Below are 72089 nucleotides of genomic sequence, written 5' to 3'. Positions count from 1 at the left end.
AGAAAATGCCTGATTGGGGATACACCATAAAACAGTAAAATGGTGGCACCTGGAAAGAGGGCGAGAGGCCTAAATGGGGGCACAGCAGTAGGCAGTAAAATACAGTAGCGATTGTATTTGGGAGATTCTGAAAGATGGTGACACACCTAGATGGGAGCGTGGCAATACAGGTAATCGCTGTAACATTTGGGATAGCATGGCAGAGGGGTAAATGTCTTGCTGCAAGTACAACATTGACCGATTTGCTGAGATGTCGCTACCAGACCCAATCTATCTAGATTGGAGATGAACAATTTACTTACCCCTGGTAAGGTTCTTTCGACTGGATGTTCCTCCTACGTATTCCTCATCTTTTGATATCTCCAATATCCAGGGGGGGCCTCTGTCACTGACATTTTTTTTTTTAAAAATAAAAATTATATATATATATATATATATATACACACATACATTACTTTGCTGCTACATCCGCTTGCACTTTACTTTGTTCTATCGGTATTTGAAAGCCTTTACCATGTCCAGCCATGAGTTACATATTCGTGATATGTTTTCCTTGTACTATGGGGCTACGCTATGGTCTGGTCCATCCTCATAGATGGTTTTTGTCTGTTTTTTCAACTGCGGGCGTTGAGTTTATTCATTCAACTGTGTACATTTTATGATCTTCAAATTGTGTTTTAATATTGCAAATCATATCGGTGGAATTATGAAACTTTGGGTCTGGGTGCTATGGAATGGTCGCTTGGGTCATTATGTTATGGACACTACGTCCTACATGTTTCCCATTCTTGTCTTTCCATTCCATCATGGCCGCCGCCCATTCCATCTTTTCAAGCACCCTTTTAGTTTAATTGAAATAGCAAAAGGACTGCATCTACCTAACTACTAAGGTGCTCAGGTCCCTTGTTTCTTCACGTGATCAAGCACTCAGTTGAGTGTGAAACGTGTTGTGTGTGGGTCGCGCTCACGGGCGTCCTGCCTCTGTTTTTTCTACTGCCTTTCAGCCGTATTTTTATTGATTTTTTTTGTTTATATGACACATTAAATAACTTTCAGACCTTCATTTTGCTGTGAGCTGTGCTTCCTTTTTCCTTGACCATGGCCTTTCAATCGGCCGCGGAGAGTGCGGTTCATCTTTCTTCTTTTTCCTTTTTCATATTTTTCACACGGCACGCACCGTGTTGAACCAGCACCGTTTCTTTAAGTTGGGTGCGCTTCTGCTCAGGGGCGTTTGTCCGAGCAGATCCGCTGCCGCTGATTATTATGACAGATTATTCTGTGTACTGGATCCAAGTTGTACCCACAGGGGAGACGAGCCCGAGGAGCCCTACCTGTTGGCTCACGTGAAACGTGCCAGAGGACGCGCATATCTTGGCCATGTGGTAGGTGCTTTCCTCGTTTGCTTGTGTTTCTCGCTTGTTTTTCACTTGAATGGTATTGTACTTCTTTCCATCCTACACCAGCCTCTTTTGTTGCCACTCTATACTGCCTTTTGGCAATAGTCTGGCATGCTGCGCCTGTGTCTCTGAATTTTACACTAGCCAGCTCACACGCATTAGGTCTTTCAATTCAATTTTTTGGCTTTATATATATTTTCTACGGTTTGGATCGCAGTGGTTTAAAACATGCAGGAAGCCTGGGCAACAGCTCGGCTCATTCAGGCCAAGGATCTGTTCAGTGAACAGCAGGAGATGCCCATTTCTTTGCCCACGATTGGGGCAAAAAAGACTAACTTGAACTGTAGTACGGAGATCACCTTACTTAAGGACATTGAGAAGCTGCGCAAGAAAGAGATCTCTAAATGGTGGGAGGAATACTCACTGCAGAACTATCTGGACATTGGACGTGTACCTCGAGGATTGCGCATCATGACAATGCCATCCTTTGAGGATCAGGATCCGCTCATGCTCCAGGAATGGGGCGAAGCCAGCAAGGGTTGCTCTGCTCATTTTCTCACTATTCTAGTCAAATATGCCAAATCTGATCGAGTCATAGCTCTTGAGGACCTGGACAAGAAAGAAACTGAACTAAATAAGGTTCCCAGTACTGAGGAGGGCAAGCAATTACGTGTAAAATTAATGAGGCTTTGACCGCATATGAAGAAGATATTAAACAGCGCAAACATCGCAGGTTTCTAAGGGATAAACTGGACTATGAGACAGGAAGGATATTCACCTTTGCCAAACGGTTTGACTCTTTACGAAAAAATCTCGTCATTCAGCCTGCATCTGTTATGTCTGGTGATCGTGGCACCATGTCGTCTGAATCAGATGTTTCAGCCTCTGAAAATGAGGAGCTTGCTGTCAAGCTTGATTTTTTAGACGAGATGTGTCTACTCTGTCAAGACGGGAAAAATCAAAAACGTGGCATAGGTCAAGGCAAGCCAAGAGGAAGAGGAAAAGGACAGAAATCACGAAAAGGATTCGCTGAGGCCGCTGTGGGAAACGGCTCAGGCGTAAATCAGGAGAGCAGATCAATGCGCTCTGGAGCCAAAAAATAACTATTGATACCATGAAGCTTTGTCAAATCATTAATCTGTTCTCCCATATACTCACCAAGCCTCAATCCTCGGTTCTTTCCCTTGGTCTCAATGTGTGCCCCACCAAGGCTTTTGATTATGTACAGGCATGTCTCGATTTAGATACTTTTTTCCGTAAAATAAAGCTTAAGAAATTCTTCAGCACAAATTCGATGGTCATTAAGCCCTCCGTACCTCGTACTGGTCGTACTGACCTTCTTATTTCGGACATTCCATCTCTTATGGATCTAGCTTGTCTGGAAGACACCCAATTTGATCGTACTAATGTTGACTTTACGAACTTTGGCATTAATCCCATTTGGGACATAAACACTAGGCTTAAGAACAAGTCCAAATTCAATCCTCAGTTTCCCGTGGGTGGTTGTATTGAAGCGTTCTATGATTTGTGTGTCAATGATCTAAGAAAATTACGGACCAGCAATGTCAGTGTAAAACATAATCTCACTGCCATACAACTCCAGGCCATGGGCGAACTACAAAATCTGCCCAACATTGTCATCAAACAGGCTGATAAGGGGTCGAATATAGTGATCCAAGACAGAGTCCACTAGGTCTCTGAAGCCAATCGCCAACTCAGGGACCGACTGTGCTATGCAAAACTATCTAAAAATCCTTTTTTGGATATGCAGTCGGAGCTAAACATTCTATGTACTAAATGGGTTGACAATGGCCTAATTGAAGAGAATCTAGTCAAATTCCTCGTTCCCTCCGGGCATACCGTCCCCACCATCTATTTTCTACCTAAAACACACAAATCCTTCACCCATCCACCTAGGAGACCTATTGTCACATTATGCAGATCCCTTCTTGAGCATTTGGCACAATTCATTGATGAGACCTTGTTTCCTTTTGTTTCGGTTTTGCCATCCTACTTGCGGGACACAAAGGATTTCTTGCACCATTTCACTGAGACTCCTTGGGAGGAGGGCCTCCTTCTGGCCACCCTTGATGTTGTATCCCTATACACATCCATTGACCATCAAGTGGGTATGGGAGCATGCAAATATTTCCTGGAGGTACGTCACTAAACTACCACGGTCATAGTTCCATGATCTTGGAGATGTTGTTCTTCTGCCTTACCAATAATGTCTTTTTGTTTGATGGGGCCTTCTATCGACAAGTCAGGGGAACTGCCATGGGCTGTACCTTTGCCACATCGTACGCCAATCTGACGATGGGGTGGTGGAGGGCTATCTTCTTAAATGACCTACTTGTGTCCAGCTTTCCCACCCACATTGTCACCTGGTGACGCTACATCGACGATGTATTTGTAATTTGGAAGGGCACCGAAATTGATTGGCAGCAGTTTGTGAAAACTATCAATACCAATGTGTCCAATTTACGATTCACAGAATGCCACAGCACTACTGAGATTGTCTATCTTGATGTAGTGGTAAGTCTAGACAGATCTGGCTTTCACACAACTCTGCATAAAAAACCCTCCAATACCGGTTTACCTCTGCATGCCACTAGCTGCCATCCTGTATCATGTAAAAAAAAGCATCCGTTACAGTGAATTCATCCGTTATCGCAGGAACTGCACTGACTTGGCATCGTCTGACCACCATTGTGCCCTAGCCGCCTTTGACTTTTTGCAACAAGGATACTCCAAAAGAACCATCGAAATGGCCTACACCAAAGCCAGTGGACTCTGCAGGGACAGATGATTGTATGGCGCCAAACCTGATAAGACTACAACTGATGAACCCAGACTCATTGTGTCTTTCGATAATGCTTCCAATAATGTCCGTAGGATCATCGAACGGCATTGGCGTGTCCTGATTTTAGACAAAGATCTATGCCCCTTATTGTCTGAACGTCCTACTATTACCTACAAAAGAGTCCCTTCACTCAGAGATAAGCTTGTTTCCAGCTTTTTGTCACCCATTGATAATAGTCCTTCCCTTTCCAATTGGTTGGCGGTCTCCCCCATTGGTTTTACTAAATGTACCAAATGTAAAGCATGTGCCCATGCCACTCCTTGCAAATCCTTTTTACATCCAGTCACCAAATGTAATCAAATTATTAATTACTCAATCAATTGTGACACTGCCTTTGTGGTTTATGTTCTCTCGTGTCCCTGCGTGAAGTGGTACTTCGGGAGCACTACATGCAAGCTCAAATTAAGGATTCTACAGCATCTCAGGGCGATTAAAAATTTGGATCCCGCGTACCCTATGGCCAAACACTTCCAACGGAACATGAGAATGACTTCAATTTACTTATGTTCTTTGCAGTGGCACATATTCCTATTCATCCTAGGGGTGGAGACCGTGTTTTAAAGTTAAGACAATTGGAAACTCAATTTATCTTGGACTTCTATACCAAGTTTCCTAATGGACATAATCTCGATGAGGAGCTCTACACGTTTCTGGCCACCTAAGACTGGCTCATCAGCCCCATTCCTGCTATGCCTCTCTTGCCTTGCCACTTCTTGATTCCCTTTTGTTTTAAGTGTTCTCGGTTGGCATTCTTCTCTATTTGTTGTATCCTTGGCCTGTTTTGGATTATTTTACACCTTATTTTAGTGTTTTTGTCTTTTTGCTTTAGACTTATTCCTGTCTAATTTCATAGCTGTTGCAGCACGTTTCTACGGGACCTGAGCTCTTTATGAAACATTTAATTTTTTTTATTTTTGATCATCTTCTGCGCAGTCCTTCCTGCTTTTCCCTATTTCCTCTACTCCACCTTTGTTTCTATGCTGTCACACAGTTGCTCCCATTTCATTTGTACACCTGTACTCACAATCGTTGCTAATTCCCCCTGTATATTCGTTATCTGTTACTTTTTCTGTCTATGTTAGAATTACGACCTGTCATTCTCCATATTTTTTTCCCCCTGCTTTTTTGTGTTGGCTAGCCATGGACCGTGTGATTTTATCTATGTCAATGCTACTATTCTGGTTTTGCAAGTTTGCACATTCTGAGGCTGCTATATATTGTTTTTATAATGGTGATACTCTGCAATTTTGCTCCCCTAGATTTTAACACTCTGGCATGGTACATTTGCACACTACTATGCTGCTATGCACTTGCACTTGCACTTTATCCAATCTTTTATTGCTACCTTGTTCTTGCACATTAGTGCTCCATTATGCTGCTACTATTGCCTACACTTGCACTTTATTCAATCTATCACATTGTTGTATTTTGCATCTTTGCATATGTGGATATTGTCATTTTGGTCGTGCATTTCTGCACATTACTTTGCTGCTACATCTGCTTGCACTTGCACTTTACTTTGTTCTATTGGTATTAGAAAGCCTTTACCATGTCCAGCCATGACTTGCATATTCGTGATATGTTTTCCTTGTACTATGGGGCTACGCTATGGTCTGGTCCATCCTCATAGATGGTTTTTGTCTGTTTTTTCAACTGCGGGGGTTGAGTTTATTCATTAAACTGTGTACATTTTATGATCTTCAAATTGTGTTTTAATATTGCAAATCATATCGGTGGAATTATGAAACTTTGGGTCTGGGTGCTATGGAATGGTTGCTTGGGTCATTATGTTATGGACACTACATCCTACATGTTTCCCATTCTTGTCTTTCCATTCCATCATGGTCGCCGCCCATTCCATCTTTCCAAGCACCCATTTAGTTTAATTGAAATAGCAAAAGGACTGCATCTACCCAACTACTAATGTGCTCAGGTCCCTTGTTTCTTCACGTGATCAAGCACTCAGTTGAGTGTGAAACGCGTTGTGTGTGGGTCACGCTCACGGGCGTCCTGCCTCTGTTTTTTCTACTGCCTTTCAGCCGTATTTTTTATTGATGTTTTTTTGTTTTTTATGACACATTAAATAACTTTCAGACCTTCATTTTGCTGTGAGCTGTGCTTCCTTTCTCTTTGACCATGGCCTTTCAATCGGCCGTAGAGGGTGCGGTTCATCTTTCCTCTTTTTCCTTTTTTATAAAAATATATATATATAGCACATGCAGCGCCCATTGGCTTCAGTTCTTGTTTTCGTGTCATTCTGAAGTAGAACTACCCGCATTAACGCAGATTACACCATACTGGACTCTGAAGGCACGTAAGCTGCAATAACATGGAAATTCTACTGCGGGGTAGGATGGGAGGGGCGATGAGTAATACGTGAGAGGAACATACAGCCAAAAGAACGTCACCAGGGGTAAGTAACTTGGATTGTGTTCTCCCACGTGTTGCTCATCTTTTGATGAACACTGCTTTGGGAGTCTGTTTTTGAGACGGGAGTAAGAATTTTTTAATCAAAAGGTGGTCATAAACAGAATGAAGGACTGCTTTCCCAAAGCTTCCATCCTGATTTAAGTGGAATCAAGGCAGTAATGATTAGTAAAAGGGAACATTTTAGACCAAGTGGCTGCGTCACAAATGTTTCTTTAAAGGAACACCTCTTTTCAGAGGGGAAGTAGCCATGCCCCCAGTGGAATGGGCTCTCAAACCTTTTTAGGGATCTTTCCTGGAAAGCCTATAGAATTCAGTAATAGCTAAAATAATGCATCGGGACAAAGTGTGTTTGGTTACAGTCGGTCCAAACCTATGACCATTATAACAGTCATCCAGACAAAACTTTGACATCCTTGAAATGTAGAAACTCAGAGACCTTCGTGGGTCGAGTCTGTGTAACGTCTTCTCTTCCTTGCCAGGAAGAGGTGGAGGGTAGAAAGTAGGTAATACTATCTTTTGTCCCAAATGAAAATCTGAGATGACCTTTAGTAGGAATGAAGGTTTGACCCCAAGGTCGACCTTGTCATTATGAAAGACCGTAAAAGGTGATTTAGAAGATAGTGCCGGCAACTCACTCACCCAATGGGCTGATGTTAGCGCTACCAAAGATGGTTTGAATGTAAGTAGTCTTAAGGGACATGAACCAAGCGGTTCAAATGGTGCACACATGAGAAACTTTAAAACAGGATTAAGGTCCCAAACCGGAACCTGAAAAGGAAATGGAAGAAACATATTATTCAGTCATTTAAATAAAATTGTATCTCCAAAGGCATTTTAAAATATTACGTTTCCTCAGACGAGTGCTTAAAGATGGAAAGCACCAACAAATAACTAATGGTCCCAACTTGGAGTCCCGGTGTTTTGCATAGCAAAGGGTCCACATCCTAATCCCTGCACCAGCTGCAGAATTTGTTCAAAAAGCAGCAGTACAAAGACTTCTTTGCTGACCCTCGGGCCGAAAGCAAAATCTCTGTTAAGTCTTCCAGGATGTCCCGAATCCTTGTACCTCAGCCTCTCAGAAACCATGCATGAAGGCTGAGTGTCTTGAACTTGGATGGAAAAACTGACCCTCCACTGGCAAGAGAAGGTCCTCTTTGTGGAAAACTTATTGGAGGGCAGATGGCCATGTCCAGAATGTCCGGTTACCACATCCTCCTGGCCCAATCCAGGGCAATTAGGATCATGGATTTCGCGAACTTGATCAACCTCCTGATCACACAAGGAATGATGGGGACTGGATGAAACAGTGGAACCTCCCAGTCCACCACAAACACGTCCCTGAGAGCTCCTATTGGGGAAATTCCCTGCAGCAAAACAGTTTGCACTGGTCATGAACAGATCCACCTGAGGGGTTCCCCAAAGGGCAAAGATCTCTTGAAGTACTTCCTGAGCTAGATCCCACTCGCAGGAGACTTCTCTGCCTGCTCAGAGCATCCGCCACCATGTTCTCCTCCCCGGCTTGGTGAACTGCTGATTGAGAGTTTCTTTCTTAATTTGCTCAGAACCAGAGTTGCATTGCCTCTCTGCACATTGGTAGTGACCCTACACCTCTCCTGTTGAGGTGGCACATGGCCATCGTGTTGTCCATCATGATCTGGACAATCTTTTCCTGTAGAGGGCAGAAAAGCCTTCAGCACAAGTCGAATCGCTCTCAGCTCAAAATGATTGTTGTGTAGTTTGGACTACGACGACCGCTAATGGTCAGATAGTGGACACGGGCCCCCCACGCCATGAGAGAGGCATCCATAACTGTCATCTATGGCCATGGTTGCCAAAAAGGTTCCCCTTCAGAATATTGTCCTTGCAGGCCCACCACAGGAGATCATTGGCAACCCTGTTTGAAACCTGAAGTAGGTCCGACATGTTGCCCAAGAATGGACACCATTGTGTCCTGAGAGCCCACTGAAGGGATCTCATTCTCAGATGAGCCTTTCGCCCCAGGAAAATACAGGATGCCATGAGGCCGAGCAGCCTCAAGAAGTCGAAGGCCAGGAGAAACTGGGCACTCAAACTTGGTGGCAATCTGCAGAATGTCTTTAGCCCTCACCTCGGGTGGCGAGGTCTTTCCAAGGATGTATCCAGTACTACCCTGATGAACTGGAGATTTTGAGATGGTATCATGTGGGACTACTTGTAATTGAGGGAGAAGCCCAGTCTGGAGAGAGTGGCAGGTCACGCGGAGATGATCCAGGACTTGTTCGGGAGAACACACCCTGATCAGCCAATCGTAGGGGTAGACGTGAATCCCCCCCTCTCCTGAGACTCACTGCCACCACCGCCATCAGTTTGGTGAAAACCCTCAAGCAGAGGTCCTGCCGAACAGAAGAACTCAAAACTGATAATGAGAACCACCAACACCGAACCTCAGCTACTTTGTTCTTGAGATGGATAGACATATGAAAATAAGCATCCTGAAGGTCCAATGACACCATCCAATCCTGGAGCTGGAGGACCTGAAAAGGTATGACCATCTTGAACTTGGCCTCCCTGAGGAACTTGTTCACATATTTCAAGTCCAAGATAGGTCTCAGTCCTCCGTCAGGTAGTGGCTTGATTGTATTATATATTTATATAGCATCTATACACAGGCAAGTGTTTCAAAGCACTCATGGATGGTGGGAACACAGGGGGGAGAATAAAAAACAGTCGCTCAGAGCCCTTGAAACTCTGGGACGATAATAGTCTGCAGAGGCAGAGTAAGTGCATAAAATACATATAACTATGTGAGATATAGCAAATAGGCCTAACAGCAATTCTGCAAGTTTTAACAGTACAATTGGGGTGGAGAAAGGGGAGAGACAGACAAGAATATCTCCAGGCATGGTGCATACAGATCGAGAAGGGCACAGAGGGTCACAGGGAGGGAAGGGTCAAGTGTACCCGGTAAATTGAGACTGGGTAAGTGCTGAGAGAGCCACTCTCTTGGGTACATTTCTCAGTGCGTTGAGTGAGGGTGGGGTGTAGGGCCCTGAGGCAAGTGCGAGAGGACTGGCGGGGGTGCTGGGGACCAGTGAAACTCTGAGGTACACTAGGCAGCCAGTCAGCATGCTGTAAGGAATAGGAGTGAGAGAGTGCTAGGTTAGCAGGGTAGAGGTAGAGGAGGAAGGTCTTGAGGTGTTTCCAGAATTTCAGGATATCCAACTCAAGACATAGGACGGTAAGAGGCTATTCCAGAGGGAGGCACTTGCTGAGGATAAGGATCTCCCGCCAAATGTCTGCTTGGAGAACTGGCTCACTATAGCACCTTTCTCTAGCAGGGTCAACATTTCCTGCACAAGAAACAGATCTGGAACCTTTAAAGAATGGCTCTCCAGTGGAGGATTATAAGGTCTCTGAATGAAGGGGAGGCAGTAACCTTAGGCTATGGGTTGTAATAGCATCTGAATTAATACCCTGACATTCTTTCAGATACTGAGCCAGTTTGCCCCCACTGGGGTGTCACGAGTCAAGACCTCAGAGGTTTTGAGGTGGCCGATGGTGAAGATGCCACTGCTTGGGCAGGCTTTGCTCCTCTACCTCATCCACCATGAGGGAATCTTCTTTGACTCTTTGACCAGCCCTCCAACTAAGGAGCAGTAGCGAAATGATCTACCCCTTAAAGACAGTCCACTGGAGTGAAAAAGCTGAGGCTGTCTAACAGCAGCACATAGAGACTTGGCCACCATGTTAGAGGTCTGTAGCTTCACAAGGCTTTAGTCACCCTCTCACTCAGTCCCATCTCCAGAGAAGCACCACCTGTAGGGAGAATTCTCATTTTTGTGCTGATTCCCTTCACCCAGAGACGCCCAGCTCTTTTGCTGGACTTTTTAATTTAATAATAACCCTGGAGTGAGTGAGCCCTTTTTCTCACTCATGTGTTTTTGACCCAATTTTGAATTATGCGTTTACTTTGTTTTTGGGAGTCTGACAAACTCCATAGGCATCAACTGTTTTATTTCTCATAAAGTTTAAATACCTTTTGTGTGCACCATCGTTTCCAAGGATAGTAAAGTAAAATTGACTTTACTTACCTTTTCTCTTTATGGGTCCAGCACACCATCTTATGTGGAGTGCTGGGGGTTACTTAGTAACCCCTTATCCTACCTACTCATGTCACCCTCCCTTCTTTATGGCTGGTGGCAGTGGTTTCATTTTACTACCATTGCACTTTTCTACTGCAGGCTGAATCCTCAGCTGCAGTATGGCACCCATGGGTGACCATTTTGTCAAAATGGCCTGGTCTTTGTTCACCATTTTCTGTTTGTGAGGTCCATCTTGGGTTTTACTCTGCCTGCCAAGCCAGATTTGAGCCCTTTGATAGTTGCCTTTGGGTGGTTTTCAGTACCGACACCTGCCTCTGGCTCCTGTGGGTCTGGAAGGGCAGGCCGTGAGCGAGGTCTGCAAAACTCCCCTGCCCTTTGTCTTATTTATTTTTTTAATTCAGTTTATTACAAACTTTTTAAAAAAGTAACAAATAAACTCCATCAGAAAATTGAAAGAAATCACAATATCTTCTTTCCAACATAATTTGTCTAATTTCTTATGCATTTCACAGCTTTCCCCGATTAACTATTCCATCTAATAAAACCATTTAATTGTTTATCATCCAGTCAATTTGGTCAGCCAACAATGAATGATCAAGATTTGCGCAGCATATTTATAACTTTCATTGATCAGTTGGTTGGAGTACATCTCTCACATGGCACAAGAAGTGAATCAGGGCAAATGTCAAGTTGTTATTCACTCCTTCAAAGAGTGCAGACCACCAATCTTTGGACCTCCATGACAATCTTTTTTCAATCTCTTTCCCGAATATTACTATCCTTTTATCCAAAAGTGCTGGGCAGAAAGCCACAAGATGTCTCAAGGTCTCTGTTGCATTTTTACATAACCTACAAGTTAAGTCATCCGCTGTCAATTTTTTCTTTCGTCTTAATACTTCTTTTGTTTCAAATTGATTCAACCTAAACCGTAGGAAGGTAATACGGAAGTTACTAGTCGGGAACGTTATTAGGTAACTTGATAGGATATTATAGGCCTTGGCTTCAACAGGTACCAGTTCCATACATTTGTGTATAGATTGTTGTTGCCACGTTTCTAGCCAATCCGATTGCCACAGTTTTTTCTTAACCTTGTTCGGATTACACCACAAGGTATCTTCATTCATGCTCAGAGTTTCGAGAATCAGCCTACAATTCTCTGCCCAGATATTTTGGATTGATTGAATCATCATGCCACTCTGAATTTTTAGTATTTTAAATTGGGGTACTGCGTTTGGATATGTCATTTTACCACATAATGATAATGCATTCCATATGATTTTTGCTCAGATTGATTTAAACCCACTTCATATCGGATACACCCCTTTGGAACTCAATTTCCCAATCGTAGAACTTTTGTCCAAAATAAATGCTCGCAGGATTCCCAAACCTTATATGTACAGCCAAATGCGGTCTCAGCTCCATATATTAAAGTCGGTACAACATTTAGCTTGTAGAAGTCTAACACCGGTTTCAGACTAAATTTACCATATTTTTTATTAACCCCTTTAGTGCCACTGCCGAGCCGGCTCGTCAGTGGAAACCGCTCCAGGTTGCCACCAACAAGCTGGCTCGTCGGTTTTGGCACCTTGTTTTGAGCGATCCCTGCAAAGCAGGGATCGCTCAAAACTGTAATCCAACCCCCAGGATATGTGAGGGGGAGGTCCCGCCTCAATGCCAGGGGGCTGGATTACCTTCAGTTTCACGTCGGCGTGAAACTGAAAGTAAATTCACAGCAGCAGTCATTTTCGGCTGCTGCGGTGAAGAAAGAAGGCGAGTGCTCTTCTTGCTCCGCGTCGATCTCCGGCTGTATTTCAAGCCTGAGATCGAGGCGGATATCGTTGTAAAGGGGAGATCCTCCCCTTTCCAACGATACCCATTGTGTGGCTTTGCTGCCCGCAGATCGGGCGCAGGACGCGCGATACGTGGGCAGCAATGTCACCGGATCAATACAGATCCGTTTGTGGAGAGGGGGGCTGCTTACTAGGTAAGTGGCCCCCTTTCCCCCCGTGGCCCCAAAATATGGGGCCACAGCGTCAGAGACCCCTGGGGGCAGATGATCACTGCCCCCAGGGGTGAAAATGAAAAAAAATAAAATAAAACTTTTTCTTTTTAAATCGAGGGAAGGGGGAGGTGGTTTGGGGCCCTGGGGCGCACTAGGCCACCAGGGATAGAGGAAAAAGTGGTGTCCTTGGAAAGGGGAGGTTCTCCCCTTTCCAAGGACACCACATATAGGAGGCATTGCTGGTCAGGGATCAGTGCAGAGCGCCCGATCCGTGACCAGCAACCCACTGGACCACCATGGATCCGTTTGTGACTTGGGGGGGAGGGGCTGCTTCAAGTAAGCAGCCCTCTTCTCCCCCACGGCCCCCAAAGCATGGGGGCACATGCATGTGAACACAGGGGCACATGGCTGACCATCTGCTCCCAGGGAACGTAAAAAAAAATTTTAAATGGGAAAAGGGGGTGTGGGGCCACTAGCCACCATGGATTTCTTACTGAATGAAAGGGGGGGTGGCCCTCCCCCCCAACCGAAGTAGAAAGGGGGGCACCCGTTTTAACCCTCCCTGGGGCAGATTTCTGCCCCCAGGCAGGAATACATGAGGTGGCCCCCCCCATCCATTGGGGGGGGGGAGGGCCACCAGGAAAGTGTGGGCAGGCCTCCCAAAGGATGGGACCTGCAGGTTAGGGCCGCCCTGGGGCAGATGGGTGCCCATCTGCCCCTAGGGATGGGCCAATGAAAAAAAAAATGGAAAGGAAAAAAGGAAACATGGTTGGTTTTGGGGGAGTGCCCCTCCCACTGGACCACCAGGAAATTCTTTCAAGGAAAGGGGGGGGGGCCCCACCCAAAATGGACTGGGGCCCATGGCATGCAACCTTCCCTGGGGGCAGATATCTGCTCCTAGGAAGAAGCATCTGACCCCAGGGAGGGATGCATGCGGTGGGGTCCCCCTATCTGCCACCAGGGAAGGATGCATGAGGTGGGGCCCTCCTTTTCTGGAGGGGGGGGGAGAAGAGGGCCACCCCCCGTTACAGTAGAACATTTGCCGGCAATGTAGGGTGCCCCTCAGCCCCCCCCTAAAAAGCAGCCTACAATTTTGTATTATTTTCTTTGTTTACCCTACTTCGCTTGGCACAGATGGGCACATTAGTGTGCCAATCTGCCCCCAGGGTGCCCAAACCCTACTGCCCCATGCATTGGGGGTCCTGCCCCCACCTTTTGTGGTGGCCCTTTCCCCCCCCTACCCCAAATGGCAGAGCCTCCTAGGAAGGGCTGCATGATGTGCCCGCCCCCTCCGTTCAGGGTAGGTGAGGAGAGGGTCACCACAAATGGTGGGACAGGCCCCCCAATAGATGGGGCAGTAGGGTTTGGGCACCGTGGGGGCAGATTGGCACACTAATGTGGCCATCTGCCCCAAGCAAAGTTGGGTAAACAAAAAAACATAATACAAAATCATAGGCTGCATTTTAGGGGGGCTGAGGGGCACCCTACATTGCCGGCAAATGTTGTACTGCAACGGGGGGTAGCACTCACCCCCCCCACCCCAAATGGAGGGCCCCACCTCATGCAACCCTCCCTTGGGGCAGATATCTGCTCCTTCGAAGGGGCATCTGACCCCAGGGAGGGATGCACGAGGTGGGCCCCCCCCCCCCCAATCTGACACCCGTGGGAACGCAGGACGGTAGGCCATGTGTTGTTGGTGGTGTGTTTAGATGGGTGAGCTGAGAGAATTGTGCGGAAAATGCATTTTTTTTGCCACATTTCAGACTTTGCGGGGGTGTGTGGGTAATAAAGTCGGGGCCGATTTGCACAAATCATACCTCTGCTGATTCCCACGGGTGTCCTCTTTTTGGAAATGCATGGGGTTCCTAGTTTTCCTTGGTGGCTTGGACACCCGAGGCCCATATCTGTATGTTGCGCTTGTCTGGAGAAAGTGTCAAATTCAGGTGTCGAAACAGACTTGGGGTTACCTGTGTTTTAGGCTTTCCCCTTGGCGCCCAGATAGGTGCACCCACACATGTGAGGTACCATTTTCATCGGCACACCTGTGGGTATGCAGGAAGGTATAACGTTTGTGGGGTTTTCATAACGTTTTGACCCATTTGCTGGTGCCCTTGGTCACACAACCCTTTAATTTCCCAAATGTGACCTACATTTAGTCGCTGCGTTAGGCACCATACACTTTTGTAACCTGCACAAGTCACCTATCCTTGAAAAGGGATGCCTGTGCTCTTTCAAAAATGTGTGCTTGCCGTTCCTCACCACATTGGTTTTCCAGATTTACACATGCAAAGTGCTTCTGTTCAGGCCGCGAGCGTAAAACTCCTGTGTACCATGGCTCAGTGTTTGGCTTGTGGTATTGCTTGTTTTGTAAAACACTACAAAAAATGTGCGCTTTCCTAACTGCAAGAGTCGGGGGAATGTAGCTGAGCATTGCTTTTCTCAAAATTCATAGAAGCCATTGCCGTACCAAGCCAACAATGTCCAACACATACATTTTTTTCTATCATTTTCCTGCTTTTCCCCCAATCTGACATTTTTCCCTACCTAGTTGTTGCCTGACCTACGCTTATCACCCCTTCCTAAACTTGGAATTTTGTCTACTTTTCAGAAATATATGCCTTTCTGTCCTCCAATTCGGCTCTCCTACCCTTTTCTCCCATTCCGTCCATGCATGTCCAATGTAACGCTCACCTGATTCCCGTAGAGGCGCCGGTCTTGACTGGGCGTATACCGTATCTTCAAAGGTGATGTGCAACACACGGCTGGCTCGACCTCTGTGCACTGTATGTCTGACTTGAAGGGTGAGATGTCTGCAGATAGAAAATATGGGATTAAGGAACTGGGTTATTGAATGTCTCTCTCTTCCCTTTCTCTTCTCCTGTAGAACCCCAAAGGTTAACGCTCTCACCTTAGGTAAGTGACCGCCGTGCTCTCCATCTGCCTCGGGGCAGGGTGCTGTAACCAGTTTCTTCACTGGATAAGGGGAGCAGGCCTCTTGACTTCAGAGGACTGCTGTCCGTCGTTTACTGCACGAACGGTAAGTTTCGAGTAACTCTAATGTCTTTAAAGTCTTTAGTAATGATGTTTCTTGTTTTGCAGGGTTCCGGCGATGACGGGCTGAAGTGAGTTGAAGATGGAGCCCGTGTGATGAATAGAAGCACCTGGAAGCACGTAAGTAAGCGCTTGTTGCCTGCTTCACGATGCGCTCTAACTGTCTTTTTATTTTGCAGGTACAAGTTCGGAGCGGCTGCCAGGTGCCGGAATACCCACTGGGTTAGATGTGGAAAGGAGTAATGGCACGTGAGTATTAAAGTTCCCCAATGTCTTTAAACGCACCTTGTTTTGTCTTTCAGATGCGGGATGCAGCGCCGAAGGCCTCCGGAGCGCACGAAGAGTAGGTAAGCCTTTGTCCTTCAGATGCCGGAATGCACCGCGAGGCGTTGGTGACAGCCGATGGACCAGGTAAGTGAAGAGCTGTCACTGAAGACCGTAATGCTAACCTGTTCTTTCTTGTCTTTATAGGTGTTGCTGAAGACTGGATTCAGGATGGTAAGCCTTTTTCCTTAGGATCAGATGCAGAAGACACGATGAGCGTTCTGCTGCAGAGGATGCAGAATAACGCAAAGCAAGATTCATCCATCGGGTGTGGTTTAAATAGCCTCCTGTAGTGCTTAGGTGTCTCCTTCCACAGCCACGCCTAGTAAGAAAAGAGTTCCTGCTTTCCAGAAGAGTTCCAGTGTTCTGAATCTAGGGAGTGGCTCCTGCCCCACCCAACAGGAAAAGTAGTTCCAAATAGAAGAGGATCAGAGTCTCAACTGGCAGGCAAGTAAGCAGCATGGTCTGCTGCAGGTAAGTCCACCCAAGCATTATGAGCCCGGCGCTTCCAGCGCTGGGACTGGGCATATTTATGAGCCTGGTGCCACTGGCGCCAGGACTGGGTCCAAAAGGTCCCAATTGGGACTGGTTGGCACTCGGAACCTGGGTTATGGATCTGCTTCCAAGGGAGTTGGGAAAACCCTGACCTTTTGGAAGCAGAGATCATGACATCCAATTGGCAAAAATCGCCTACCTCTCACAAAACAGTTGATAACCACATCAAAATATTTTTTTTCCGTTTCCACTCAACCTGTTCTTGAAAGCCAGGAAATTGGGGAACTCAGCACAGCAAACCATTTGTTCCTAGCTCTTACAAGGAAAAAAACCACAGGCTTCTTTGTATATCATTTTATTGGCATTTTTTTGAAAAAACCCAAAATGTTCCCCCTTTTTGGTTATTTTCTCTCACCTCCCTACAGCAACCTAGGATTCCTGGGTGGCATTATGACCGCCTACATGTGGGAAGAGGAGCCAAATTTGGCCGCAATATCTCATGTAACAAAAATGTTACAAGCCATTAAATGGCCACATACCAAAAAAGGCCCTGGGGAGAAATACCCATGGCATGCTGAAACCACGAAGTGTCCCTGATCTGAAAGAGCCCGTAGTTGCAGCAACCTCCAAATCACTGCCGAATGAGTCCTCCAGACAGCCTCCCTCTTGTCCCCAGGACTTGAGGCTCATGAACCCAGGCCCTGCATCACTGCAACCGGACAGAAGCCAGCTGGACCACTATTAACCAGAGGTACTGTTTCAACGGGATGCTTACCTCAGTGTATTTATCTTTGCTCTTTTCAGTCGAGACATGAAGTAGCTATTTTTGGTAGAGTTTATTTTAGCTCTACTCTCAAGTGTAACATCGTGTGACCCTAAAGTGATTTTCTACAAAAACTCTTGTGCAAGACTTATACACTACAAAGTACCTCAGCTCTATAGACTGTGCTCCAATTGACTGTGGCTGTCCTGGATCCCTGCAGACTCTTCTAGTCCCTGGACTGATATTTTCTGTCCCTCAGGTGATAACTTGGTTTTCAACTAGTATTGCTGGGAAAGGTTTTGTCTAGACTTCATTTTAAGAAGTAAATATACTCACATGCTCCAATAACATCTGCCGTGTACTAGTGGTATACTAATGCCATTAGTGTCCTTGTGAAGCAAGTCACCTCTGGGTGTAGGCAGCATGTAAAAAGTATCTCTAAAGAGCATCCACTAGCTTTGTGTTGAATCTGGAAACGTATTTTGAAATATATTCGATTGTTGCATATATTGACCTTTTTAAGTAACTATAACTAAAACCTTGTGTGTAAGTGTTAATTGGCTACTTGTGAATTTCATTATTACAGCTCACATTTACCCCTGTTGAGGCAAGCCAGTCAGCTCAGCCACGCTACCAACCTGCGTAGTACAGGCCTATACCAAAAGGTGGGTTACCCAATACCAAGAGGACAAGTGTTGTCTCCCACAGGGTTACTACAACATTGTTGCCCACCACCTGGGAAAACATTGTTGCGATGGTGAGATCTTATACCCACCCTTGAAATTAAGTTAGAGAAAATCTGACCCAACTGTCAGTTTGGGGAGGATATTGCAAATGCTACAACATCATCTAGATGATAGGTAGGTTGCCATCCAAACCATGCTGCTTCAGAATCATATGGCTCTAGACATTATTCTGGCCTCACAAGAGGGTGTCCGCACAATCATCAAGATCGAGTGCTTTACTTTTATACCAAGTTACTCAAGCAATATTAGACAGTCACCCACATTCATTACACTGGAAGCCTCCTTCACACCAGTCCAGAAGCTTCCTGGACCTTGGATTGTTAAGCGTCTATTATCAGGTATGCAATACCTGTTCTGCCAAGTGCTTTATTGTCATGCTACTGAAGAAATGATATGCCAGGCTGTGAGGATTGTTCCCTTACAGCCAAATACAATGAGACTGGAATGAATGTCTCATAGGAGGGGGGGCCTGTGCAGGATGTTTGGAATTGGAAATTGTATGCTGCCTGTGCACATTACTGCATTAGAATAGTGAGCAGATACTGCAAACCACCATGTTTAAACAGCTTGCTTGTGCAAGGTGAGGCCTTACTGCACATCTTACTGATAAGGCTCTTCGCCTTCACATCTCTTGCTTTGGCCGGTTTCCCCATTTGGCATAGGTAAGCAGCTTCAAGGCTCCCGCTCTTAGCAAAAGCAAGTTAGTAGGTAGAGTCCTCATGCTGTAAGCATTGGTGCCTACCTCAAGGCATGTTTGATTACATTCAATAATACATTTATTACACTACACCATCTTCCGATACACATGCAAGAACACCGCTGGTTTCAAAGACGTGTATAGTGGGGCTTTGTTCCCAGCTTGTAACATTGTTTTCAGTAGGATTCCTTACCCTGTCTGGCACACCCTTTGCATTGAAATGGAGGGGTTACTTTAGAGAACAGTGCTCAGAGTGGGGGGGGGGGTTCTTACTTGCAAAGTCTCACTGCCTTGTCATTTTGTCCAGTTTGCTTTTTATTAATACATTCTTCAACAACCCACTGAAATCTTCAACAGTGTCTGTGGCATAGTGCTGGAGATTTAGTGTGGAGCGACATTACAGAGAGTGTGCAGTTTGCTTTAAAGTTTGTGTTGTGGTAGGAGTATGCGTGTTGTAATTTGGGGTGGCAAGTTTGTAAGCACGTTTAGGTTTTTAGCAGGGAGCCTCTTACAATCTCTCGCCCATTGACATATGGCATTTATAACGCACCTATAAACAAGTGATTGCCCCTTCACCAGATTCTCTTGTCAATGCCTACTGCACCCAACTTCAAAAGTGCATCCTCTTCCTTCTGCCATTTCTCTTCTCCATCCAACTCTTATTCCACTTCCCTACTCTCTACCATGGCTCTTTCTTCCTTTTCACCCATTTCTAATTCCAACACCTCATTGCTCATCTCATAGGTTCATGTTACCGCTTCTTCCAAAGATCCAGTCACTTCTACTCTTATTCCGGACATCTAAACCCACCCCCCGCCCCCCAATTCATACCCAACTAGTCTTAATATCCCCTTTTAGTAATTCCACCTTCCCTCTTCCATTTAAACATGCCTTATTCTTCCCAGTTTGGAAAACCTTTTCTTTGGACTCAGCTATTCTTTCTAATATTCGTCCAGTCTCCTTACTTAACTTTCGAATCTGTATAACCCCTCATCTACTCCCAGGTTCTTCCTTAATTCTATTTTTACATCTTTGAATGTGGTTTTCGACCTCTTCACTCCACTGAAACCACTCAGTCTGTGACTATGATGTTAAACACTCTACTATTCTTATACTTTTGTATCTATCCGCTGCCTTTAACACAGTAGCTGACTTACTTCTCCAATCAACTTTCAGAATGTTGAAAAGATGGCAGCAACAGGATGTGATAAGCAAGAGCTGAGTGTTGAGGTGAAGGCTGAGATTGCATGCCGTAAGAAGCAGATGTGAAGGATAATTTCAGATGAAGGGTGGGGGGGGGGAAATGTGGTGATCATATTAGCTGGGGGAAAACTTCAGTTTTTGAAGGATTGCGGAGAAAGTGATCAGACATCCAGTTTTTGATAGCAGAGACTGGCTGAAAGTGAAAGAAGAAAAAGATGGAAATAGTTGGGTGTCCTCTGCATAAAAATGAGACCACCAAAAAGAGAACCTTTTAGTCAATGGAGATTGGATTGAAAGTACAGAGCCAGAAACCCCCGAGAGATGGAGCAGTAGTAAGCGAGCTACTGTGTTAAGGCAGCAGATAGCTACAAAAGTATAAGAATAGTAGAGTGTTTAACATCATAGTCCGAGTGGTTTAAGTGGAGTGAAGAGGTAAAAAAAAAAAAAAAAGATTAACAAGATGTAACAATAGAACTAAGGAAGAACCTGGGAGTAGATGAAGGGTTTTACAGATTCGAAAGGTAAGTAAGGAGACTGGACCTAAGTGTTGTCCCACTATTTTCATCATTCATTAGTACAGCACCTTGGCATAAAGCACTATAGACAAACAAGAGCTTGTAATTGGCATGGTTTCGATTAGGCAGAATTCCCTTTATACTAGTCTTTAGTTGGGCCAATCCAGTTAGTTTCTGCTTTACAACAGTTTGTGGTGCCCATCCTATTTTCATGGAATGTTTTTTGCTGATGAGTGCTTCCAGTTTAGGTAGCTATCAGTTTAAAATATATATATATATATATATATATATATATATATATATATATATATATATATATTTCTGAATTTTAGGTGTTTAGATTGAGACATGTATTGAAGATGGTGTGCAGTGTGTTTTCTTGGTGGCACGGTTCCATTGCAAGTAGCAATGTCAGGGTATCAGTATGGGTTTATGGCAATACAGATTTAGGTCACTCAATGGATTGCTGTTCCATAAGTGACAGCCACATCCCTTTCCAAACAAGGATGTGGTGTATACAAACAATGCTGCCAATTAGGTTCTATGGAAGCAAACCATAGCAAGACCAGATTTATTTTAAACTACAATGTTTGGGGCATACCTTGTTCTGCTGAGGTCTTATGGTGAATCCCATATCAGTATGCCTCAACTGCCATTTTAAAGGGTGGTGTCTCCAACCACCACAGTCCCTACCGATGCATTGTGCATTCAGTCTACATACCAGGCAATCAGTGGTAGCGCTTGAGACAGGAGTCCTTCATACAGTGATCTACCCACAACATAGTTTCCAGTTAGCCCCCAGCTATTTAAGATCTACCTGTAACATACTAAACTCTGAAAAGGGTAGGGATGGACTTCTAAGATCACTGGTATAGTAGCCATTTTTAGGATTGTGAAGCTACTCTCACCTTCACACTACATTTTATATACCTATATTGTTGAATTGTAAAGTGGTAGGTATTCGTTACCAAACTCTTCCCACCACTGTGTTGAACTGGACGTATAATAACATGGACCTCTGGAACAGCATTTGCTCTAGTTTTAAAAAAAAAGGAAAAAAAACTTCACACTAAGCCTACCGTTTAAGCTAAGCCAGACTGCTCAGACACTAGCTTTTAGAGTGGACAGTGGTTGCACCTTTAAGATGGCTTCTCAGAACCCAATAGAACATTTACTAGTACCCCCCCCCACCCCCACGCACACCCCCGCCATCTCCTTTACCTGCTGTGCATCCATTATGTCTAGAGTTTTAAAGCCACTAATCATTTGCTGTAGTGGATACATTATGCTCCTGGATGCTAATGCAACACCTTGCATATTGGAAAGTTTCAGGAATCCCTTCAGCTGGCATAAAATGTATTAACCAAAACCTAATGAAGGAATTCAAAACTTGCCATTTGAACTCAATTCCTTTCGACAATTTAGTTGCACAGTAACATCTAGTGTTAAAAACAACTGTGGGAGGTAAAAGGATGACAGCAAGACCCAATTTAATCAGTGGGAATTCAAAGCTGCGCCAATTTTCCAGATTTGAAACTGCATGTGGTATTTTGTGCAGAAGGTGTGCAAGACATGTATTACAATTAGACACTGTATTGGATGGCTTACCAAAATGACTGACGACGGGCATTTCAATAGGTTTATTGAAAGGTACAGTTCTTATATTTTTACTGCCATTTACTCATGGTAATACTGTTTATTGCTGTGTACACACCCACCCAAAATCACATCAATTTCCTTTGTAGCAGGTAATTTAACATTTACATAAAAGCTCAGTCTACTACTTTTGGTATTTTCCTTGGCAATACAGAGTTGAACACAGACCAACTCAAAACCTTTGGTTAAAATTGGCAGTACCAAGAGCACAATAAATCAATACAGCTGGGAGTAAATAGTCTGCTGCAATTACTCTAGTGTAAGTAGTAATCCCACAAAACAACCAAGATCTAATGTTTGCCTGCTGAGGTCACATTCTTTGTTCCTTTCTGTAGTACTTTGTGCCACAACCTTTCACAGTATAAATGGGTTTATTTTGCAACCTAGAGTGGGGTTAACCCTTCAGTGCATCTGCCCTAAATGCACCAGCCATTCTATCACATAGAAAGTACAAGCAAACAGCCAGTCACATGTACCATAGATTTATGTACTCCAATATGGCAAATAGAGAAGCTACAGCCTGTTAGTCTAGCAAAAAGGGAACCATGGCAGCCACTACATATCCAAGAGTGTCAGTTATAAATAACTGTCAGCTTGCAAAGCTACAGCGAAGAGCACAAGGAGTTACAAATGTTTACTGGGGCCACCACTTTCCTGGGAAACATTTTGCAAATTGAATTAAAATTGTGACTTAATAACTTCATACCAACATAGTAGAACTCATCACACCTCCCATCATCCTGTCCCAGCACATACATCAGATCTTGCTGATGAAGGTTGAGCAATTATTTGTTAAAAAGGTGCAACAATTAGGCAGTCTCTAGATGGGCATGAACACATGCACAGGTTTCCTGGCCAGATGCCAAGCCGTAAGGCAAGGTTTGACCTAAGCAATTTACAATACAATGGGGATGGAACATGAGTCTCCCTACCTTTTTAAGGTAAACAAAAAATAAAGTGCAAATAAGGTTAAAGCCAGGACTAGATTTAAAAAAGGTTAAAATTAGGATGTGCGCAGCCCTACTTGTCGGAAGGACATAGTCACCCCCCCAGTAGCATGCAGTTTTGCACATTGGTTCACCAAATCTCTAGCCCCTAATCTCACCCACCTCCAATCACTCTCCAAAAAATAATTGCTGATCACATCAATATGATATGATAAATTGCAAAAGAAGGAAAGGGTCAAATTTAATAGTCCGACAGCACATCATCCAGCACAAGTAGCTGCCAAATGGTCTTCATGAAAGTTTTAGATGCAACGCTTCGTCAAAGAAACAAGTGAAGGATTTCTTCGTAACATCTGGAAAAACAGAAAATAAGTGTTAGTCACAACTACTGGGTTGGTAGGAGGGTGTATAGAAACAGTAACAGACATATGGGGCACATAGTTCTGTAAGCACCTGAACTACGAAACCTAACGGAGTACTCCATGAAAAACAGCTTTACATTTCTCCTGTTCTCCTACATTTAAAAAAAAAACCACGCACCTGCCCCAATCTAAGAGCAGTGTTGCATAAAGAGGAAACCTTGACCAAAATAATTGCTTTTACAGTACCCTTGTGGGAGCAACACTAAGTCCATGTTCGAGAGAAAAGCGGATTTGGACATTCGTTAGTAATCCCAGAAAGTGGGCCACATATTGAAATGTAATATTTCCTCTTTAAATCTTCTGTTGAAGGGTAGCTTCATGGAGCAATAACACAGGGTCAAGATACATCTTTCCTTATAGTTACGATATTGTTGTTTGACTATACAGCACAAACAGTAAATCTTTGAAAAGACAACTCCATATTCCTAAAGGCCACAAGCAAGGCTAGAAGGGCCACAAACAAATCTAAGGGGAGCACCAGGTACACTTGATTGACCAATGTTATGACACCATTTGCTAACATTACCAAAAGCATGCGAAACTGGGATGGTGGAGTGTAAGCCCTCCTTTGGGATGGGTCAAATCAGAAAAAGCAAGCAATGACATCTCAAAGTATGGATACCACACCCCCTGAGGCTCATTGCGAAGACAATAGATTTATTTTATCAGTTGTCACACAGGAACGAGATATGGGTAAGTAATAATATCTGGTGGAGTTCTCCAAGCCCAAGCAGGACTTGCAAAATGCCCAGAAAAGAATATCACTGGCAAGTGAAGGTTTGTGAACTGGCCACGTTTCAGGTAGCTAGCCTTCGCTCATATTGTATGGAATAAAAAAAAAATCCAGGCATTCATATACAAACTAGCCCAAGGATGTTCTACCCTGTTTGTGTGTGCTGGAGCATGCTGTATAGCCTGAAGCTTACAGGTAGACCATAAGAGCTTGGACAGCTCACTTGCATGTGCCCCTCTACAACTTTAAGCAAACTCCCCTTGCTAAACAAACCGACAAGACTCCTTACTACTATGGTACTCGGTTGTAACAAACATGCCAAACAGCTTGTCAACCTTTACTCAAGTCTTGAGCAAGGCCATCATTTCCTGAACAGTCCCTTCATGCAAAATAGAAGCATCATACCACACTGGAATCCTAACAGCCACTTTCAGGAATCGGGGGAAGATGTTCTATGCGATAGAAACTCTGCCGCAATTGGCGTGCTGTACGTCCAGATACAATCCACTTCAGTTTCTGTACATTTGGCTTGGAACACTTTGTAGACGAATATTCCGCTAGGCATTTTGACACCATCTCCTTCCAGACCAATAAATCCCTGTTAATAATCTAGATTGAAAAACAGTAAATTGTAAATTTTGCATTCATCCAACAAATCAGGCATAAGCAGATCATTTGCCTTTGTAATGGTCACCAGACTAAAGTTTACAACATTCAACCAGTCACCTCAACTGGGATAAAGTGCAGAAAATATTGACAACAGAATCAATATATTGTGGATTTAAGAACCAAAAGAAAAATAAGCCTGCATTTGGATAGGAGAAAACTGAATTTTACACATACTTGGCTAGATTGCTTACAATGTCTTTTTAATATATTCATCACAAATGTGTTTCCCTTACAACTTCCAGCTCACGACTTGTAGTGCACCCCTCGACCATACTGCTGCACAGCCACCCTTAATTCATCCATCTTCTAACCCCCACCTCCAACAATATCATGCAGTTGCCAGACGATGCACCTTGCTGCTCCAAAAGAGACCAGGTTGTCATGGGCATTAGAGCGTGGCCACATGGCAACATAGTCGGAGATGGCATGTGGACTAGTCAGCCTGCAATATTCTCCACTCATTTAGGAAACATTAGGGTTTCAAGAAAAGACAAACACCCTAGCCAAGAGTGAGCAACCCATCAGGTATACAGCCCATTCAAAAACGTGCACTGGTTCAAGCAGTCCCTTAGGTCACTCAGTTTGACCCATACAATTACATTGTGCACCCAACCCATGAGAAGCAAAACATTTTAGGGTTCATACAGTCATGAACCTTGAGCAGCAGGTACAATGATTTTGTGTTTTGCACTTATGATCATGTGATCACGTTTACTGTATTGTGTCCCAGTCAAGGTTTCAATTTCCAATCTGGAAGATTATTCAGAGGGTGTTGAGGCATCGGTGTGGTGTTTGAAAAACATGTAGGTTATTGTTGTGTAGGACTTGCCTGGGTAAGCAGGAATGTTGTGATGTCATGTGGAGCTGATAGTTAAACACAAACCAGTATCGTTGTACAAAAGCATATGCATGCCCTATCAAGGTGCTCTAAAATGTGCATTGCTTGTTTAAACACAAGACTCCACCCATTTCAGAACCAGACTGCAGAGACTTAAGGGAGGGCACTCTTGGTTGAAGAGTAGGGGTGTTCAGCCAGAAATGTCATCAATACTTGTCAGTAGACCAAGTCCAGTGAAGGGATTTGTGGGGGGGGGGGCAAAATGGAGCAAAGTCGCAAGGGTCCTTTTAAAGTGGATCAGAGGGCAGGACATCTTCAAATGCCTCTTATCTTTGAGGCTCAACAGCGGGAGCTGGGCACTTGCAACAACAGTCTCAAAACCGTTGTGGTTGCAGCAAAGTCCCAGTGGTGAATCAAACGGGTTTGGAGTTGGAGGGTTCCAACAGACCAAGTTGACACTAAAGTCAGTTGAATCCAGTCTAGCTGGTGATGAGGCAGTCTGCTGCAATGGTTTGCGTGTGCATCTGGGTGGCTCAAAGGTAGCACTGCAGGTACTGTAGCAGCTCTGGGTCAATGGTGTCTTGAGATGGTGAAACAGGGTTCCAGCTTCTATGTTTGGGAGGCCCAATCCAGGGGCAGGGCACTTTCACCTCTAGCATTACACAAAATCTGCTGCAATATTAGGCAAGGCTATTGCAGTCAACTAGTTTTCCATTAGGTCAATGATGCAATACTGCACCACTGTAAAATGAAGCATAGCACAACGTCCATCCTGATTTATGATCTATAAAATGAGCCTGTGCCCAATTGGCTAGGGTACATTGCAGCTAGGCACAGATACAAGTTTGGGCCCAAAAAAGAATAGAAAACGCCTTCTGCTGGCAATGCTTCAAAGTTTTTAAAGTTGAGCCAGACAACCTACCCACAGCATGGTCTAGTCACTGGACACCCACCCACAACAATTAAAAGAGTGCATTTAATGGTCCGGATGTCAAGACCTTTATATGGACCCAAAAAGGTATGCGTGCAAACCTTAGAAGAGCTACAGTTTCGTGAAGTTCGCAAAATAAATTGTGGATCCTCAATTCAAGAAAAAATAATTATGTTTGAGATATTTAAAATTAGGATTCAGGCACCAATTCGAGCTCATACTACAGTGAACCATTTTAAGGGAGTGTTCATCTTGATGAAGCCACAAAGAGTCTGAACCAGTCCCTCACCCTTAAGCCCCACCCAAAAATAAAAGGCTTTGTGGCCAAGGCAGATTTCCCCACCAGGTTACACTGGTAATGCAGTGCCCTCCAAAATCCCCAAAGCTAGCACATCTGCCGTTTTCTAAATCTCTAGTTCAGTTTGATGCCTGCGAGCAAAATAAACTAGCCGAGTTTTCCATTAGCAACAATGAAGGATTCAAAATGGTACACCAACTGGCAACTGAATGCCATGGCACAAGACCTGGCAACTTTTAGAGAAGCTAAAAACTGTTATTTGCAGTCACCAAACTTAATTGGCCAGGCATCCATCTGGGTAGGGGGTGGGGGGAATAATAGGGTATGTTCCATCAGATGGTAGCTTCAGTGTGGAATGAGATCTAAATGCACACTTTCGACAAAAGTAAAGTAGACCGATACCGCAAGCAATACATCTTGTGATGGACACTCCAGCCCCATCTACAAGACGGCAATTGTTCCGTCCACACTGCGGGCTCCTGAGCCAAGTGGCCAGGGGCTGGGGTGAGGACCCCCCCAAAGGCAGACCCTCGGCCCCCCTCCCCCAAGCCTGCGACCCAGCCCCCTGCCCTAGAGAAAGATCATAGTCAAGCTCTTACCTTGGAATGTTTTTGAAGGCCTTCAACTGCTTCCGTCAGCTCATGTAATTTCTGTTCTTGAACCTCAAGTGCGATGATGGAAAGCGCCAACACGGAAGGCTAAGAAAGACAACCAAGCTCATTTCAAATCACACAAAGCAGATGAAACAGGAAAATGATCTGAAGACTTGAACAGTAGGGCTATTGGCCTATTAGGATTTACGTATAAATGCCACAGGCAACTGTGCCATACTTACTAGTAGCATCACAGCCTCCCTAAACTTCCAAAATACTCACCCAAATTCATTATAAACACAACATTAAACAATAATCAGGGTTTAAAACAGTTAGATGCCATTTTACAAAATGGTGGGCTTTCAGTCTCACGTTATTGAGCGTGAATGCCCTCAAGAGTTGTTAGTGTGGCAATTCAATAAGGCATCACAACCATGGGTGGTTCTGAAATAATGTAACCCACCCAAAAAAAAAAATCCCACATCCTACACAAATATTTCAAGGCTAAAAGGACAACAGAAAAACATTTATATATTGCAAGATAACTACCATCAAGGCTTTGTTACTGTTAAACCGCAATTTGATATTCCAACTTTAGTAGCCTTACTGGAATATCGGCCATCTCGAAGTGCCTTTGATTCTTAAAGTATAAGTGATCTAGTCTAGAGAGGACCACAATCCACCAACAGCGAGACTTTGAAGGGGCAGGTGGTGTTGAGTGAAATTACTACCAAGGGGACAATGGGAACATCCACGTTATACACCCTGCAAAGCTACAAATTTGACTTCAGAGCAGCGGCTTTTAAAGCAGAATTTCAAAGCAGAGACCAACTCACCTTGGCTTTGGAGAACAGTAGCCTGCAGTGACATACTTTAAGTTGTGTTTCAAGCCTTTCAAAGCAAAAGTTCTTTTTTCTAAATGAAAGAAGTTGAAAGGTTGTCATGCTTCTAATCTAATAAAAAGACGAGACAGATTAAGCAACCTCCTTTTGAGTACAGTACTTGTGGAGTAATGGATTTACTGCCATTGTGATCCCACAACCCCCTTATGAGGCATAATCTGATGAATTAGCTGGCGACACTGCACAGTTCATTCCTCTAAACCTCAATTGGACTCCATAGTGGAGATACCAACACCCCTGGCCAGGATTTATAGCCAAGACAGGCGATGTGGACAGCAACCTCCCCCTCCCGACCCCCACACAAGAAGAGCATTCATGAGATATCTTCACTTGTGAAGAATAAGTCAAATTAGCAGAATTCACAAGTAGGTTGAGCAGACTGCAAGACTCAGACGATACTGGCAAAGTGGGGGGGACCCAATTTAAAGAAAAAATTAGCCATTAGCTAACCCTTACCTTTCACAGCCTAAATTCTCATGGAGAAGTGAATGATAAAGTTGTAGGAAATAAAAGGCAGTTGTAGATTTAAGTTTCCAGTTTAGCTTCTCTACCACAATCTTCTCCATTCTCATCAGATCACAAACTGTAAACTTGTACTGGCTGATTCGGATGAGATCTGTGGCTAAAGGTACATTCTTTTCCTCTTCAGTTCCTTTCACAGCAAGGTAGAAGCAACTCAAGCCAACACAACCCAAATGTTTTGGCTGTACCTAAAAACAAAGTAGAATAGGAAAGCATTTATATAACTAGGGCAACAAGTAAACAATAGCACAGCCAACCAAAAATAGAACAAAGCCAATCATGAGTGTTGGTTGAACATACACTCCCGCTCCTTCCCCTTATATACAAGGCACCATTTCCACACAACCCCAATTCCTAAAAAAAAAATAAAAAAAAAAATGCAGGCTCCAAACTCACAATGGCAGCTCCAGGCGTCAGATCTGGATGTTACTTATGCTTCCGAAGTGGTGGTCTTCACTAGAGTAGACCAGTTTAAGATAGTTACTTAATGCAATCGTCCTTCCCACAAGAGATATCTGGAATTTCTGAGCTGGTAGGCAATTAGTGACCTTGCGTCAGCAACATAGATTTTTATGAATCACCCAAGACTAGTGGCAACGATCTCACAAGGGTGCACGTTGCGGAGCATTTTCATTTTGGTGCTTAATTCCTCCCACGTTAGAGGCCCCCCAGCTCTTTTGCTGGACTTTAGGAATCTTAACCCTAGAGTGAGCGTGCCCTTTATCCTCACTCATGTGAGTTGATCTGATTTGGATTAGGCTTTTCCTTTACAACCTCCATAAGAATCTAAATACCTGAACTACTGTTCCCAAAAATAGTAAGTGAAATTGACTTTACTTTTCTCCGTAGGTCCAGCACACACCATTTTATGTGGAGTGCTAGGGGTTACTTGGTCGCCAGTTATCCTACCTACTCATGTAAAGGAAAATGTATGTTACCCTCACTAATGGCTGGGGGCAGTGGTTTAATTTTCCTACCATCATGCTTTTCTACTACAGGCTGAATCCTTAGCTGCAGTATAGCACCCATGGGGAAATGGCGGTTTGTGAGGTCTTTCTTGCGTTTTACTCTGCGTGCAAACCAGGTTTGAGCCCTTTTCATTGCATTTGGCAAACTTGAGTACTGAAACCCACCTCTGGCTCCAGTGTGTCTGGCAGGGCAGGAAGTGAGGGAGAAAAAAAAAAAAGGAAATTTGCAGTCAAGTGCAATATCTGATCTGTTCAGGAGTCTCCCAGGAACCTCGAGAAGCAGGTCAGCCAGCGCGCAAGGCCCCTCAACAGAGTGCAAGACTCAAGGAGTTAAGGAAGGCCCCGCCCGTATCCAAGATCCACAGTGGTGATATTTACTGGCTGCTAAAATCGTAATGTGCTGCTAATCCGAAAAGAGCCCGTAGCTGCCGCCAACCTCCGAATTGCTGCAACAGGAGTCCCTAGACATCCTCCCTCTCGTACCAGAGACTGAGGCCCAGGAAACAGGATCCACATCACTGCAACTAGATAGAAGCCAGCTGGAACCTCTTCTTTTAACCAAAGGTACTGTTCTTACTTACCTCAGTGTCTATAGCTTGCTCTTCTCAGTTGAGGCTTGCAATAGCGGCTTTTCTAGAGTTGATCTCAGCCCTATACTTCACAAGTGTAACAGCTTGTGACCATACAGTGACTTTCTTCAACAAACTCCAACTTTGTGCAAGACATACAATCTAAGTGCCTCAGCTCCATAGACTTTGGCTGTCCTGGCTCCCTGCAGACGCCTCTATTCCATTTGACTTGGATTCTTACTGTTCCTCATAGGTGATGTATTGGTCTTTAACTAATATTGCTGGAAACAGTTATCTAGACTTCATTGGAAGATTTAAAGTGCTCACATGCTCCGAGAACCCGTTTAACCTTTTTCCTTCCTTTCTGCAAACTCAGAAAGTGTACTAGTGATATATAAATGAGCCCTAGTTAGTGTGTAAGAAGCATCTCTAAAGATTATCTACTAGCTTTGTGGTACTTATGTGCATTTGATTCTTATTTAAAAACTACTGTTGAATAATAATTTTATTATAAAACCTTGAGTGCAAGTGTTACTTGGATACTTGCATTTGCAGATTTTATTGCTACAGCTCACATTTCCCCTCTTGAGATTAGCCTGGCTGCTCAGTCACACTACCAACTTAGTACTGGTCTATACCAACAAATAGGGTACCCAATACCAAGAGAACAAGGGTTCTGTAATCTCCGACAGGGTTACTACAACAATTCTTGCTTAACAGTACAGAACAGGATTCATGTTGCAGTCCCAAGCATAACTGTACAGTAGTACCTCTACCTGCTATAATACCTGCTGTATTCAGGTTTGCTCGCAAATGCTGACTAACTCACCCCTTGACAGTTTCAAGTGGACAATCTGCCACCTTGCTTTACCACACCAGAAAGCGAAGAAAATCTGAGCAGCTGAGGGGAAGGAGGGGGGGGAGGAAATTGGGTGTCACAGGTTGTCTTCCCCACCCGCCCGACTTTGCCATGTTAGCTGGCCTGCAGCTTCCTCGATCCAGGCCATCTTTCCAAGGGATGTTTTACTACAAAGTCTTGGAGCGACTAAGAGCCTACATCAGGGCAACCACATTCTCATCACTACTGCTCTAGGAATATAACAGAGCAGCTATAATAGTTGGGTGACAGCTGTGGCTCCATGTCAATATGGGTTGAGGTGAAATGACAGGCTGACTAACAAGACCAATCAATTTTCTGACTCCTAGCAGTTTTGTCAATAAAGGTTTTTCAGGGGGCCGTGTGAACATGTGACGATCCCCCACGCCGCCCCCCTACCACCCACCACTCTCCCCTGCTTGAGAGGTTGACCAGTCTGTTATATCAATCACCAAAGTGGTACAAGAACCAGGAGCCTAGGCAAACGACCGCCAGTCTGGTTCAGAAGGCACCAATAGCAAAGTGCTAGTCTGCTCTGCCAATGGGGAGCATCCTGACACTCCAGGCAGCATTGGATCTGAGCAACCTTAGCTAGGTGGGTCAGATTGGTCAAGCACGTATTTATCGCAATCTGTGGGGCACATCCTGCATGTGATGCCATGGCATGCAACGCTGCTCTGAAAACATGAAAGCAGCCCACTAGTACAGCAATTGGTTTTCAAAGCATTTTACGCCTACCAATTCAAGCGTGGCTTTATTTAGTTGGGATGACGCATTAAACAAGTACTCCACTATCAAAATGAAGATTCCCAATACTTACAAGTAAGCACCAATTCTGTTAACACAGTGGCTGAGGGCATGCGTGTGCTGTTGTCTACCTTTCATGGCTTCCGTTTCTGCCCTAGTGGTGATACTTTGCCCGCAGGCACTGAAGCCAAGACTTCGTATCGCCTTCTGCGGTCTCAAATATCAATAGTTTCTACTGGGAGGTTGTAGACGACTCTGGTCCATTGGCCATGAAGCAAACTAATGAAACCTTTGAACATTGTACAGTTAAAATTAAAAGCATAACACTTGCTCATTATCCTTAATAGAATTAGGACTCCCAAATAATGGCAATCTATAATCGTGCCCAAAGCATTCTGAAAACCTGCATCTGCTGTGCCCCCTGTCCCACCCATTCTAGAGGCAGATCACCCTGCAACTGGATCTATGCTGCAGACATTCCGCAAGTATGATTGTGCTGTAATCTAAATGCCTGCATGTTAGGAGGCTTTGCATCAAATCTTTGCTGACAGCGGGACTGGTTCTTCCCTGAAAAGAACCGACACGGCATCCACCTGCACACAAAAAGGTGAGTCACCCATGTGCAAGGCTAGTACACCGTGCATTTAAAGTAGAAAGTGATCGTTTTAACAAACCCGTACCTTCATTTTAGACAAAAACCTATCCAAAAGATGCACAGCCAAGGAAAAGGTCTCTGTACTGAACCCAAAAAATTGTGTTAAGCTCAGGAGATCCTTTACTTCAAAGTCTCTAAGCCTGGAAGTCATGCGAAGGCCATTGTCATGGGAAGTTTCAATCAGTCTCAATCCACAGGCCTTGGGCTGGCATCTAAGCTCCTGTTCCAGCAGTTCGTTCAGCTGGGTTAGAAGTGTCTGGGCTTCAGACGTTGTCAAGGTGTCAATCATCTACAGTGAAAACAAAAGAAGTTTAATTTAAATATCATTGCCACCGCCGACCTCAAAAAAATAAAACATGCAGTAACAAGACGCCTCATATCATGCTTACAATGATTAGGATAGTATATGAAGTTTCTGTAGGAGATCGGTTTGTTTGTAGAGAATTCAATTGCTCAGATCTTAAAGACGCTTCAGTTTTGCCAGAGAATTATACTTCAGGAAGCTGGAGCATGAAAAGAAAAACGAACACCTTAGTAAAACAAAGTATTTGAGACAATTACAATTATTGTACTACTTTTTCCAGCCTGGTGGTAACGTTTGTTGAAGAAAAATAAAGTGTCAAAACACATGGCAACAGATTCCAGGTTAATGATATCCTACATGACAACCATGAGTTCTTCCTATTAGCACACTGGCCCCTCAGCAGCGTAGCTGCTCCATAGAGGCCCAGGGGTTGAAAGTAACCAACACTTTTTTGCTCTTGTCCAGAGCTAAGTGCAAACAGATGGACAAAGACTGATATGCGGGGATTTCTTCTCTGTGAAAAGAAGAAGCTAAAGACTTGGTTGAGACTCCTATGGGCCATCCACTCAAGAACAAGTGACTGGGCTGTGCTCGTGCTGGCAGAGAGTTTCCCAGACCCTCCCCCCCACAACACCTCCCCCTGTTTTGCAGGCCAAGTAACTTTGGGTCTCACCCCCAAGTTACCAGGGGACTCCAGACGTGGACCCCTTGCTCACTCCCCTTAGAAAGATAGCTTCACCTCACTGATGATGCCCAACTAGGCTGAAACAAGTGTATGGGGTTGCTGTGGTTTGTTCAGAGGAGAAGCATCTAGCATTTTGGTGCTGGACTGCACCTGGACAGGACAAAGACTGATGTGGGGATATTTCTTCTCTGTGAAAAGAGCAGTGCGCTAAAGACTTGGTTGAGACTCTCCCAGGGGCCGTCCACAAAAGAACAATTCAATGGGCTGTGTTCGTGCTGGTAGAGAGTTTCCCCAGCTCCCCCACTCCCCTGTTTTAGAAGGACAAGTATACCTTCTGCTGTACTAGCAGGAAGATGGATAACTAAATTGGCCCAGTGCTCAACACCAACTTAAAACCAGTGGTGGGCAACTTGTGGCCCTCCAGGCAGGTGGGCCTACAAATCCCATTAGCTAGAACAGTCGATGGTGAGGGATCATGGGAGTTGTACTCTGCAACATAGAGAGCCGCAGGTTGAGCAATAGACGAAAACCCTTTATATGCTGGGCCATAGCCCAGAGATTACTTTGCATGTGAATGCCAATGAATAGAACACAACCACCAACTCGCATACCTCCAGATCCCCCACATCAATAGACCTAGCCCAGATTGTCAGTACAAGCCCATACCGGGAAACCATAATTTGACTCAACTGTCCCCAACCCCCATGGCCACACGCCCACCCAGCACCAGAACTGCACCTCATTCTGCCATCATTTCCCAAGACCTTCACTATCATTCGACTATATAATACTGACAGTTTCAGTCATTGGCATTATTGGATACAGACTTCTACTAATTTCACCAGTTGAATATTTAGTGGTTACAGTCAGCAATGAGATGTGCTGTGGGTAGCAGGCAAAATGGTTTGCAGTAATGGCGACCCGTTTTGTGGTCAGTAGGGTTGCATTTTATCCAATTCCATGACAGAACTTCCCGTTTAACCTCGCTAGACGTTCATCCAACATCTTAATGCCCAGCTCCACACGCAGTTCTTGTAATGAGTGCGGCTCTGGTCGCTATTCCCAAGACCCTGTTTTGTACCTTTTGTAGTCATCCAATACCATTCTGGGTAGACAGTTCAAGCCAGGGTGGGTCCGATAATCTCCTAATTGGTCTCACCAGATGGCAAGCAAGGAATGAATGCATTTAACTTGGTATGCCAATACGAGGTGAAAACCTGTGGGACCAGTAGATGGACTTAAGCCCCTTTTCAGAGTTTTCCTTGAACATAAATCCCATGGCAAGGAGAGCAATCCTGGGGAGGGGGTGTGGAGCTGTGGGTCTACTGGGTGCGGCCAGAGGTGGATGACGACCAAAAAGACCAACAGGAGGTTGACAATAGTTGAACAGGTGAGGCATTTGTGAGGGATAGTGGTTCTACAGTTCAAGAGTTCATGTGTGGCAAGCAACAAGTAGATTGCGAAGCAAAATATACTGGGTGAAAAGAGTGGTTGTGTAGTCAGGAATTAGTGCAGTTGTGATGAAAGCAGAGGGAGTGGGAGAAGTAATTACATTGGTGAAGAGTGAAACATCGGAGGGACAAAGGATTAGTGCAGTGGTCTGCCACAGACTTCGCAGATGTTTTGGACCTCAAGCCAAGGACATTCACCCATCGACTATGCTAGCTGAGGCAGTCCATAATTTGTAGTGCCAAAGGTTAAAGACCAATGGATTAGTGGGAGGAGTAAAGAGGGTAGTAAGCGTGAAGGAGTAGAAGTCAGTGAGGTGACTGATCGAGCCAGATTACAAGAGCAAGCTCAGGGCCATTTTTCAGCCTCCCAAAAGAACACCAAGATGCATTTATAGGGCAAGTTAGAAGTCCCGCAAAGATTAGGGAAGCCACTGTTAATCTACATGAATATCTTTGACAGTAGGGGAAACAGTACAACTAACCCAGTGCCAAGACACCTGGATTAGGGAGGAGGTTTGTGGGCAGACAAAAGAGGGATGGCCCTTGACCACACAAAAAACCCATTGAACTGTTAGAAAGACTACTTTTATGTGCTACTTGACAGACAAGCTACTAAAAAAACAAATACCAGGGCACATGTCTTGGAATAAAGAAATTAGCAAAACACATTTAAAACCAAAACATTAATGTGAGAGAATAAAAAATGTACATTAGAAAGCATTTCATACCAACATCTCCACCAAACACGAATACTCAAATGTCGTAGCAACACTAAAACATGACGGTGAACACAAACGTCTCAAAGTAAACTATGTACATCAAAAAGCACACTCATTGACAAAGATCCACTTGGGGAACAACCCCTCAAACAGAGCCACATGGCCCAAGAGGCAGGGGGAATGCAACAACCCAATCCAGATCATAAAAGAAACCTCACCATGAACTGCTACATACATCAGCTGCAAGGAGTGACAACACTAAAACTGGGCAACAAGTGATCTAAAGGCCCCTCCCCAAAAAAAATACAAAATAATCAATCCTTCACAGCTTTTGTTGGGGGGGTTCCTGCATATTTGTCTTCTAGCCTTAATTACCATTAAGAATAATATTCAGGGAAGTTTGGTCAGATTGTTGTGGGGGCCGCACAATTGCTATTAAATGCTTCAGGAAGTGGGAAAATATGGGTCATCGAGGGGGGGGGGGGGGGGTTCAGCTGAGGAACTGTGAAGGTTATCCAGGTAGGACAACACAACGCTTAGTACAAGCTCGGTAGATCAACGATTCTTCTACATAGATCTGCAAGTCGCAGGTTTAACTCTGGGTCAGAATCATAAGTTAACTAATTAGTAAAGTTGAAGCAGGGCATTTAGACTGCATGGCATACAAGTAGTCAGTCACATGGCATGCCTGCCTCAGCTTTAAATCATTCAGTGGTCAACACAATGACTATTGGTGAGGTTTAGAATATTACAATACAGGGTGTGCATTAAGAGTCCTCCGAAAAGCCTAGAAGGCTGGGGGTGAGGGAACTAAAATTTAAAAGTCACACCGGTGTACAGTCCACTAAGAGTCAGACAAAAATTCCACAAAAGCATTCATTAACTGGTTGGATTACACATTACCTTCCTATAAGTGCAAGAATGTCAGATGTGGGCACATAATGTGTTAGAGTGGTAGAGTAGGCCTGCTGCAAGATCACTGGTTTCCTGGCAGTTTGTTTTGCCTAGCAAGCTACCAGGGACCCATTGGATGAAACAGTGGGACTATTCTATTGCAGCATACCGTTAGCTGGTGTATGCCATTGCTGCATTTTTGGTGCAGATTTGTTAAATTGCGTATGCCATAACAACCAAAGAAGGGTGAAGATTAACATGCCTCTTTAGCGAGCCAGTCGGCCAGAGCATGGTGGAGGTTTTCTCCTGCCTGCCAGACTGTGGACTGGTTTATTATAAGACGCTTCTGAAAAGTTTCCCTTTTGGCATATGCAAACAGGGTCTAGGCTATTGCTTTCTTGAGAAAAGTGGTACTGAGGGATGGAAATTGTTATATGTCCAATGTTCTTGCTTGCCTCAAAGGGTATGGGAATCTTACGCCCCCTCTATCCTCCCCATCAGTTCAGGGTGCAACACGGGTTTGAATCACACCAGGCCAATCTAACCTTTTTTGAGGTCGATACATCGATTCCTATTAAATTAGTTACTAAACCTATTTGACAGTGTCAAAAAGCAGGAGAAAGCATGAATGAGGTGCAAAAGAAATATGTTATACTACATGCCTGCCCCTCCTGAACGTGGCTCCAATACCATTCGTTTAGCTTCAAGTTTACCACTTAGAAACAGATGAAAACTAAGGCACGGCAATACGAAGTGCATTATCCCCTGCACTAGACTAACTTTGATCTGTGTTGTGCAACAACCCTGTTAAGACAGCACAACACTGCCCATTTGCAGAAGTTACACATGACCGACATTTTATAAGGATAGTAGTTCTGTGCTTCATAATTCACTCATGTATAGTGAAATATGTTCTACTGGTTTACCTAAAATGGAAGCATCCTCCTATATAAATTGTCTTGGAAGCATAGGAATTCTAGGCCTACGTGTATGAGCATTATTAACTCTTCCACGGAACGTTTTAATCTTACACCTTTGACGACAGGAGGTTCAGAGTATTAAAAACAGTTTAAATCAAATAGAAGATCACTAAAGCAAGAGAATCAGTTGTGGAACTAGAACAACCAGAATAAAAGTAATCCAAGAGGGAAATAAATACAGAACAATGTGGGGATTAGCTTGGTAGGAAGCTGTCCAAATTCATATTCGATCCCTAGAGACATGCCCAGTAACAAGTAATTTAACTCATGCAAGATCTTTTTTACGACATGAGGGTACTCCAGCATTCACCGTGGCCATCTGCATCACTCCTGCAGGTGTTGCCATTTTATTTTTAAATTTGACGGCTGATGAATATAGGGATGAATTACTGATCGGTATCAAATATAGCTGAGCACAAATTAAATTGCCAGTTCTGGAAGAGTTTGTATAAAATCGGCCGATTCATGGAATTATTTGCGCCGAAAAACGGGGTGTGTGCGCCATTCTACCCGCAAATCCCCATTTGTTAAACAGGGATTTGCGGGCAGAATGGCGCAAATAATTCCATGAATCAGCGTGTCAATGTTAAAGGCACTTGCTAAACGCATTTTAAAACAGCAGTTGAAGACTCGCATGCACACCCACGCCATATTCACAGGCTAGATTCATTATGCACTTCTTGGTCAAAAAGGAGTGTGGTGGCCCATAATAGTGCAAAGAAGTCAGGCATTTTTTGCACCTAGCCAGTATACTAGATTAGCACCATTAATTCTCCTAGCCTTTGAGGACTGAAATAAATGGGTTCCACTAGGCTCAATCATGTTGTGGGTCTTTTGCAAGAACCCCCCAAATTAAGAGATACGTCCCAAGGGGACTCAAAGGGTTAACAATATTTGCCAAAAAGTTTGAAGTCTGTCAAGTGGACTAATTGGGGCCAGGGAAACAGGGTAGATTGGACAAACAAGTTGCATGGCCTTTCAAAATTTGAAGGTGGTCTTTTGGGTCTGGATCACTGACTACCATAGTCGGGTCAATCTGATTGGGGACGACATAACTGGGCACCATGCTAGACAAGTAAAAGATGGTCATACAGTTTCAGATGGTGAAATGGAGGACCATTTCCCCCAAGTGGGGTTCTGCGCAAACTGGTGCAAGGAGAGAAGATGGAATAAAGGGATAACATTAAGGAGGGAATAAGGCCAAGCAAAAACCCCAAATAGGAGGGTCGATTGTGGGGGTAGATGGCAAAGATGTGGCAGGGAGTGGAGGCAACGTAATGGTGTCAGTGGAGTTGGGGGCAAGGGAACAGTCACAAGGAATGCCAGACTAGAAGATATTGGGGCACCCTTGGCAAGCAAAAAGAGGGTGCGGTTGGTTAATCCACACAAACCAACAATTAAATAATATTTTTTTAGGATTGATGGTTTTTCAATTAGTTACAATTATCAGTACGCTGTGATACATTTCAGAGGTCAGTTTATAGTAAGGAACAGGGGAAATTGACCACTGTTTAGGTCAATCTGGTCAAGACAACGAAATGACAGAACTGTCTTCATAGTCTCATGCCTAAAGGCAGGCCAAGTTCGGGGTCCATAATGACCAGTATTCTTTGCTCCGAAGGATCTGCTCATGCAAATCAAAAAAGGTTTCCCAAGCGAAGATTCCTGTCGGAAGGTATGGTTATCTTGTGGGATCTTTAGGGCTGGTCACCCATACATAACAATTGTAAATCAGTGACGAACGGATTTCTGTACTGTATAAGGTCAATGGACAGCAGTCAGTACTGGGGAGACGTACTCCTGAAATGCAAATTCAGTGATCCCTGGTAGTGCAGCACAGTTCTGAAGGAGTGGGGTGGTTTCATTCAGTTAAAGCACTGCTCTATGTGCAGTTAGAGTTGTCAAGTGGGGAAGAGTATGTGTGATCTTACAATCAAATCCAGGCCAAATATGCAGCTAAACGCCTGGCAACAGCTACGGCTCACAATAGCTGTATTAAGAATAGTTGTTAAACCTGGTTATTTCTGCTAGTAACCTGGCTCATCTACGTCTTAAGGGACACCATTACACAGCAGTCCACCATGTAACCTATCCCTCACAATCATAAATTAATGCTATATAAATCGAGATTTGGCAGACAAGATATGATATACTAATGTTGTGTCATAACCATAACATCTCGTGATTAATTAGAAGAAAATAGAAAGGTGTCAAACCTATTCCTTATAGGGCATTTGTGAACATATGTTAAACTAGAAATTGTCCCCTGCCTAACGAAGGGGCGATTTAAATATTGTCATGTTTTGCTGCACCCACTGCCCACCAACACCATGGGCCCAGAGCAGGCACTCAATGGCAGCAGTCATGCTGGCACTTTGCTCCTGCTAGCTTTCACGGCCTGGGTCCTTGCCAAGGCAAGCACAGATGCAGTGGCGCCATGGCATTGTGCTCCACTGGCCAATATCCCGATCAGCTTCCAGGCTTACCTCTACTATAACTCAGGACACATCTTCCTTGGTCCACTGCAATGACTGGCCACAGCCTTGGTCTGCACTGGCCTCAAAGTCTACACTATTTGCTCCTCCCAACGAGAAGCTTAATGCCAGCACCCTCCCATGCTATTGCCTGGGGAGGGTGGACTCCGGGCACATGGTCCCCGGGCCACAGCAGACTCAGGATCAGCAACCTTGCTACACTTTACTCTTTCTGTAGGTTTACTAAAGAGAACAAGGCTGTAGTGCAAAGCCTGATTTGCCCTAGAAGGAAGTAACCCTTTTGGGATCATGCCATCTTTACTGGACCGTTTTTTCTTCTGCATCCATATCCCCATGAAGAGTTCCCCATCCCTGGCCACCATGTGGGTTACCACTACACACTGCAGAGGGTTCCATGACCCTCCACCCAAACAATTGTCGGCCGGTCATAAGGCCCCTAATCAAACTTCTGCACTAAAAGTGCAATCTAAAGCGACAGTGCACATTTCTCTATTAAAGCGATGTTTACGAGGATTCCTTTCACATATATAACCTTTTAATCACCTCTTAAAAATATGCGGTACATTCGAGTTAGCGGCTACACTTATCTTTTGATGACATGATGTACTTTCTCTTGAGGCAGCTTCGCAAACCCAGACCCCCGGAAAGGCAGGTTGACAACCACCTTATGGGAAGAATTGGTGCGACAGTCCTAGCAACTGATGTGCCTCTCAGCAGCCACGGATCTATCCGCATTTTAAGGTGGGCAAACCGACACCAGATGCATGTGCTCAAAAGGGTGAAACAGCAGCCCCTTCAATCCTGGTGTAAAGCCATTTGAAATTGGCTAAAGGCGAGCAAGCTATGTAGGATGACTTGGCTGAAGGCCAGAGGATCCCTGGCACAATTTTTCCTTAAAGTTTAGCTGATCTTGTTACTGGGATCACAGGCCGCTGCTTCCTCGCAGGACAAAGGGCACCCAGTCACGCTTGACAGCAAGAAGGTAATGATTGATCCTCGCTCCAGACAGGATAGAGCTCAAATCGCGAAACAGCAATTCAATAAAGTTTGTTCCACTCACGACTATAAATCCCAGAAAATGCTCCCAAATGGGACAAGTGCCTTATGAGTTAGGACGTAGCTAAGTTTGGCGATTGAGGCCCTTAACAAAATATCTAACAAATATGTACACAAGCAACAGGACTGTGAGAAGTGCCCCAGTACAGAGGATTACCCTGCCAGATCAAACTGACATTACTCCCTCTATGGCATGATATCGTTTAATGGACCATACTACATAGCCTTCCAAATCAACATCCAGACAGTGTTGCCAAAGCACAGTACTCCAAGAAATCTCGCCAGAGCAATTTTTATTTACGAGCCTTTACGAATACGCTCAAACTACACAACTTCAACCGTGTCCGATTAATACTAGCCCAGGCGAACAATTCTTCCACAATTGCCCACTGAACATAGAAGTATTATTAGTTTATACGTTGATGCAAATAATGCGCCACAAAACCTATTGGAAAATTACAGGTTTTCTATCGTTGTAAACGATCAATCGCACACCAGTAAGTCTTTCATAAAATGAATGTGGGATACAAATAAAGTACCCTTAAAAACGCACGCCTTTTTTCTTTTTTTAATGTTTTTTTTTTTTTGGTTTATAAACTATACACAAACAAAAAAAGCTTAAAAATCATAAACAAATAAAATCGAAAATGCCTTTTAGTTTGCGCCTCCCAAATGTCAAACTGAACCCATGCAACACAAAATATGCGCACGTAACAGTGCTCAGTTCCGAGAAAGGGCCATAATACATCCTGTGCCTCCTATGTCACAGCAACTGCAAGCTCTCCCCGTGTTTACTCTGAGCTTCATTAAGTGCCTGTGCGAGACGGGAACAATGTGACCAGAAAGCTCAGGGCGTTACTGGGAGCCGCTGTTGCTAGGAGCCCAGTAGCGAGGGACCCAGAGTACGCCCCCTGGCTTGAGGACCATGCGGGGTGTGATGCCCGGGCATGTTATGGGGTCGAGAGAAGGATCGGATCTCGGACAGCTCCCTGCACCAACTAGACTGCGCGAGGGTTGTGCGGAGATGAACCTTGGGGAAAGCGCCAGTGACTTCCAATAGAATGAATGCAATCCCCAATCCCGAGCAGCTCCGCTTCTGTGCCAGATTTACTCACTCGTTGAAACTTAAAAAAAAAAAATTATATATATATATATATGTCCACATGTTTATGTTACATGGCAAGTCACAACAACCCGGAGCCAATGGCACAACATTAATGTAATGAGACGCCCAGCATTAACCAGGAGAAATTGAAATAGGGGTGGGTGCAATGGCCACCAACAGCTGCATGGGACTGTTGGGGCCAGTAAACAAGGTGATAAGTGAACCTAGGAACTGGATACCACCCCCATATAAAGAGCCGTGCGAGGTGAGGTGATCGCTTACCTTATGTGGGTTTCGCCTGCGTCGGATAACTGCTGAGTGATCAGACACTGGCTGCAATTGGAGGAGGCGACGAGTCGGCTTGCCAATTATTATGGTAAAAAGATAGATGTGACTTTAAAATGAAAATTATGTTAATAAAGCAACACAGAAAACATTATAAAACCTTCGCTGCTATGTCCAGCCACCTCCCCATCAACGGTTCGTGTCAGCCCTTCTGCTGACAGTAAAAGAAAGGGGCGGTGGCAGCGGGTTATATTGCGAGGGGAGGGGGGATTGACATAGAAAACAGACTAAACCTATCAGGTTGCACAGCCAAGCAGTGGGGAATTCCTGAAAATAGACGTAACGAGGAGGCCATATTGGAATGGGAATCAGCTGCTTGTGAAACTGGAAGAAGGGAAGCACCGAACGCACTCGGCAAATGGAACTGTAGGCGTGTAGGACGATGGGCATCAGTTGTCTAGCATACCTTATTTAGATGTCTCTATGTAGTGGCAGCATCAGCGTATCAATTCACCCAATTGTAACGCAAGGCGAACGAGACATTGTATACATGATGCCATCAGAGGAAGTTACACCGAAAGTGACCCAACTGTCATAGAAACTGATGTCACATGACTTCTGGTCTTAATGCTATTGAGGAAGTGACACCACCCATGCGTAAACAGCCACAGTAAGAGGATAGTTATGATCACTAAAGCAAACAAACTTCCATTTCGGTTATCAGTCATGTGGCCGCATTCAGCAAAGCCATCATAGGCAAGGGGAACTGCCATTTAATCCTTAGTATTTTGTAGCTCTGTTTTTGCCTGTCTCTCTTTTATGAGGAACCATACCTTTTAGTACTTGTCACTGAAAGGAGGGATAGGACTGTCTGCTAGCTGTAGGTAAAACATATATTTTCCCTGTGCTTTGTTCCTCAGATTCATGGCAATGACATCACTCCCCCGGCAACAGCAGGATACCACTGTGCCTTTGCTGGTTAGGCAGGTGACAGTGCAATTTAGTATGCATACATGCCAACATTCAGATGCACCTGGGAGGGAGATTTCCACAGGGAAATCGGGATACGCATATTTCCCCATAGGAATGCATTGGGGCTACAGTTATTTTAGACGGGAGACTGAAAAATAGCAATATTTTTCACCTAAAAATCGGGTGTCTCCCGGCTAAATCGGGAGGATTGGCATGTATGGTAGTATGTTCCAGAAAATGGGTGTGATGGCTCCATACATGCCAACATTCAGACGCACCTAAGAGGGAGTTTCGAGAGAGAAAATCAGGAGACATAGTTTTTCCCATAGGAATGTATTGGTGCGGGAATTATCTTTGGTGGGAGAACGTGAGAAAAAGCAATATTTCTCACTGAAAAGTCGGGAGTCTCCCGCCTAAATCAGGAGGGTTGGCATGTATGTGGCTCACAACCCATGGAATGTCTGGTGGCGATGGATAAACAAAACATTTGAGTCCCAAATGTGAAGTTGAAGTGCTTTTATTAACTTTGCCAGGTTGGCGGTTTGTTGGATCTCTACTGGGGATCGGAACATGCGCACATCCCCCCACCCACCACCCCCTACTTTGTCTTGTGGCACCTGGAAACACTATAGGCGCCATACAAATGTCCAATACATATAATAAATGAAGGATCTGAGCAATGGGCCACGGCATAGTGGCGTCAGATGTAGCATCACAAAATGGCAGAAGGCATGTTCTGCATGGATCTAAATCAAACAACCAAATGAGGTGTCCCACTGCCAATCCCCCTCAAGTTAAAATGCAAGTCATTGGGTAGAGCAAATGACACGCAGCGGGAATGAAGACACGGCCACACAGTAAGGGCTTCAGGCATCAACTGATTTATTGGCACGCTTACACTAACATTGGTCATGTGACTATGCTGATGCGCCACCGCCTGTCCCTGGTATCAGGTGATGACGTGCGATGCTACACCTACCGCCAAAATAACATTGTCCTACCTCATTTCTTTGATCCATCGTATTGACTTTCGGATGGTGCAGCAAGGTCTGTTTGCAGCTTGGGGTTGTGCATCTTCCTCTCCTAATCCGCCTTAGGGAGATGCTTGTTCCCCTGTGTCCGATTCCTCTTCATCACCCGAGTATCCAGCTAAATCTCTCACTCGCATTTCGTCTCGACTTCTGAATGTTCGAACTGGGGTGTGCCGTGATCTGTATTCCTGAAGAACAAACTGTTTCTCATCACTGTCCAACTGGCTCTCTCTGCGGTGACCATGGATCCCTTCATCTCTGTGATGATCAGTGGGCGGGGGTCAAATGGCGGCATGTCCTTGTGGGTCTGTGTCTGCCGCACCAGGACATGATCGCCAACTCTTAAGTTTGCTTGCAGAGCACCTTTTTTGTGATCAACGTATTCTTTCATCTTGTTTTTAGCCTTGTCATCCTTGCTCCTCACTTCCTGCTCCTGTGGGCTCCTCCCTTCCTGCTAGACCTCCAGGGGTAGCTGTGAGCGCACAGGTCAGCCAAACATTAGCTGTGCTGGGCATACTCCTGTGGAGTCATGGGCTGTGATCCGGTAATCCTGTAGGAGCTGGCACAGTGATTGCTCGATGGGAATGTGGGTAATGTTTGCCAATCTAATTGCCGTCTTGACATTGGTCATGAATCGTTCCACTGTTCCATTTGCTTGGGGCCACAGTGGCGTAACTTGCCTGTGGTGAAATCCCATGTAGTAGGCAAAATCTCGGAATTCTTTTCCGGTGAACGGGGTCCATTGTCAGACTTCGCCACCTTGAGGACCCCGTATGCAGATAATATCCTGTCTAGGAAGGGGATCATGGCAGTGGCAGCTGTAGAAGGCACTATCTCTGTTGCCGGGTACCTTGAATGCTTGTCAAATACTACTAGTACAAATTCACAAGATCTCAGTGGACCATAAAAGTCAATCGCAACCTCTTCCCACGCTCCCTTTGGGAGCGGTGTCATGTGCAACGATTCAGGGAACGGTGGGGGCTGTAAACTGAGGCATATATGACATGACTTCTGTGTTGATTCGATCATTTTGTCCATGCCAGGGAACCACACTTTCCTCTAGAGCATACATTTTGTAGACACAATGGGGCTCATTCTGAGTATGCCAGTATCCTGGCGATAGAGCTGGCTGGATACCGGCATCTGGTACTTACCTTTACTGGCCCCCCTTTCCGGTGGCATTGCCGCTAGTTTACGGGAGCCGGCGGAGGTGTGTAAATCCCCATTTAATGCCGGTGGTGGTAACAAGGGCTTTTTTGGCCAGTAGGGTGCTTGGTTAGCTGGAGCTAACTCAGGTGCCCCACCGCACTCCCATAGTCAGGCGGTCCAGTAAAGTGCCGGTATCCCTGGATACCGGCACCTTTTTACCGGCCCGCCCAACTCTGAATGAGGCCCACTGCCCCTGTGATTTTCTTGTGCAATGTCGATCACCCGCTGGTGGAGGGATGTCGGTAGTACTATCCGGTCCCCTTTGAGAATTAGTGAGCAGGGAGACAGCGACAGTTCGGCTTTGCAGAGTGCCCCATCGAGTGACTGGTTGTTCCTTCACGACGCCTCTGACGAGTTCCATCGCCCGTTCAGGATGCACGCAGTTGTAAGGGCCAATGTCGCGTCTTCTGCGGTGCTCCTTGTAAATTCTGCCATGTCGATGGCTTGGGGCACTGCATGATGGATGATATAGTTAATGTATCCATCCGCCCAGTCGTTGGACACGTGGGGTCCTTCAAGTGGATGGCGGGAAAGGAAATCTGTAGGGTTCTCGTTTTTTCCAGGCTTGTGAGTAATGACGAAATTGTACTCTTGCAGATGAAACCCCCATCTTGCTATCCTGCGCGGCATCTGGGTGATCGGTTTTGATGGTGATGAGGACCTGGTGGTCAGTGAGGATGGTGAAAGGCTTGTGTATACAAATAAATGAAAATGTTCACAAGCCCAGACAACCGCCAAGGCCTCCTTTTTTTTCAGCCTGCGAGTAATGTTGCTCTGCCTCGGGGAGTCTCTTCCTGGCGTAGGATACTATCCGTCTCTGTGCATGTTCGCTGCCTGAGTGTTGGGATAGAATGACTCCAAGGCCCATGGGGCTCACATCCACTGTCACTTTGGTGTGCATGTTGGGGTCGAAGTAGGACATACAGACAGCTGCAGCAATGTCTCTCTGGATTTTCTCAAAGGCCTTCTGCTGTGTAGGACCCCATTCGAAATTCATGTTTTGTTTAGTCAGAGCACGCAATTCATGTTTTGTTTAGTCAGAGCATGCAATGGGGCACTTGTGGAGGCACAGTTAGACAGATAGGGGGTGCAGGAACTTGCCAGTCCTAGAAACTACCTCACCTGTGCAATGCTCGTCGGGCGAGGGGCTTCCATCAGTGCTCAGATCTTGTCTGGATAAGGCTGGATGCCTTTTTCTGAAAAGATATGTCCAAAAAATGTAAGCGTGGTCTTGTTGAAGGCACACCTGTCCTTACTGAGGGTTAGGTTTGCATCGTTTAGGGCTGAGCAACATTTCATCAATGTCGTGTCCTGGGCCTCCTGAGATTGACCGAAGATCAGGATATCATCACTGTAATTGATACAATGTGGTATATGGCAGATGATCTTGCAAATTTCTTCCTGGAATATTTCTGCAGCCGAAGAAATTCCAAAACATAAGCGTTTGTAGCTGAACAATCCTAGGTGGTTAGTGAACGTTGTGATATAACACGATTCTTCACAGAGTTCTATTTGGTGATAACCTTTGTTTAGATGCAAGCAGGAGAACATTTTAGCTCCTTTGAGTAGGTGCATCATGTCCGTGATGCGCGGGGACTGGTGATGTTCTCTGAGTATGGCTTGAATGGGCACACGCATGTATACGCACAACCTTATTTCTGTCCTTCTGGCACCTTTTTTTGCAACTGGCACCACCGGGAGACCCATGGGGTTGGGCCTGACATTGGTACAATTATGTCGGCTTCCACAAGGGCAAGGAGTTCCTTTTCCACCAGCTATTGAATGTTAAATGGGATGCCTAGGAAGTGCTGTGCTAAAGGCTTCACCGTCTTATCTATGAGTAGTTGGATCTTTCGTTTTGACCCCTTTGAAAAGTCTGGGGAATTTTGCCACTACCCTGGCAGCGGGCGATATGTAATTGTCCGCCATCACTTGATAAACTATGTAAATGAGTCCCATTTGTACAGCTGATTTAAAACTTAATATGCACCCACTGGTGACTTCTGTGGCAAGGACGAGTATGAGTATGCGGTCCTGCTTGTCTTTGTGTCTGCACAGTGTTGTGAAGGCCCCAAGGCAAGGAAGAGGTTCCTTCGCTCTATATGCATAGATTGTGTAAGGAAGGCATGGTATCAACAGTAAAACAGATACAAGTGACCACAGTTCAAGGGTGTTTATTGAACTTCACCAAGGGTATGATAAATGCCTATCTAATCCTAAATCTATAGATGGGAGCAAGCTACCACCATCAAATAATAATAGCACAGTCCTAGTGGTGTCTTGTCAAAATAAAAGGGCCTACACTAAAAAACCTATTAGTGTGGGGGTAGTGTTTATGAAAAGAAAGAAGTGTTCACAAAAATGATATGTCAGGATGTTCAGGCCATTGGCCTCCTTTCCCCACATTTTCAGCATGGGACAAGGCAGTTCACTTGAGTGTAGCACAATCTCTGGCTTCTTTAGCACGAGGTTACAGTTCAATCACTAGCATCAGGGTCATCTGTGCCCAAGTCTCTTTGCCTATCAAAGTCTCTTGATTCAGAGAGCCTGATGCAACAAAACAAATGAAAAATTATTTTCCTCTTACAAGTACTCTATTCAGGTGATTCACCATTCACCCCGGATCCCGCTCAGTGGTCTCAGATCCCTTTAATACCACAATCGTCACTTTGGATCCCCCTCTTCTGGGCTCAGATCCTCTTCCTCAATGTTCATAGAATATTCTTTCTCAGGTGACTCACGGTTCACCCTGGATCCCCCTCAGCCGGGCTCAGATCCCCTGCTTAATACAATTAGTCTCCCCCATCCGGGTTCAGACCATTTTCAGTTAACATCAACTATTGAAGACTTTTCAAATGTGCACAGGGTTTGACTTGACCCGTTGCAGGACCACTTCGATTTCACAATTCCTTTTTACTTTTTCCACCATTCAGTTAGATACCTAATAGAGACCTGCGGATGAGCACCCACGTGGCGTCGGACCACTCAATTTACGGTATCTGTCTTGGCTTCAAAAGTTCAGTCACTCATCTGCTGTTTAATTAAATTTGCGTCGCTTGTCACATACGCTTGACACACTGTTCTCTTCAGTTTTCTCTGTACAATGTTGCTGCTTGCAACCTTGGTGTATAACACAGACCAGTCTGGTATCAGTCTCTTCAACTCGCCGGATGTGCTGACTTTACTGGCACTGTTTTGTTAAAGGAGCCAAGGACAGTAGCACGGTCGGCAAACGCTCCTCCCCGCCATGGCTGTCGATACAGAGAGCCCTGCGTACCTCCGACACACAGTGCAGGTTTCTTCAGCTTTGATTCTGGGTCTTATGTTTATTATTCATGAAGGCTCATGAAAGTAACGCTCTTTCTCTAAAAAGGTCAAGGGCACTTCCCTCCTTGCAACCCTCTTCAGTCTTGCCGTCTTTCTCAGTGTATTAAGCTTCCATCTTGGAACTGCTGCTTCCTTGTGTGCTTTGCCTTGCTCTGTGTGTGCTTTTGTTCTCCGCCTTTTTCTGTGTGGGAAAGTTTGATGGAAGTCTGTTGTGTTTAATGATCAGTAATTGCCTGACCCTGCCTGACCATTGTATTGGGACATGTCAGGTACACGGCTCACTGTTTTCTCTCACAGTGAGCTGTCTGTGAGAAAGTGTTTGTGTCGGCAATGAGGTGTGGGGGGATTGAGTTCCTAATTATCCTACCTGGTAGTGTAAGAACAAGAAAATATCAAGGCTGAGTACCACAAATGAAATACACCAATCACGGGCTGAAAAAGATTCACAGATCTTTTATTCTCCACAGTTTACAAAGAAACACAGATAGCTATCTGGCTCTCAACACCCCGCAACGTATACCAGCCTGACAATGAGAGGTGAGAGAGTGCTGGACATCTAAACATTCTTGATTTTATACATTTCTGAGTAATATTGTCCAGCCCCTCTTTACGTTAATAATTTGTGGTCTATAGTTCGTAACTAGTTCACATACAGCTTATACAATAATATGCAAAAGGATTAAACAGGTTTGCGTTTCCATGAAGGCCCAATGGTGGTTTATATTCTCGGATCCCGCAATAAGCCTTAGTCTATATTCCTACACAATGCAGTTCGGCCTGTGTCTACGCTCGAGGTTTACTTTACATTGTTCCAACGTTTATACAGGGAGGAGTCTTATGTGCGCAGACAATGCTTAGATGACAGTTCATATGGAGCGCAAGGTTTCTTTACCTAGTCTAAACAGTCAACTCTCGGACAGCCTAAACATTAACAGAACTCAAAGGTCGGGAGGCTTGGTTGGAAGTTGGAAATATAGCCCACCATTTTAGAACAGAAAATATATGAACAGAAATCAAAATGGCGGACGATACTTAAAATGGCGGCGAAGTCAATTCAAAATCAGAACTTTGCAATGCGGTTTTCCTCATAAAGCGACTAGGTTTAGGCCAATATAAATCAAAAGGAGGCACTATATGATTTCCGTTTAACAAACCCTCCTTTTGGCCTAAGCCAAGAGCTTAACTAAAAATAGTCGCTTTACTCGAAACTCCACGGTTAAATGTCCGTACATCCTGAATCACATTAATCAGATATATCAATCGCCATAAGATCTGCGGCAGAAATATCCTTCATCACAAATTCGCTGGTCAATCTTCCCGGTACGTGTACCTTCGGCCCTAACGTTCCCATAGTTTTTTTTTTTTAATTTCTTTTATTGATTTTATGCAAACAAAACAACAAAAACCAAACAAGCAGCATAATCATAATAGTTCCATTACACATCAAGTTATCTTAATCACTGCTCCCATTATCCCTCCCTCCCCCCGTGAGCCTATTTGTCAATCTCATTCAATGTTTGGCACATGCGGCCGGGTTTCGTTCTCTTCGGAGTCTGTTGGATCTGATATTACTCCAAACAATTCTGCTAATAGCGTTTTCCAAGCCAACAGGGTGCCCGCCTCCCCTTCATCAGCCCGGCTACTCGCTTCTTGCCATGGCACCGTTTCAGCCTCCGCCCATTTCTGCAAGTCCTTCCACCATACATCCACCTTAGGTTTGTGGCATTTCTTCCACCCCATGGCGATCCTACGTTTCGCAAGCACATACGCCAGATTTCTCAGTTTCTCAATATGCTTGAGTTTCCGTGGCCTAGGGAACCCGCCCAATAAGCAGGCCCAGGCCGTGTCTGTGACAAGAGTAACCGCTTTATCAGCCAGTTTCTGCGCCACTTCTCCCCAAAAACACCTAATGATCGGGCACGACCAAAACATATGTGTCTTGTCAGCGTTTTCCAGGTTACATTTAGGACACACTTGTCTTCTGGCGTTTTGGAACTTAGATATCCTCAAGGGGGTCATGTATGCCCTATGCGTTACATACAGCTGTATTTGTTTTAATCTGGCATTTCTAGACACTTTTTTGTGGTAGCCCAGGGCACGCTCCCACACCCCATCCTCCATCGGGGCCCCCACTTCCACCTCCCAGTCCAGTCTCAGATGTGTCAAATCTTTCCCCGCCTTAGCCATCACCATCTCATACAGTCTCGAGATCTCATGACCTCCTTCGGATATATCATATAGTGTTCCAAAAACTGCATCTGGTTCTTCTGTCAAAACTGTCTCTGGCCAGGTGTTCTTAATCATCCGCACCAATCTAATGTACGTGACATATTGGCCCGTGTGCAGCCCCGCCTCTTCGTTGAGTTCTATAAACTCCTTAATGGATCCCTCTTGCCAAACATCGCCTAGCGTTGCCAGCCCCAACGATTCCCAGTAGGTCCTAACAATCGCCTCAGCTGAACATCCCTTCCTGTCAAAGCAACCAGCGGTATCTGCGGGAGGCACGGGCATGGGACTTCCATCAAACGACAAGCCCTACGCCAAATTTTCCATCCAAGCCTCAACATCGCAGGACGCCCCCTCATTTCAGTTTCGGGCAGCCAAATCATTTCTTTCAAATAAAACGGGGCGCAGTCCTGTCCAAGCACCCTGTGCTCAGGGGTCACTTCATTAGAAAGCCACTTGGCCACATACTGTAACTGTCCCGCCAAATAATAAACCTCAAAATGAGGCAGTCTGATACCTTCTTTTTCATGAAAGTTCTGCAGTTTCCAAAACGCCACTCTATTTCGGGTACCGTGCCACAGGAAATCCCTACACATGCTGTTCAATTTACTGAAAAACGTCTTGGGTATTATGTATGGGATATTACTAAAGTAATGCAGGAGCCTGGGCAGAACTACCATCTTAAGCATAGCCCCCAGCCCCATCATCGCCAAGGGCACTCTTGCCCAGAACTGCATGCTGTTCCTAATTTTCTCGACGGCTACTTCTGTATTGTGTCTGTGTTCTTCTTCCACCGTGTGGTATACATCTACGCCCAAATAGCGAAAAGAGCTAGTTGCCCATGGTACCTGTAGCACCGGTAGTCTATCTACAGGGGTCCCCTTATAGCTACCTAGCGGGAATATGACAGACTTTTGGGGGTTCACCGATATGCCCGACAACTCTGCATACCTTTCCATCACTTCAAGTATGTATAAGAGATTTTCTTCTGGGTATTGCAAGTACAGTAACAAATCATCCGCGTACAAGGATATCAAGTGTCGTTCCCCTCCTACCTCAATGCCAATCGCATCATACTGTGCCCTAAGGCATATTGCCAGAGGCTCCAGGGCTTAGATGTAAAGCATCGGGGACCAGGGGCACCCTTGGCTGGTGCCTCTGCCAAGTTGCCATCTTTCGGATATCAGCGCTCCAGTTCGGACCCTGGCAAGCGGCTCACTATACAACATCTTAGCCCACCTGATATAGCCTGGCCCCATTACATACCCTGCCAAAGCAGCCAATACCTACGACCACTTGACTGAATCAAAAGCTTTAAATGCATCTAGAGACACTATCGCCATCTCACCCTCGTACTACCCCATTCGACCACCCGGTGAAGTCGCCTATGGTTTTGTGTTATGTTCCTGCTCGGGACATAACCCGTTTGATCAGGATGTATCAGTCTACCAATCACTTTCTGTAATCGATTTGCTAGGACAGCCGTAAGAATCTTGCTATCCTGATTTAGCATCGACAAAGGCCTGTAGGAACCACATCTATGCTCCGGTTTATTGGGCTTGGGCAGCGGTATTATGATCGCCTCTCTGAGTGACCCATCTGCTCCAGGGGTCTTACAGGTAGGCAACTGCTTCACAACCTCTTCTAACTCCTCCAACGTGATTGGCTCATCTAACGCCTCCCTCTCTTCTTCACTTATCTTGGGCAGCCCTATGTCTTCTAACGTTTCGATTATCTTGCATTGGTCACTCATCTCATCATCTCCGTACAGCACTCTGTAATATTCCACAAATTCTTTATTGACCCCCTCTTGCGTGGCCACCTCATCCCCGTCCTCCCTAATGGTCCTAATCGGAGGCCTAGGGGTCTCGCTTTTGTATAGCCAGGCCAAAAGGCGCCTTGTCTTGTCTCCCCCCGCGTGCTGCCTCTCAACATATTTCCTATAATTGAGATTGCAGAGTCTTTCCCAATGCCCTGCACATTGTTGCTGTAGTTGGAGTACCAGCTCTGTGTCTACGTCACTGCTCTTCAATGCTGTTTCTAGCTCAGTTTCCGTCCTCTGCAGGTCAGCCAAGACCCCACCCTATAAACCTCTTGACTTAGCAATGGCCGCCCCCCGCATCACCACCTTAAAAGCTTCCCATAATGTGCCCGCGGAATCAACACTCCCAGTATTCTCTTCAAAGAAGTTAGTAATCTCTTCCCTTATATCTTCTCTAAAGACTGGATCTTTAAGCACCTCCGCTCAGAGGCGCCATGTAGGGATCTTCGCCCTCGGGGGGCAATATTGCCATCCGAGGATCAGGGGCGAGTGATCTGAAAGGACCCTAGCCTTATATTCAATTTGAGTAATCTCAACGTTCCCATAGTTTGTGCACAACATCCCCCTAGCATTGAAAATATGGCAGGAAGACATTGTATGCAACAACAGCAAAACAGCAAAATGCCAAGGATTACCATTAAGACTGAGAGAAGCCTCCATCCCCAAGACTGTAAAGAGTCCCAGAACCAAGTACTAAGATTCCAGTTTCCCTCGGGAACATGCACTTCTGAACTCAGGACGTGCAGATTTTGTATTGCCTTAAAGATGTTCGGGGAGGAATCTGGTACAAAAACACAGCAAACGGACCCCACTAATTTGCATACTCCACCACGCTCAGCCAGGATGACGTCTAATACCATCCGGTTTTGTAGCGCCACTAATCTGATTGCCTTTTGCTCTAGATTCATGTTATAGAGTATGTCAGTGGTCCGATTCATGGTTCTCTCCAGTACTCTTGCCAGTCTCCTGATATCCTTGGAATTCATTATCTGCCCCCAAAAAGGTACACAGGATTTTGCTACATCACCCAGAACTTGTGAAGGAGTATCACCATTCTCGTCCCGCCTTGGACGAGCCCCAGACATTTCAGTGGTACTAGCTATATATACCCCTGGTAGCAGAATACCCAAATAACAAGTTCCCTGCCAATCCCTAGGTAGCCACGGATAAGCCTCATTACTGCAAACGAAGTAGACAGGTTCACCTATATACAAAGGTCTGTCCTCACTGGTCAAGTTTGCAACACTGGTGCAACCCTTGAAATTGCCCATTGACTGAGTACCATTCCTTTGTATGCAGAAAGAAACACAGTTGGGGCAATGGTTAACAGTGTAAGAAGGTGGCATGGCATCCCTGTTACCTATAGGAGCCATCTTAAAAGAAATCAAAGACTGAAAAGGTAGGGACAGTCAATCAGAAGGCCTAATAGAAGTAATATTAAGCTTGCTCTTATTTGCAAAAAGTGAGCATCCCAGAGGCGTCAGGACTTGCCTTTCAAATTCTTTCAAATTCGTCCCATCAAAGTTTCCTGAGATGCTATCATTCCACCGACCAAAGAATAGTGCCCTTAGAGAGGCATAACATGCAGTAGTTAAAGCAAAGGATGAATATACCGGCCAAGCCTTTCTCCCCATGTTGTGGTAAATGTGAACATATCCAACAGTTCGTTCTGTTCAAAATGGCATGAGTTGCGTTCATTATTAGCAGTAATGTGTTATTATGATAGCTCTGTCTATGTTGGGAGTCCCTAGGAGATAGAGTGTGCAGGTGCACGAAAGGTGTAGGCATAGTAGGAACATTCCCAGTAGGCAAAAATGTTTCAAGTGGGCGCACTTCTTCCATATACCAAAATCCAAAGGCAATTTATACTACAGTTAACACAATTATGAGACGACAATACGTCTTTAAAGACCATGTATTTGATCGTCAAATGTCATTGTTGGTCACACAGTCACTTGTTTGTTCCGCACGATTAGGGATGATAACAGGCATTGTTCCTTGAAGCTCTTCTCCAAAAACATTCTTGTGAAAAACTCTGTAGTCCGTTTGCTGGTGATCCCCTGATCATACGTTTTCTTAGTCTTTCCCTATCCCCCAGCCACCTAAACTTCTTCGAATGCAAAAGGTGTGGTGAAGGACAAGCTCTGTAGTTGTTCCCCTGTGGGCACAGTCGAGCTGTGCAGTAAGTCGAGCTACGTGGACGCAGATTGTACCTTGTGACTCCTGGTACCGTGTGATCTGCGAACAGTACGTCGTTGCTTCCTGTTGGAAGTGATGATTTGGCAACAGAACTGGACAAAGGTGCAAAAGGATGTATAGAAGAGTTTGGAGATAAAGCAGCAGATTCCCCTGGTCCCGCGGGCTCAGGAAGTGTCTCCGAAACACCCTCGGTGCTGCTCAATGCTAAACGATCGGTGGGAACCGAGCAAGTAAGTTTCTCCTTATCTTCTCTGTCGTGTGGCAAAGGGAAAGGTATCCTCTTGACATGCAAAGCGTGGATCCAGTGTTTCTTTCCAGCTACTCGTACGGCAGTCTGTGTGGCCAATAGGACCTGGTGGGGTCCTCTCCAATGCGGTGCGAGACAGGATGCTCTCTGAAACGATTTAATCAGCACCCAGTCGCCAGGTCGGATGCTGTGACCTGGCCCCTCGTATTTAACTGGGAGGGCTTCTCGCACCTGTTGATGAATCAAATACAAATTTTGAGTTAACCATTCACAATATTCAGAAATAAGTAAGTGCTCTATATCTCTTAAATATCTAGGTTTGGGGACATTCCAAATGTTAGCTGGTCTCCCCATGATTATTTCATAAGGGGAGAGCCCAGTCCTAGTCTGCAGAGTTCTACGCATGGAAAGTAGCACTATCGGTAAGGCGTCCGGCCATTTCAAATTGATGCCGGTACACGCTTTAGTGAGTTTGTTCTTCAAGATACCATTGTGTCGTTCTACCAGTCCAGCGCTCTGAGCATGTCGAGCCGAATGGAACCGTTTATCGATCTGTAATCCCGCTCATACTTGCAGAATAACAGCAGCGATAAAATGTGGACCATTATCCGACCAGATGACCCTCAGCAAACCAAACCTAGGAAAATATTCCTTAAGCATGGTTTTCGCCATTGTCATTGCTGTTGCATATTTCACAGGGAAGGCTTCAACCCATTTACTAAATGCACAAATAACTACCAAAACATATTTAAAATTGTTACAGCGCTCCATTTCGATAAAGTCAAAGTGAATTACCTCTAAAGGGACAGAAGGTGGACCAAAACTACCCCTTGGTGTCGATGTACCCTTGCACAGATTGTGCTATAAACAGACCATACATCTTTGGACAAAACGCTCAGCAGTTTTCGGGATGTTAACATTTACCCAGACAGTTTCTAACATTTTACAAATTTTCCTAGCGCATATGTGAGTGGGACCATGAGCCATTGAAATCATCATAGTGACGTACGCGTCTGGCAACATCCATTTTCCCTCTGAGTTATCCACCCAGCACCCATCATCATCTAACCTTGCCAAGCCCTCAGTCCATTGCTTGGTTTCCTCTAGAGTGGCATCTGCTTGGATATTCTTTATGGAATCAATTCCTTCATCTACCGTACAAATGTTTGTGGCTTCCCTTGCAGTATACATATCTGAATTGAGATCAGTAGCAGTCTGTTTGTCTATCTGATAAGCGAAAACATTCCCTTTTCCTACATCGTCTATGATTTTCTGATGTGCTGCACACTTCATAATTGCTAGCTGAGTGGGAAGCGCAAGCGCTGAGAGTAGCTGAACTATCAAGGTACCATATCGGATCTTTGTACAATGTGAGGTCAAGAAAACTTGTTCTGCCCAAAGTTTACTGAAGTTGAGAACCACCCCAAAAGCATACTGACTATCAGTATATATATTTACTCTAAGCCCTTCGGAAAGTTCACAAGCTCGAGTTGCAATAATCTCTGCGGCCTGCGCAGAGTTATGTGAAATTCTCTTGGTTTCCACAATCGTGCTTAGTGTAGTGATGGCATAAGCAGCAGTGGATGTACCATCCGGAAGTTTGAAGCAGGAGCCATCGCAAAACAGCTCCCCTTGAGGATCGTGCAAAGGTGTATCTTTCAAATCAATCCTGCCTTTAGTTTCTTGTTCTGTGGCATAAAGGCAGTCATGTGATGTTTCGTCACTGCAAGCAATATCTTGCGGAAGAGGTAACAATTCAGCCGGATTTAATACACAACATCTTTTAATTTGGATATGCGGTGCAAAGAAGATCAATTCGTATCTCATTAATCGTGCGGAAGTAAGATGTTGCTTTTGCGTTCTGTTTAATAGAAAGTCTACAGAGTGAGGTACCAACAAGGTTAAAGCATGGCCTAAGACCATACCCTCGCTCTGTTTTACAGATGCAGCAGCAGCAGCGACAGCTCTCAGACATCTCGGCAAAGCGCATGCAACAGGATCAAGGGTGGAGGAAAAGTAACCACACTGCCTATTCTTCCCCCCCATGTTCCTGCGTTAACAGAGCCAAAGCACATCCGTCACATTCATGCACATACAACTCGAAGGCCTTTTCATAATTTGGTGTGCCCAAAACTGGTGCTGAACACAGTGCAGTCTTGAGCACATCAAAAGCTTTCTGGTGTTCCACGTTCCACAGCAGTGGCAAAGAAATTCCCTTCTTTGTCAATGCCAACATTGGTTTGATCACTATCTACAGCAAGAAGCCATTCCTATCAAGGCTCTGACTTCCTTCTGTGTATTTGGGACAGACATGCTAGAAATGATTTTAATTCGTTCAGGTGTCAATCTTCTTCCCTCCTTTGACAGGAGATAGCCTAATTAGGTGACCTCCTATCGACAATATTGACACATTTTCAGTGAAGCTTTATGTCCATGTTTTGCTAAATGGATATGCAATAACACAGTGCCTTCTTTACAAGCACTTTCTGAATCTGCAGCCAAAAGAAGATCATTGACATATTGTAGCAATGTACAAGTGGTAGGCAACTGAAGCGTGTCGAGCTGCTCTTTCAACGCCCTACTGTAAATGCTCGGACATTCTGTGTACCCTTGTGGCGCACAGGTGAATGTAAACGAGCGTCCCCCTAGGATGAACGCGAACAAGTATCTGCTATCTTCGTTTATAGGAATGCTATGCTAAAGAAGGCATTCTTAAGATCCACAACACTAAAATGAGTAGCAGAAGCTGGAATCATCGTCAATATCGTTGTTACATCAGGCACAATTGGAAATTGTGGAGCAACAATCTTGTTGATAGCGCGTAAATCAATAATGAAACGGAAAGGAATTGCATTATCCCCTTTCTTATACACAGGTAAAATTGGACTATTGCACAAACTTCCTGCAATTTCTTCAATGACCCCACGGTGTACAAAATCAGAGACTATACATTTCAAAGCTTGCTCACTATCAACTGAAATCTTATACTGTGGAATACGTGGCAACTTGACTCCTGGTTTCAAAATGATTTTAACAGGCTCAATCTGCAAAACACCAACATCATTGTCATCAATCGCCCATAAACACTCTGGAACATCCCTAAATTCCGGCGGTAAAGGTCTACTCAGAAACTGTGAGGCAGAAAATTGCTGTGGTGAAATCGGCAAACGCACTCCATCCAAAGAGCAATGAATTACCGCATGTAATTCCTTCAACAGATTCAACCCCAACAAATTCTCTCCACAGTTTGATGTCAAAAGAAATGAACAGTGATTCGTGAATGGACCCAGTGAAATCGGTACCGGCAGAGAAACCGGACTAATCACTGGCGTACCAGAAAACCCTACAGAAACATTAGTTTGCCCTGACAGTGGAATGTCTGGAACCCGTAAATGGTCAATTGAACACTTCTGTGCTCAAAAATAGATGCTTCCTATTCCCCACCATCATCTCAATGTAGGGACCTTTCTGATTAACGGGAATAGGCGTCGGTTCCAAACCCTGCTTCGGGCAATCCTAACAAAACAATATATCATCGAAGGGAATGTCTTCAGAGAGATAGACAGTAGAAGGATTATCAAAAATATTTCTACTGTCCACACTCAGTGGCTGATTGTCTTGCGAGAAAGACTGGGAATTCTGAGAAAACTGACTTCTACCAGGACCCCCTGCCACAGGGCAGCCTCTGGGTCATCTACCGATGATACCATATGTGTTATTCGACCTCTGCTGGAGGATCGGGCATTGTGCTCACCAATTACCCTCTTGCCTGAAATAAGCACATTGGTTCGCATTTACATGACCCAACGGCGCATTACCTTGTGGAACATACTGCCCCCGAAACTGTGTACTACCCCCTCTAGGTCCATTAACTATCTGTTACAACAACACCTTAGTTTTCAAGTCTCCCTTCTTCTTTTCAATCCTTTCCTTTTCATTATTGACTCGGTTCTCATAATACTGAGCCATATGCAATACTTCAGACTGAGATTTAGCTTGCCAAGCACTCTCAGAAGTCATAATTTGTGACTGGATGTCAGATAATAATCCATGCACAAATTTGTCCACAAATAATCGTTTTCCAGACTCAGTGCTTAAATCTTGTCCACTAAAATCTGAACATACTTGTTCAAACCGATTGAAGAATTTGGTAGCACCCTCAGACTTTCTTTGGATACAAGCAGTAAGTTTGTCCCAAACAATCCTTCTCTCGGGAATTAAGGTTTTCAATTTTGTCACTATTCTATCAGGCAAAGTCAGTATCACCTGTGGTGTTTTCTCACCAACTTTCCTTTCTCTATCTTGTCTAACCAAACTATCCCATGTGTCACCTAACCCCACTGCATCGTCTACAGACCTAATCTGTTTCCATAAATCAGCAGGTAGGAGCACAGGAAATAGCAAGTCTGTGTCACCCAGAGTGAACACTGATGCCTGCAAGTCAGATTCTATCTCTTTATAAAAACCCTGTCAGATTTTTCCTAATGTCTGGAATAGATTATCTAATAGTATTCTCCTCCTGTCTTGAGAACGGGACATGAACAAACTGTGATACATAACGTGCATCAATATCATAGGCGGCTACACCTGTCATGGCATTAGCCGGGACCTCAACTTTTGGGACAAATGTCAGAGGAACCTCTCTCATAGGTAACTGAGAAACAGGCAAATCCGAACGCTTACTGAGCAACAGAGCTAAATCGAGCGCTAAAGCAGCGGAAGTAGTGTCAGACGAAAAGGCTCTCTTATAGATATTCAATAATTCTGCGGGACAACAAATCTTTCTCTTTATACATTTATCCTGCAGGTATTCTACCATTACATGTATCACTTTCCTCTGCATTTCTGGCGTATACTGACTATACGTGTCATATACTTCTACGGGAGATATCAACATGTCTGAAATCCATCTAAGTGCATCTCTTGTGCAAATTCGCGTTTCTTCACTCATCGACTTACAAAGAGGAAAGAACCGTTTCTGTACAAAAATAGCATCCAAACTATCACCATCTAGTTCATCATTGCGTAACTTTTCTAACTCCCTTCTAAACTCAAAAACCCTCTCGACGTGCTCATATACTTTCTCCGCAGTATCTCTTGAATATGCTAAAACATTCAGATCCCTCAACCCTTGTGGGAGATCTACATCATTCAGTCTGTTCCACATTACGGATAAATAGATTCCCATTCCTTCAATAAAGACATTTTGCTCAGGAAGACTTTCTAGATTAGAGAGTGTATTTAAAACATCAGATTGTTCACCTTTCTCCATGCATTGTCTAGCCCATGCATTCAGGTCTCTCTTTTTCTCCTTAGAAACTGTGTTACGAGTTACAATTTTTGATTCAACACCCGCTCCTTTATCAACTACAAGCGGAGCAGAACCGCTTGGAAAAGAAAGTGTAGACAAATCTTGTACAATAGGCGATGACGGTGCCATTATTGGCGCTAAAGACAAATCTACCGGAACCACAACAGTCGGTAAAGGTGGAGGCACAGGCAGAGGAACAGCAATAGGAAATGGAGCAATGACTGGCAGCAGAGGAGCAATAAAAGGAGCAATTGGAGGAGCAGGAATTGCTACGGGAGGAGGAACAACAGCAGGAAGAGGTAAAGCAACAGGAATAGGTACATAAGCAGGTGGTGTAGTGGCACCAGACCTACATTCAATTAAAAGCTTATCAATCAATTCATCTGATGCATGAAAATCTTTAGATGGATATATTTTCTGCCAAGTTGAAAAGCCCTATCCATGTTTCTAAAGGTTTTGCTGATCATACAATAACGCTTTCTCGGCGTTCGACATATGTCGACGCGCATGTTTCTCTCTACTTTTAAGCTGCTGTAAAGCTTCTTTTTTTCCAATTTTGTAATATATCAAATGCTGCAGTCTAGCTTTTTTCTTTAATAATATAGATTCTAAATACTCTATACGAGAAATCTCAAAGCTACCATTGATTGGCCACTGAAGTTCGGAAGCATGTCTAGTTTGTGCCAAATATCATTGAATACTATACTACCAATGCCGTACACACAGTACATAGTACATGCCGGCAACCCCTCCTGTCTTGCCAGACGACCAAATTCCAAAGATCGTCTGTCTCTGCAGAATAATGCCCTAAAGCAGGCAGACAATTTCTCAGGCGTGTCAGATTACTGGTGTTACCTGGCAATTGTACTCGCGAGAACAATACTCCAAATGTAATATCAGGATACTTAGGAATTGGGGCACGACTCACCTGATTCAAAGGACAAAGGGAGGTCCGATCGGATTACTAAGGACAGCAAAGGACCCTCGTGGTTGGTGATTTCGACCCTCGTATAGACCCTCGTCAAGATGCCATCCCGGACCGCAAACTCACCGTCTGGGGATCCAGCCGGGCAGTACTGTTGAGGTGTCGCGTCTCATCCAAGAAGGGTCCCCCTTTCTCACATTCCGATCCAGGTCTGATAGCCGCGTCAACTCTTCAATGAGAGGGCATCAATCTTGAGAGTCCCTCTTCGAGCGCAATCTGTAAGAATAAGAAAATATCGAGGCTGAGTACCACAAATGAAATACACCAATCACGGGCTGAAAAAGATTTGCAGATCTTTTATTCTGCACAGTTTACAAAGAAACACAGCTAGCTATCCGGCTCTTAACACCCCGCAACGTATACCAGCCTGACAATGAGAGGTGAGAGAGTGCTGGACATCTAAACAGTCTTGCTTTTAAACATTTCTGAGTAATAGTGTCTAGCCCCTCTTTACATTAATAATTAGTGGTCTAGAGTTCGTGCCTAATTCACATACAGCGTATACAATAATATGCAAAAGGATTACACAGGTTTGCGTTTCCATGAAAGCACAATGGTGGTGTATATTCTCGGATCCCGCAGTAAGCCTTAGACTATATTCCTACACAATCCAGTTCGGCCTGTGTCTACGCTCGAGGTTTACTTTACATTGTTCCAACGTTTATACAGCGATGAGTCTTATGTGCGCAGACAATGCTTAGATGACAGTTCATATGGAGCGCAAGGTCTCTTTACCTAGTCTAAACAGTCGGCTCTCGGACAGCCTAAACATTAACAGAACTCAAAGGTCGGGAGGCTTGGTTGCAAGTTGAAAACATAGCCCACCATTTTAGAACAGAAAACATACAAACAGAAATCAAAATGGCAGACGATACTTAAAATGGCGGCGAAGTCAATTCAAAATTGGAACTTTGCAACGCGGTTTTCCTCATAGAGCGACTAGGCTTAGGCCAATATAAAACAAAAGGAGGCACTATATGATTTCCGTTTAACAGTAGGATGGGGAAAAGGTGTTCCAGGGAAGAGGATACTGCGTCTCGCCATCCGGTGTCCCACTTCCACTCCCCGAAGACCCCTCATCCAGGTTATCCGACTGCACTTGTCCACCCCCAGGAACTGGATCCAAAAGCAATGGCCGTTTCCTGGCCACCTGGTTGACAGATCCCTGCGGACTAGAGGGTGAGACACCTTCAGGTTTCTTACAATTGCATCATGTGCTTTCTTCAGTTTGGGACTCTGAGTGAGTTTGTGGTATTTCTTTTCGGGCATCGCATTGATCGTGGGGCCTCAATCGACAAGGACGTCAAAGTCTTTTCCCTGGCTCTCCAGCGCCAGTGTGGGGCTGTGTTCTGAGGCAGTAGGGTTGCCAAGGGCATACAGATACCCTCTCTTTCTCTGTTCAATGCTGGCCTGGGATTCGGACTCCCTCGTGGATGTGTGTTCCTGCACATCACTCGAAAAAGGCTGAGCATACTTCACTGATGGCTGGATCCGACCCAACATGTGGTAAATTTGAGCCACAACAAAAACATTGGGGCTCATTCTGAGCCTGCCGGTCGGGAAATACCAGTGCCGGTAAGCTTACCGGCACCATTGTTTCCAGACCGGCATATTACATGTCTGCCTGCCGGAGCCAATGTGCCTGACAGGTCTGACCCTGCCGGGCACAGCAGCCACGATAGGCAGACTATCACGGAAGTATTGGCACCATTAACACCGGTGCTGGTGCTTCTGTGGTCCCCACTCCCCTAGAGTCCTATGGAACTCTATGGGAATGGTGACTTACAATTTACCGGCGCCTGACATTCTGTTCCCCCTGTGTTACTGGGAAGTAAATATTTACAGGTCAGAGAGCAAACCACCGGTATCAGCGGCACAGTTACCGCCAGACCCGTAATGAGGGCCATTGTCTTTTCTCTGATATCATGTCTTGGGATGATTGCTGTTGTCCCACAAGCTTATTTATGGCTTCTTCTTTGATGCTGGGTGCAGACGAGATATGGGTTTTGCACAGGGTAGCTATTTGTATGTCTAATGCCGATGTTGCCCTTGCTAGAAAAATAATTTCTGCTAGTGAGTGTGGCACTTGCAGTAGCTTCCTTTTTAATGGCAATGACTCACATCCTGCTATGACTTGTGACTTGATGGCCTCTTCATTGTTGTATAGATAACATTCACATTGCTTTACTCTGGATTTGAGACACGTGACAAATTTGTCCATGCTTTCACCTGGATGCAAGTTGTGTTGTGGTATATGGAACACATGCTTCTTGTAGTCCACGTTCCTGTGTATTACGAAATGTTAATTCAGTATTTGTTTGAGGTCTTGGTATTTATATTCAACGTCCTCCAGTAATTTAAATATGATGTCCTGTACTTCCGGGACAACCGTGACAGTGAGCAGTGCTATGATGCGCTTGTCATCCTGTGGACCGACAGGGTCTAGATAGGCATCAAATTCCTTCATCCACCTGTTCCATCTTAGCCCTAGGCTGGTGGTGTCAGAGGTGTTGAAGGGAAGCAGGGATGGTAGCGGGAATGCATCCCTCCCTTGAGATGTAGGCGCATGGTCTAGTCCTTGGGCTGGGTTAGACATGCTGCAGGCTGCAGGCTTGGGTGCTTCACCCTCTTGCAAACACTTGGGGTGATGTGATGACCTGTCTTTTCTCTGGGTATTTCCCTTGGTACTGCAGAAGGCTGGAGTGTGGTCAGAAGAGTCCTTTATGGATGCTTTCAACCTTGGACTGGGCCTACTGGGCACTTTCAGTGACTGCCCCCACCCCCGGGGCATTCATGCACTCCTTGATTTCAGGGTTTATTATTAGTATTGTGTACTTGCAGTACCTCGTTCCACTGTAGGTCTGGGTATCCCTCAATCAACTGGGCTGTAACTGCTTTTGCAGACACGTCTACCTGCCGCAGTAAATGTGTCTGTTAGCTGGCAGCCAGAGGAAGGAGCTGCTCCATGAGCGGTGCACGTGGCCTTGTGAGCAGTACGGCGCACAAACCGATGGCCATTTGCTGAGGCTCTGCCCCCCTTCAGGAGTCTTCTCACTCCCGAGACAACAAGGGACACGGCCTGGGGTTCGTCCCTCGTCACCAGTGTCGAATCCCAACTGGGGATCAGAACACGTGCAGCTGCGCGTAACGGGAATAAAGACACAGCCACACAGTAAGGGCTTCAGGCATCAACTGATTTATTGGCGCTCTTCATGCGCTTACACTAACGTCGGTCATGTAACCATGCTGACGCACCGCCGTGTGTCCCTGGTATCAGGTGACGACGTGCGACGCTACACTAAGTTGAACACAAATAGGGTCTAGATTCAATTAGAAATAATAAGCATCACTATTCTAAAGTTTTTGGGATGTGTCTATTCAAAGTGTGTCAGGGACCTAACAATGGGAATGTTCTCCTGGATGTCCTACTTAATAGTCTAAGTTCAAGAGATATAATACCATGTTTGCTTTGGTGATTTCATCCTAGTGATTGAGTGACCTGCTTGTTTCTTGGCAATCTCATACCTAGGGAAATAGTTCCCTGCTCGCTTCTTGGCTACTAAGTCCTTAGGATATAGTGGCCTTCTTGCTTCTTGGCTACTTATTTCTAAGGATATAGCACCCTTCTTGTTTCTTGACACTCTCCCACGAGCCAATACGTCTTCCCTCTTGTTTAGGGTAATTGTCAGGTACAGATAGTCTGACCCTCTAGCCACAAGCTGTCCACTTGAGCTAATGTCAATTTCTTCAGTGATTTTCAACTCACTACTACTAGCAAGTATTTCTTCACCCTTTCTTAGAGTTTTTGTCAGCCTTTTATGTTATCACCCAATATCCAGGAGTCACTGTCCCTGGCCAATAGCAATACTTTTAATACCTCTTAACACACACCCAGTGTTAGGGAGAATTCTCTGTTAAGACTAATGTCCCAAACCTAGTGAGTCCCCCAGCAGCTTTGCTGGATTTTTGGGGTTTATTTTTTTCTCCTGCTAAGAGTGAGACTCTTTTTCTCCCACTTTTAGGCATGATTTGAGAATGTCCTTTGAATGTGAATGTGTTTTATGGGCTATGGGGTCTTTCACTCCATAGGGCTTCATGTGTTTTTGGTATGTGTGTTACACAGCACCCTCAGTGCAGTAGCACAGGGGTGTCATAGTGACCCCCAAACATAGATTCCATACCCAGGGACTGACTACTGTCTCTCAGGGCATATAAAGTCACCATTGGCTTTACTAGTCTCAAATTGTAAACACAACCAGTACAAACCATCATATTGTGGAAGTACTGGTAGGGGTAATTCGATTGCCCCTGGGTCTGTTTTCCAAGGGGGCACTGTCCAGTCCCCCCTTGTCGAGTTTCTGGCTGGTGGCAGTGGATTTTCCCATTGATTTTAAACGCACCACTTTTTGGTGCAATGTTAATGATACCGCCGGGTTATTTATTTAATATTTATTCCCCGGTTGGGTCTTTTTGCCAGGACTCGGTTTTAAAATGGCATTTGTGTTCACCTCTGAAACTCTAACCCAGGTCGAGCCCTTTGTTCCACTTTTTGGCAGGCATCTGCACAGAAGCCCTACAAATGGTGCCACTCTGGGGTCTACAGGATGTGTGGGAGGGGGATTAGGCACCCTGGACTGAGTTGTCTTGGCAACTCAAGTCGCACTCTTGTGTGATTGGCCCAGTGGTGAGCCGCCCGGCTCACCACTTAGCATGTTTGAGTGACAGCTAGGCTGTTGAATGGGGGTTTTCTGCATAAAAGCAGGGCTTTGGGGTCTGGAACTTCAGAAGTCGCCACAGGACCTAAAGAATCCGAAGAGGGGAGAAGATGAGCCATCTACAACGACGACACCACCGGTGGAGCCCTGCTGTACGAACTCACCACGTCCCCGACGACAGAGGAGATCTTCTTTCAGGAGAGTCTTCTTCCCTTTGAGCTGGTGGGACCAACCAGTTTGCCTTTTTCGCCTTCCTGGACGACTCATGGTCGAATCGCCTGTGCCAAGCACCCCGGCGGCCGGATAGCCACGCTTCACCACTACCGCAAATAAAAGGGTCATACCTTTTAATCGGGAACTCCGCGACTGGTTTCTTCCCTGGCAGTGCAACGCCCTCCAGCTTTCTTCCTTGTCGAGATCATCGCTTCCTCTAGTCGAAGCCACGACTTGCACCCGCTGCCAGGAACAACTGTCACCGCTGGAGCTTTCTCACCACTTCAGGTACTGTGTCCCGCCTGGTCTCCCTTGCAACGGATTGTCCAAGGTGTCCCGTAAATCCTTGACCTTCCAACTGGGGTGACCTCAAACCTGCTAACTTTGCCTTTCTGAACTGATCCAACCTCTTTTTGACTTTTCTGCAAAGACTTTGAGTGCATTTCCACTGTTTGATCTTGGGCACATTCCGCCTTGCTCTCTCCAAGAGTGGGCCTGGCCTATGAACTTTTGGCTCTACAGTAGAATCTGTCTTTCTTGACTTGCTGTGGTTTCTTAAAAGTGTTGGTACTGTGTTATTTCCATACTCTGTCTTTTCTCTCCCTTTTTAAATGAATTATTTGAGTGCCATCTACGGTTACGCGCTCACCTCTGTTTTGCTAAATAAGTGGTGTCTTAACCTAGACTTGTCGAATAATTAACTAGGGAGGTGTATATACTTATAGTGACTGTGTTTGAACTTGCTTGAGATATTAGTGCCAGTGTATTTTCATAAGTGTGTTTTTAAATAAATAATGATATACTTTTATATCAAAGCTCTGGTCAGTGTTAGCTTGTCCTACTGTATTTTTAGCCCTATTGTGTGTACTCTATATACTGCCTAACTCTTCTTGAGAGAGGTCTGACTGGTCAGCCACAGCTACCAGGTAAATCTGGGTGGTGCAGACTGCTACCAATTGGGTTTACTGCTTACTCCTGTAGTCTTAACCTTTTTGCAGTGGTCCCTAAGGGAACTGCACAGGTTTCTGCCTAACACCTACCAGAAAATGTTTCTTTCTCTTTGCTTAAAGTTTATCACCCTGCATCCTGGGGTCACACGCCTCGACATGTTGCTCCTCTGGGAATTGCAATAGCCACAGTGTATCTCACTCTGGCAAGAAGCAGACCAGATGGGGGAAGACAGGGAAACTGTGGGGACCCGAAGATCAACTGTTAGGTGATGAGATCCGCGCAGGTGGCATAAAGGGGATCTCTCAGTGTCTATGCCTGCTCCCAAATCTCCAGTCCACAGGAGTATCAATGAAAGCCAAGGATCAAAATCAAGCCAGCAGGTCTCATTGTTGGCCGGAATGTCTGAGCTTTTTGGTTACTTGACTGTAGGCTAGACTGTCTCGCTTCTTGGCTACTTAGGCCTAGGGATATAGCACCCTTCTCTTGATTCACCAACCCTTCTCTAAGAAGGATGAGAGCCTGCTTATCCAGCTCCCTACATCTGTTAGGGCAGCGGGCGCAGGCAAAGAGCATTTCCCATTACTCCCAGTGGCGAGGGCCACTTACCACAGCTCCTGTGCAGTTGGGGAGCCAGGTGGACAGTGAGCCGCATGTGCACATTGCACTGGTTGAAACTGCTCACTACTTCAGGTGGAAAAGAAGGCAGAGGAGCCATGCAGACACCATGACAGTTTTGCCTCACTTTAAGGTGGCAAAGGACACCTCTGAGCACTTGGTCCACTTATCAGTGAGAAATCAGGCAATCATAAGGAACCTGTAGTTAGAAAAGCACCAACACCTGAGAATGATAATGGGGGATCATGATGCACATGGAGGTGAGTTGGAGAAAGGGAATCCAGACCAATCCCAGGGCTGAGGGGAAGAGGAAAGTGCCCAAACAATCCCCCATCTTAGTAGCCCATCTAAAACGTCCTGAGTTCTACAAAAAACAGAAGTAGAGAACCCATTTCAGGGTTCGAAATTGATGGGAGCTGGGAGCTATTTAGTTCCTGCTTCTACCATAGGAGAGACTGATTAGCTTGAAAACAACTACCAAGAGCAACTTTTGGCTCCAGGCAAACTCATGCCTTTCAAACATCCATATGTGACATTAACTTTCAGTATTTGAGACTGCTAATAAAGAAGCATTAGGACACATGCTTAGAGCCGTAACATCGACGGAAGTCTTCAAGAAGGGACTTAAAACGGCCCTATTTTCCTAAATACCGACATGTTTGCTGCTGATATCTTTCGGTTCTGTTCCTTCTTCTCTCTGCTCTTGGTGTTTTCGTTGTTTCTTCTTTTTTGTTTTAGTGCCCTTAAGCCCTAGGGTACCTGGTCCGCTCTACAAGTTAAATAACATAACATAACATAGCATAACATTTAGTACACATTTAAACATCATGAATCATACACAATGGACAAAAGGTTATAGTGTGCATTTCAGGCAGAAGTTAGATTTGTGGTTGCCTGGGTACTCGCTCCTGGTTCCCCAGTGGTAGCTCCTGCCTAATGGGTTATGCCTGTCACTCAGGAGCTGGTTTTAACTCCTGCATATTTAATCTTAATTTCAAATCCTACATTTTGGCACATTCCAGGCGACGGGCCAGCAAGTAGGATCTACTAGTATAGAGCCAACTGTGAGAAACCTGAGGGTATTCTGCCAAGTGAGCCTCGAGGAGCCCTTATTCAGGTGGCCAACGGAAGCTTGCAATGCTCAGATTCCAGCTTTGGGGTGAAAGAGCAAAAGGGAATCACCTGGAGAGGGGAACCCGGGGTTATGCTCGGGGGAATAGCCCAGGTGAGACACGGTATTGTGAACTTGAATAGGTGGAGGGGCACTACAATGTCAATCATAGATCACTAGTTTATCTCTAACTTCTGTGGTTAAATTATGTTTCTGTTGCAGAGGGGTATAATCTCCTTGCCTCGGAGACTCAATACAACTCTAATTCCACCAACCTGTTGTCAGCAACCGGTAACCCCATTGCACACTTTGAGGATTTACTTCCTCCCAAGTAATGTTCAGTGTATAATTAGAGATTCAATAACTCATCATGCAATATTAAATCTCTATAGGTAAGCAAAGGAAAACAAGATTTTTAAGCAAATCTTAAACACATTTGAAATCCTTTTTATTTGATGATAAATTGCTGGGATTGGGTAAAACCAGGCTAAGTTCACAAACCACTTTCCTTATTGTGTAAATCATAAACCCAGATCACTCCATGTGGCAACCAGTGCCCACATTTCACTTATACACAGTTCTTAAGCATATAAAATATATAAAATATGTAAACTACAAATTACATTTCTAAAGGTCAGATCCTGTGTACGGGGCCCTAATATAACTGAAAGCAGGTTCCACGTAAGCGCGTGGACCCTATGAACTCATGTCAGAAAGATTCACACGCAGTGCGTGAATCTTCACCTTATCGCACTCAGAGTAGAGAACAACACCCTTAACTATCTCGAATCGTCTAGTCATTCTAAATACAGCCATCAACTCCCTAGTCTTACAAGGAGCGTGACACCATTCCTACCTGTCTGCGTTCATAAGCATTCTTCAACACGAGGCCATCAACCCTAATGGCTCCTCTTCACCCCGCTTCTATGTAAAAACTCCTCATCGCCCGGGCAACTTGCTGCATGCGCTTTGGCATGCCGTCCGTGACTCGGGCCATCTTGGTGTGGGAAATAGCTTATTATCTTAATGGGTGAGTTGGACAATGGGAAATAGCCTATTGTATTAATAGGTGACTTGGACATTGCATAAGTCAAAGTTGGAAAGACTCCCAACTCACGAGTTTTCTGCCACAGGGAACGGGGCAACATGGCCATAGTAAAACAACCTGGTGTCCCACCCCCGTGTGAAAGTACTAAGAAAAGCGATGCAAGGACATACGCATAGGTGTGTGCAAGCGTTGCTGCGGCCATTAGGTTTGACAACCTGTATGGGCCGGTAATATTCCATCGTATGTGACTACACCAAGGTCCTGGACAGAATCTAGCATTAGATTATAGCCCACCATCTAAACAGATACAATACACAATGGACATTTCATATTGCAAGCACAACTCATACCCTTCTGTATGACCTCACAGTATCAGGTAAGCTCACAATGTAGCCAAACGCCCTTATCTACACAGTCATTAGACCAAATATTATTCAAGACGTACATTTACGCTGTCTGACCACCCCAGAAACGGGTCAGCTCACAATCTGACCGGGTGTTGCCATAGGTTGGTTGCACTCTTATTACTCGTGGTGATTATCATCATATCTCGGGTCCTCAGCACCAGTAAATGTTTCAGCACTTAAGTCCTAGACTCTAGCATGGTCACCCACCCACCCTGTCAAAGTGTCCTGACTGATCACACACAGTCAAATGTCTACTTCAATAATGCCTTTGGCTATAATCACAAACTTTACAGAAAACACATAAGATCATAATCGCAGTTCATCCCTCTGGGATTAAGTGAGTCCAGTCCCTCTATCCAAGAGACCTCTTTCTGGAGAAGCTTTTTGTGTAGATCTCCCCCTCTGATGCCAACTGTCAACTATTCTAAGATTACACATTTCAATTGTGCAATAGTGTGCCTGGCCTCTATAAAATGCGTGGCTACCGGGGACTTCAGGTTTTTTGTACGTATGCTGGATTTACATTCAGTCCATCTTATCTTGGCCTTACGCATGCTCATGCCTGCATAGTAGAGACCACATGGACACTTGAGAGCATATACCACATTCGTGGAGTCACATGTGCATGAGTGTTTGAGCTCTATCAATTGTCCAGAGTGGGGGTGCCTGATATTGTTATGCTTAATGACATTGCTGCAATGTTGACAATTAAGACATGGTAAAGTCCCTTTAAGCAATGTCTTTTTAGTGGGTAATTCTGCTCTCACCGAGGTGTTGTGGAGAGGCTGACTGTTCCTATATGTAAAAGTTGGAAGTTCTGGAAACAACTTG

The 72089-nt window shown here is 44.9% G+C and overlaps 1 protein-coding gene across 1 annotated transcript; it reads right to left on the bottom strand.

Moving 5' to 3' along the window:
* Nucleotides 1-22193: 22193 nt before the first annotated feature.
* On the bottom strand, nt 22194-43131 carry CCNG1 (cyclin G1). Its single transcript, XM_069654280.1, has 8 exons — nt 42867-43131; nt 33285-33398; nt 32921-33184; nt 29014-29267; nt 28492-28570; nt 27662-27760; nt 24732-24935; nt 22194-23524 (listed from the first exon to the last, which is right to left on the bottom strand). The coding sequence occupies exons 3-7, from the start codon at nt 33182-33184 to the stop codon at nt 24744-24746; spliced, it is 888 nt and encodes a 295-aa protein (XP_069510381.1). The 5' UTR covers nt 33285-33398; nt 42867-43131; the 3' UTR covers nt 22194-23524; nt 24732-24743.
* Nucleotides 43132-72089: the final 28958 nt, after the last annotated feature.

Source organism: Ambystoma mexicanum, chromosome 3q (assembly GCF_040938575.1).
Source record: "Ambystoma mexicanum isolate Mex_15411 chromosome 3q, UKY_AmexF1_1, whole genome shotgun sequence".
NCBI classification, from domain to species: domain Eukaryota; kingdom Metazoa; phylum Chordata; class Amphibia; order Caudata; family Ambystomatidae; genus Ambystoma; species Ambystoma mexicanum.
Note: the sequence above shows the minus strand (reverse complement) of the source record. Positions and strands in the feature narration are given on the sequence as shown.

Coding starts and splice junctions, on each gene's coding strand:
- CCNG1 (XM_069654280.1), bottom strand. CDS start 33,184: ATGATTGACACCTTGACAACGTCTGAAGCCCAGACACTTCTAACCCAG. Junction 28,571..29,013: donor GAGAATTTAGGCTGTGAAAG/GTAAGGGTTAGC, acceptor TCTTTCATTTAG/AAAAAAGAACTTTTGCTTTG. Junction 24,936..27,661: donor GCCTTCAAAAACATTCCAAG/GTAAGAGCTTGA, acceptor TTTTCAATCTAG/ATTATTAACAGGGATTTATT.